Below are 71,908 nucleotides of genomic sequence, written 5' to 3'. Positions count from 1 at the left end.
CAACTTTCTCAGTCGCTGTCAAGAGGAACCTTCATTCTGCCCGACTGGTCTCCTCACTATGCCAGGAAGGTGCCATGACTCTGGGTTGGAGAGGCTCCGCCTCTTCCCAGCCACAGGAGTTTAGGCAAGCCTTTGAATTTCAACATCCTCATATTTGAAACGGGAAAAATAATACCCACCCTGCTGGGATGCTTGAGAGGTAAGTGAGACAAAACCTACAGTTCTCAGCACACAGTAGGAGCTTAATAGTGGTTCATTCATCCCCACCTCCACGTCTATGCCTGTAGAATTTGCTCTTCTGGAATGCATTCTTTTCTACTCGCTGTCCATCTAACTCCCATCCATCTTTCCAGACCAGATTAAGGCCATCATTCCTCCAGGAAACTTCCCTACCCTTTCCAGGCCACACAGACCCAGCACTTCTAATTCATAGCCCGTGTTGTTAAAACCACCCATTTATAAGGTTAGAGAAAGGTACTGGTACCTGATAGCCGAGAATGGCAGCAGGGTGATATTCAGAGCGTTTGCACCACCCTCCATTATTCCACAGTCATGGTAGACCAGTCCATGGCTATCCTACCTTTAAATCCTATAGTTGGCATAAAATAAGTTTTTTGAGAGTCAGGACCCTGTCTTTTTCTTCTTTGTAGCCCTAGAGTCTAGCACTGCCCCAGAATCATAGCAGAATCCCAGGTGTGTTAGTTTCCTAGGGCTGCCGTAACAAAGCACCACAAACCGGGCAGCTTGAAACAACAGAAGTTTATTCCCTCGCAGTTCTGGAGGCTGGAAGTCCAAGATCAAGGTGCTGGCTGGGCCATGCTCTCTCCAAAGCCTCTGAGGGCAGATTTTTCCTCAACTCTTCCAGCTTCTGGTAGCCCCAGGAGTTCCTTGATTTGTGTCAGCCTCAATCCCCTCTCTGCCTTTGTTACCACATAGCGTTCTCTCTGTGTTTGCCTCTGAGCCCTCACCAGAACTGCCTTTAACACCATATCTCCACCAAGAGTCTCTTCAAGGCAATCCAGGCTTTTTCTAGCATGCACCTCAAAATTCTTCCTGCTCGTACTCATTACCCAGTTCCAAAGCTACTTTCACATTTTTACGTGTTTGTTACAGGGCACCCCACTCTTGATCCCACAATTTGTGCCAGGATTCTCAAGAGAAACAGAACCAAAAGGATGTGCGTGTGTGTGTGTGTGTATGTGTGTAGATAGATAATTATTTAAGGAAATCAGTTCGTTCAATTGGGAGATGGCCAAACCTGAAATTTGTAGCACAAGCTGGCAGGTTGGAAACTCAGGCAGGATTTCTATGCTGCCGTCTTGAGGTAGAATTTCTTTTTCTCCAGGAAACCTCAGCTTTTTGCTCTTAAGGTCTTCAGATGTTTGGATGAGGCCCACTGACGTTATTGAGGGTAATCTCCTTTACTTAAAGTTAAATGATCGTAGAGGTTAATCACGTCTACAAAAGACATTCACAGCAGCATCTAGACTAGCTTTTGATCAAACAGCTGGCACCAAAGCCTAATCAAGTTGGCACATGAAATTAACTATTACATAGGGCTAGGAAGGTGGTTAAATTTTGCCTTTGCTGTTAACTCACTTGGAATCATTGCCAATTCACATAGCCTTTTATTTCCTCAACCATAAAAAGGAAAGTTTGGAGCAGACTCTAAGGTCCCAGCAAACTCCAAATTCTGTAATTTACAATATATAGATTCTAGGTTACCTCCTTCAGGACTCTCCCTGGCCATCAGTAATCTATTTCACTGCCAATCCTGCTCAGATTCCCATCCTTGAGCCCACTCAGTCCTCTAAGCCCACTTGTAAGCTGACACCATTGATCCCAGAGGCATGGGGTGGGGAGACTTGATGTGTGTTATGAGAAACATGCTACTGTCAGTAGAAAGAAAATATATCTTAGGAAGGTATTTATTCAGTTAGCTAAGAGGAGAAATACTGTCTTCTTGAATGATACAAAACAAAATAATAAACCACTTTGCTAGGCATCAGCAGAAGCAAACAGTGGGCCTTCGGCACACAGTAGTTCCAACCCCACGAGCTGTTGCGTTACCTGGTGAACAAATTGAACAGACACAGAGAGATGGGGTGTAATGAGCGCACACAGATGCCACTGAATCCTGTACATATGGCAGCTTTTTTCCAGACGTTTTGTTTTCTTTAGCCCCAAAGTCTTCCTAATATTTCAGATTCATGCTGTGATTTTTTAGTAGAATGAAATTACAGCAGCTCAAAATTATATCAATAATTATATTCTGCTCAGATGCGGATGATTATGTGTTCCAAGCTGCTAGCAGGACCTCTACAACAGTCAGGAAAGCAATTTCTTGGTGCCAAATAATTAGGTAGAGCATTTTAGCAAAAGAGTGAAGAGGAGAGGCTGTGAGTTCACTCAGATCTGAGGAACTTTGTCTCTGTCATCCACTAGCCAAGGGTTAAGTCCTCGAAGCCTCATTTTTCTTATTCGCAAATTAGAGATAATGAGATACCCATCTCATATAATTGTGATGACTGAATGAGATATTTTTACATTGTTAAAAAAGAAAAACAGGCCCAAAATGGAGTCATTTGTCCCCAGGACAGCAAACCAAGACAATTACAGCTTCAACCTATCCCAAGAATGTGACCTTTTTAACAGTCAATCTGAAATTTCCTGATTAGCACCAGTGAGGTAATCTGCTTGATAAATCCCCTGCCTTTCCCCTGCCCCCAAAGAAGAAGACCTGGCCTGAAACAATCCTTTCTTTTATTTTGCTAATAACTTCCTCACCACGCCCCCCTCTGCTTATAAAAACCTTCCATTTTGTACACTTTTCGGAGTGCCCTTCTGTTTGCTAGATGGAATACTGCTTGATTCACGAATCATTTCATAAGCCAATTACATCTTCAAGTTTACTCAGTTGAATTTTATTTTTTAAAGGATAGATTATAAAGTATATCACAAAAATATGGTGCCTAAGAAATATCCACAAAATGAAAGATGAAAACTTTTAACTGGGACTCTCTGGAGATTCCAAAGGTGGGAGATTAGGTTAGTGTTCAAAAATATTAACTTCTGTCTCCTTACTTCCAAGAACTGACTACCTTTCCACTCGTTGACTCTGGAATTGGCCATGTGACTTGCTTTGGCCAATGAGGTATTAGTTGATGTGACATAAGGTTTGAGTGGTAGTTGCAGGGTTGGTCTTGCCTTCTCTGCTTTTGTTTTTGCCTTGAGCAAAACTCACCAGGTCTAGCCTGCTGTTCCCAGGGCGAAGATGAGAGAAACACGGGTCAGAGGGCAGCCACAGTGAGCTAATCCCAGCTGACTCTTAGAGGCATGGATATGCCCAACAGAAATCAGACCCTCGGCTGACCCCCAGAGTCATGAGAATAAATAATTGTTCTTCGAAGCCACTCAGTTTTAGAGTGAGTTGTTAAGCAGTAATTTTTGACATTAACTTATTCCCTCTCTATGTAGGATGATCATATACCTCAGTTTACCTGGTACAGGCTTGGTTTACTCCTGTTGTTTCATTGTCTCACCTGTTCCACATTTTTCTAGATTTTCCTTTCTTTTTTACCAAAGCATTATAATTATCTGTTGCACTGAAATGAGCTAAGATGAGTTTGGAAGACCCTCGTATTGCACTTGACGCTTCAGCCACGATCTGTCTACTGGAGTTGAAACGAAGGCACTCAAGAGAGACCCACGTTAACATATGATTCAATGTGAAAGATGACTAGAAACAACATGTCTCTCTTTTCTTGCCTTTTTCCAGACAGAATATAACTAACACCTCTCTTTTTCAATGACAACAAGCAGGGAACTTGCAAATAAATTGAAATGTGCTCAGGCACCAGCAGCTAGGGACAGCTAACTCCTTCCATTCTTATGTGGCAGCAGGAGAAATATCCGAAGCTTCCACTATCAGTCACCTGGTATACCTCTCAGTTGTGCCAGGGCCATAGCGAAGCTTGCAAGCTTCACAAAGCTCCTAGGCCACCAGTCAGAGGGGCGAATAGGAAACAAGTAAAATATATGTTAGATGTCTATGAAATGTATGCCGGAACCAGTCTGAGAATCCTACCTTAGAGTGTTAGAGAGAAGAAGATGTCCTTTATTACTTTATACAAATCTACAACTTTTTTCTTTTTGAGGAAGACTAGCCCAGAGCTAAGATCCATGCCCATCTTCCTCTACTTTTTATATATGGGACGTCTGCCACAGCATGGCTTGACAAGCCACACGTAGGTCCACACCCGGGATCTGAACCGGCGAACCCTGGGCTGCTGAAGCAGAGTGTGCAAACTTAACTGCTGTGCCACCCAGCTGGCCCCTACAACTATTTTTAAAGACTTTATTTGATAATTTTTTCTGTTGCTATTAATTATATTGGCATCAAAGGACTAAAAATATTCAAATTCATAATTAATAAAATATGAAGTATAAATTTCTGTTTCTCAAGTAAGTTGATGATGTGTCACAAAATGCTTGTCAACATTTATCTTCCACTGTGGAAGCTGTTGTGAAATCATTAACTTCATGAAAACTGAAACATTAGCTGTACTGAAGAATTAAGAGTATCCGTTTCAAAATTATTTTAAGACCGTGCCTGACAACTTTGGTTTAACACACAAAGTGACAGAAGGCGTGTTTATAACCACTCTTTGGAGCATGACTTTGAATTTAGATCAAATCACTGTTCAGATTAAGTTGACTCATTTTCGATTCTGAGTTTTCTTGTTCACGTACCAAATGTGAAACTATGAGTGTTAATGCGTTGGCTCTTTTAGCAGAAGTTCACAAAGAGTGAAATGATTGCAGTTTTATACGAAAAGATACTTGAAATAGAAAGTCAGGCTAGTTTCAATAATGAGTCTTTTTTTTTCATTCATGAAATCAAAGTAAAACTATTTAAATTTTATTGCAATTTCGGTTTAAAAGTTTAACATTGGAGATCAAATTATTTGCTTTCATAACGTAATGTAAATACAAAAGTAAAAATCTTTTGGGACAGGAGTGTGCTGGGATTGGTTGTGAGGCAAACGTAATTAACAATGCCATTCAGATAAGCTGCAGTACCCGAACAATCAGAATAAAAGCTGTAGTTGTCAAAATGTACAGATAAATACACACACACGTACATACACACGCACACGAAAAAGCATCCCAAGTAACTAAACTACAAAATTGTTGACAGGGCTAATGTTGAAGAGTAAAAAAAAAAATCAGCGTACATATGTCTACATTCTTTGTTCCCGTCCTTTAATCAAATGTTAGAAATGTTTGATTTTTGAAGAACTACTCTGTAAATCAACCTAAGTGGCCTATAACGCCTTAAACTTTTTGTAAACAGGCCTCTAAATTTGGATTATATTTTGTTCAAAACTGGCTAGAAATCTTTAATCAAACTATTCAACAAAGAGAACGTACATCTCAAAAAAATAAACACCAAAATAACCCTGTAGCTTTGGAGTCTCCTAACAAGATGCAATTATCAAAACAAAGTTTGCAAGAGAGAAGACATTAAATTTCATCCCTACAAACGCAAGGGAAGAACTGAACGATGATGAAAGTGGAAATGATGTACGAGTTTGAATTCTGAAATTCTTTAATATGTTTGACAAAACATTCTGAAGAATATTTTGAAATAACTTACTGGAAGAATTTTGTCTAATGATACGTTAGAAGAAGAAAGGTACTCTGACTCAGAATGAGGCAAAGATAGGACCTGGGACAACATTTGGAGTGAAATACTCAGCCTTTTAAGTGTGAAGGAAGTTTTGAAGAAGAGCCTCCATAAGCGGAGTTTGCTCTGGTCCTACCAACACTTCCGCATCCGTGGAGAGCGTTTCTACAATTAAAAATATGGTCTAGAGAAATGAATCATTTGAAAGAGTCAAATTTCAAATTTTTAAATTTTAAAGTGAAACTTGGAAGAGAATTAGGGACAATTTTAAAATTAAAAATACTAAGACTATTGAAAAAAAATTTTCAGGAAAACATTGACACAATTTTGAGACATGAATGGTTTAAAATGTGTAAATATACCCTAACACTATTTATTCAGCTTAGACTATTTTTTGTTTCAGATAATCAGTATAAAGAAGTTTTGATAATGTCCATGGATATACATAGCTGCTTTTCATGGGTATGATATTTTTATTTAAAAAAATTTGTTTTTGAAAATAATTTTAAATAGAATTATATGTCATCAATATTATAAAATTAATTTGTCAATAAATAAATTTTTTAAAAATATCTAATTTCAATTATTTCAGACTCAACATACATCCTGGCTTGAACAATGAATTGGAAAATCACTCTATTTTAAGGTGCCTTCCAGTGCAATACTGTTTGTTGTTTCATTCTAAGCCATAGCAATCAATGAGTGCTTCTAAATTCCCGTTTAAATGGTCCAGGACTAAAGATTACAGAGCAATGTTTTGGTGTCCAGCCCTACTGGGTTCAGTAACTCCAAACGACAGATGCTTCTGGATGAGGAAGAAGAGGTCTGTTCTTGACAGCTTCTAATTTCTCTTTTAGTTTTGTGCCCTTTTTGTCCCCTTTCTTCCCCCTCTCCCTGCAACTTGCCCTAATCTTTGACTCTTAAAAGCCCAGGATTTGGGGACCGGCCCCATGGCCAAGTGGTTGAGTTTGTGTGCTCTGCTTCAGCGGTCCAGGGTTTTGCTGGTTCGGATCCTGGGCGCGGACATGGCATCGCTCATCAGGCCATGCTGAGGTGGCCTCCCACATACCACAACTAGAACGACCCACAACTAAAAACGTGCAACTATGTACTGCAGGAATTGGGGGGAGGGGAAGCAGAAAAACAAAAAGAAGATTGGCAACAGTTGTTAGCTCAGGTGCCAATCTTTAAAAACAAAAAAGTCCAGGATTTGGGTCAAGAAAACTTTGGGTAAATATTTTTAATGGCAAATTGTGATGGTGCAGGGTTTTCACGTTCTTCTTAGGTACTGCTTATGTTCTTTTAAATGTCCTTAAAAATCACTGTTCACGTTTACTTAACATTTTTCTATTCAGTAGCGAGAAACGTCAATGTTCTAGTTAAAAACGAGGTGGTCTTTTGTTGTCACAAAGCAAAAAGAGTTTTAAAAAGTTTACTTGAGGGAGCCAGCCCTGGTGTAGTAATGGTTAAGAGTCAGTGCTCTCACTGCCGTGGTCCAGGTTCATTTCCCGTCGGTCAGTTGTCATACTGTGGCAGTGGCTCACAGAGAGAACTGAAAACTAACAACTAGGACACACAACCATGCACTGAAGCTTTAAAAAAATCTTTTTTTTTTTTTTTAAAGATTGGTACCTGAGCTAACAACCATTGCCAATCTTTTTCTTTTTTTCTGCTTTATCTCCCCAAACCCCCCCGTACATAGTTGTACATCTTAGTTGTGGGTCCTTCTAGTTGTGGCATGTGGGACGCCACCTCAATGTGGCCTGACGAGCAGTGCCATGTCCGCGCCCAGGATTGGAAGCCTGGGCCACTGCAGTGGAGCGCACGAACTTAACCACTCAGCCACGGGGCCGGCCCCTAAAAAAATCTTTACTTTAAGGCCATATCATTACCTATAAGCTAGCTCCCAGCTACTGGAAAGCCTTAAAACAAGAACTCTGTGTCATGCCTGTTCTTATTATATTACACTGGTCTAGGGGAAAAATGACATGTTTCAAGGTCTTTGCTACAGCATGTAACTAGAGAATGTTGGAGTGAAATGGTCGCAAAGAGTTTTAGAGAATATTATGATTAGCTTCTGGCACTAAGACCAAGGGCTTTCAGTGTTTCCTCATCCTTCAAAGTGAACCTGAGCCATCACAGCAAACACAATCTACAAAGTGTTTTCCATAAACCGTGAACCACATATGGTACAAGAGTGTAGTTCCCTACCACATACTTCCATTAGTCATTTCTATCTTTATTGGAGGTTTAACCGTTAATACACATGGGTTAATACCTTTTAAACATAGCTCAGACAAGAATGCTGAGGCCAGTTTAATGTGACAATGCATGAGTCGTCATGGATGGGTCTTTGGATCCTAGGATATGTTTTGTAGTTATAAAACACACATGTTCCAAAGGTCATAGATACTCCCAAGAACTTTGCAGCTAAAATGAAGACAATTTGAAGATCAAACATCCATGGCAATCATTCCTGCAATCCTCGGGACGTGACCTTCTGGACACACCTTCGGCACATGTGAGCAGTCAGTCACCGTTGTCACATGGCTGTGACCCTCTTCAATTTAGATGACACCACTACACCTGTCATTTCATTGGATTTACACAGTCACCTGTGAGGAGGATAGACTAATGCTACGATTCTTCCTATATTTATATGGAAAAATAAAAAAGAGCCGCATATCCCCTTTTTTTTTAACATTACTTCATTTGATCCTGAAAACAACCTAATGGGAAAGTAAGCATAAAATTAGATCCCTTCTCTGCCTAATGCTATTTAAATCAAAGAGAACATGAAATCCTGCAAATTTGGTTACTTGAAAGGGAAATTTACTGCAAGGATCACCTTTCCGACCTCCATGGACAAGCAACATCATCCCACCAGATTTCACAGGAATGGAGATGGAAGGCAAAGCTGCCCTCTCTCTTCACCAAGGGTCACCTTGAATTTCTTATTTCTGCTTGTCTTCGTCTCTTATTCAGCTCAGTTGATTGCCTGAGGACCCACCATGGCAGGCTTGCACTCCTTATACACAATGACATGGTTCTAGGCTCACCATCATCATCTCAGTAGTTTCAGGGTCTCATAAAAACACAGAAAATCTGAATGACTCAACCTTTCCTATGAATTGGTTCCCTTGGCTAGAGTGTCACTCTTTGTCCAATCAGCTGTGGATGAGGGTGTGGGACGCCTAAGAACAATGTGGGGAATTAGATATCTACTCAACCTCTGCTAATACCTGCTATGTGCCAGACAGTGGGGTAAACATTTTATACGAATTTTCTTATTTTGTCTAGTTAAGAACGCTATGTATAGATGGTATTATTATTCTTATTTAACCAGTGAAGAAACTCATTCACTGACTTGTCAAAGAACACAGGTTAGAAAGTTGTAAAGCCATTCTTTTTAGTTCTGGGCATTTGATTCCAAAGCTATGCTTTATTCACCGTGCCATATTGCGTATCATAATCTCTAAATTTAATAGTATCTCAACTTTAAGAAATCATTTTGTGGAGCTTAACATTTGAGCCCAAAGTTTATCTGGATCCTTAAATGCCTAAGAATTATTGAAGAACATTGGGAATAAAGGAAGACAAAAGTGGGACACACACATTCATATGCACACAGTGATCAAAACAGCGTGGCATTCTTGCAAGGTGCAAGGTAATAAAATAAAGATTACAGAAAATACCCCTTTTTATATATGAGTACTTAGTATATGATGAAGCTAATAATTCAAATCATCAGAGAAAGAATAAACTATTCACAAAATGAGGCAAAGATATTAGCTATCAGGATAGAGTCATATTTCACCGCATACAAAATTTTAAATTCTGGATGCATTAAAGGTACATATTATTTATTTAATACATATTTATGAAATATCCCTATTACCTAATGCTACATAAGGCAGCACTTACTCATATCTAAAATGATTCTTCTGTCAGTTTTGTCATTTCAGTAAAACTGATTCTCCTTGAGTTCAACTTTTTTCAATCATCAAACATTTACTAAGCATTTTCTCTGGGTCATGCACTAGGATTGCAAAGTTAAAATGCACAGCCGCTGCCTTTAATTACCAACTCTGTCATTCCTCTGTATTGCTATAGTTCGATTCTATAGACCCAGTTCAATTCTGGTCTACAAAGAGTTTTGAATATTCATTGGTGTTCAAGAACTTTGCTATACCATGAGCATACAGAAGAAGCAAAAGAAGAGGAAGAGGAGGAAGAGAAGCAAGAGGAAGAGGAGGAAGAGAGAAGGAAGGAAGGAAGGAAGGAGACTACTGATTAGTCCATGCATTTAGGAAAAGAATATGCTAGTTGGAAAGATATACAGACAAACCAATTATTTCAATATAATATAATAGATGCCGAAAAGAATATAATGGCTGACTGCTAAGGATGCACAGAGCAAGGACTTTCAGCTGAATGTGGGAATCCCAGGGAGACTTCTTCAAGGTCACGATGCTGGAGCAGGGTTCTGAAGGCCAGCAGAAGTCAACCAACGGAATAGAAATTAGGTACCTATTGAATAAGGACATATTGGATTGATTGAATAAAATAATGAATGATTGTGTGGATGAAGGAATCAAAAATGTCTAAAGTGATTTCTCACCTCTAGGATTTTAATTACCCAATGGAGAAAAGAGAAAAACACAGGAACTCAATTATTCCCCCAGAACAAATTTGAAGAAAACTTCTCCGTTAGAATGCTTTTGGCTGCATGTAACAGAATACATGACTAAAACAAGGCATAAACAACAAGTGTTTGCAAGTGAATCTCTAAGCATGTGAGTTCTGCAGATAGTTTGGTCATTTCACAGCTCAATTACAGCAGGCCTTTGGGCAACTTCTCTCCAGTTCTCTTGTGTAAAGAGAAAAACAACACTCCCGTGTGTTTCCTTTACTCTCATACTACTTCACTTCTGACACAAGACGTGTGGATTTTCTACTTGGAGATAGCGTCAGATTCCACAGGTTAAGGGCTCAGTCCCACAAGACTGCCCCCCACACACTTTAGATGTCAATCGCAAGTTCAGATTGTTATCTGTGCTTCTGAGCTATAGGCTATAAATCGGAGGTTCCCACAACCCCCTCCTAAGGTTCGATCAATTTGCTAGAGCAGCTCCCAGAACTCAGGAAACCAGTTTTACTTACTGGATTACCAGTTTATCACAAAGAATATTAAAGGATACGAATGAAATGCCAGATGAAGAGAGAGATTTGGCAGGTCAAGAAGGGTCCTGAGTACAGAAGCTTCTGTCCTTATGGAGATCAGGGTGCACCACCCTCCTGGTACACAGTTGCTTTCTGGTTCCCCAACCTGGAAGCTCTCTGAACCCCATCCTTTTGGGATTTTATGGTCAAGTGCTTGTCTCAAGTCAGGGAACTAAGGCATGGTGTAGCTGGGTGTCTATCCTTGGCTTGTCTGACTCTAAAGAGCATCCCTCTGTTAGGACATCTTCATGTCAGGAGGTGATTTCAGCAATATTTGAATATGCCAAACATTCTACATTTGTTATCATTTCTGCTGGTAAAACTCAGCACTGAGGACAGGCAGAAGATGTCTCTTTGAAGCCCTCGCTTGCTTATTAATTTCTTACATCCATTGGGCCTCACATTGTAGGGCCCATTTCCATCGCCCAGGAAATTCACGCAGATTGTGCAATGACAACCATAAATCATATGTGAAAAAACTATGTGAACACAAATACCGAGAGTTTGCCTGATGTTTGCAGAACCTTTCGTCTGAAACATTACACAATTTGTTTTGAACCTACACATTCATTATTCATTCAACAGATATTAACAGAGCATCCACCGTGCATCATGCCCTGTCCTCTTGTAGATGTTTATAAATGTTGATTTGTGATCAGCTTTAATTCAACAAATATTTCCTGATTATCTACTCTGTGCCAGACATTGCGATAGATACTGATAGGTTAAAGAAATAAGCAAAACCTCATCCCTGCCCTCAGGAACTCTGCTAATTGAGAATCATTCCTCAATTACTCCAGAAAAAAATGTGTTCTGCTCTTTTCCCTAATGTAGAAGCATAATAAGATTTATAAAATCAGAGATGTGCCGGTATTTCTGTTTCGCCCATTTCAGATGCATTCTTTGCCTTTCTTCACGCTGGTCTGTGCCACATGAGGCCAATCTGGGTGGCCTGCTTCATCTGGGCTCCCTTGTCTGATGGCTTCCTGTTGGGTTTGACCAATGAGAGGTACTTGTGGGAAACTGGAGGGGGAGGGGGTAAGGTAAAGTTTAGGTTGCTTCTTCTCTGCTCCCTCCTTGCATCAGTGCTGTGCGCCCGGGAGGGGCTGCATCCCCCCAGGACTATGGCTCTCGCTGGGTGGCCTCCTCCAGAGTTCTGGGTGGGTGTCCTCCAGAGTTTCAATTCTCATTGGGCTCCAGTAGCATTGTTTTCCTTTCATTCTTCTGGCCATAAGCATGCTAATGGCTTCCTGTCTTTCATAGTCTCTGGGTGCCCTACCCTCCTTTATTTGTCCTTTTAACCTGGCACACACATTTAGAAGCAGTCCCTATATTAAAATCTCTTCACTTGAACCACCTGGGGCAAATTCTGTTTCTTACTGGGACCCTGGCTCATCAGAATATCAAAGCTGACAAAAATTTGGAAATCATCTGATCTCTCCTTCTCATTTTACGGGGACAGAAATCAGGTCTAGAGAGGGCTTCACTTGCTGAGGTCCCTCAACCTGTGGGAAGAACGCGCACCAGCTCCCCTGCCTCTGCAGGCCGTGTTCCGGAGACGGACGTGCACCCCAGACTACCTTCTGGTGCGACACAAGTTTTCCCTGTGGGCTCTGATCTTCCAAACTGTGGACAATGGCCCCTTCTGCAAGATTTTAAGCCTGCAAGCTAAGGACATGAATGAACTGAGTCATCCGCACAGAGCTTCGTTAATTTTAAGGCAGTTTAAGATTTCTGAGTCACAGGTTTCGGTCGTTTAGACTCTCCCAGCTGGTACTGTACTTGCCCACACACATTTTTCTTTAACGATTGCATCTGTGTCTAGATGTGTGGCTCTGCCCACTCTTCATCAGTTTCTGGGAGAAACCAACCTCGCAGAGAGATACATGCAGGGTTTTGCCTTTTCCATTTGCCGCGTGCATTTTCATCTTCACATGAGGGCTAAATGGAATTAGCAGTCTGCAGCTTGATCCAGACTCTATCCACCAGAGACATGCAAAATTCCAAATTCTATATCCAACCCGATATTTTACCCAGCCTCCCAAGGAAACTCAGTTATGCCATATGGTGACTCCATTCACTGAATAATATTTAGCAACCTGATGAACAAAGACTGAATCATATCTTAACCATCTTGGCCAAATATTGTTTTATATAGCAACAGTATTAGTAATATATATGTTTTATTTTTTACACTAGCACTTCCTGCTACGCCCACTGAAAATTAAGAACTAGACTTCACTGGAAGTAGACTGCACAACGAAAGAGGCCTCGTTCATTAGGGATCTTCAATTCAATATTGCATTGTATGTATGATACATTCGGAATGTCTGCTTTTTCTTGTCCTCCAGAACAGCTGCTGGAATTGCGCAATAGTCTCCCGGGGTAACGCAGCAGGGAATCCTGGGGCATTTCCCAGACGCTGAAAACAAAAGACATGTATCCATGGGGAGGACGGGGCTTGAGCTCTCTCCCTCCCACCAGAGAGAAGTCCCAAATTCTCAGGATGTGGAGAAGAATATTAGCAAGCCTCTGTGTGGGGGCCCCTGCGGCTAGGTGATCTTAAGAAAGTCACTCTCCTCTCTAAGTCACAGTTCAGTTGTTCAACAGGATAATAATGAACATCTTTTCTAAACTATAATACCATATGCAAGTGCTCATTCAGTCACATGATGTGCAGACACTGTTCAAGTCTTACATATGCAACCTTAAGTAAGATGCAAACCGTACTTTCTATGAACTAACAAGTTGAAAATAGGAATATGCAGAAATCATTTCAATAAAAGATGGCTTGGCTGAGATAAGATAGAGCTCTGCAAAGGGAACAGACTCTTAGCTCAACCTGAGAGTTCCTGAAAGAGCTGGTGCCCAAGATGAATCTTGGGAAGATTTATGGAGGTGAGAAGGGTATTCCAGACAGTCAAGAGCATGAGCATTAGTTACTGGAGAATATAATGCATTGCACAGAGTGGCAGGAAATAAGGCTATATTTATAGCTATTAAGAAATATTACTTATTATTACCACATGAATCAGTCTTTCTGAAAATCAAGAAAGGGATTTCTGGGAGAGTCCTCATGCTGTGAAAGTAGCAACTCACCTCTCCCCACCCCTGTGGCAATGACTGTACACGTGTCCAGGGGCCATTGTTTGCTGTAAAATGCTGAACTTATTAGAACTAGGAGAAAGGTGCCTTCTTACTTTATCCACATACTCCTTAGCATGTAAATCCCTAAAGAAAGGAACCCGCTATCTTCATTCTTGGGAAAACATGTGTTGCTTTCCATGATCTAGTGAAGTTTTCTCTGGCAGCTGGACCACCAATGTTTTAAAAATAAATAAGTAAACAAACACCTCCTTGGAATACTGACTGTCAGAAATGGAAAAGACTTGGATATTATTTAATCTAATGTTCTAATTTTGCAGATGAGTCGATTGAGTTCTAGTGAAAGAAATCAACTGGATCACAGGCTCCTGGTAAATTAGTGGCAGAGCAAGAGCAGATATGAGGTGCACTGAATGACAGTCAAGGCTATTCCAAGGACTGGATGAATTCTAAAACCTCTGGGTCAAAAGCAGTCATTGTTTGAGCCAGGCCCGATGGCCTAGCAGTTAATGTTTGATAGGCTCCACTTTGGCGAGTCCAGTTCCTGGGCATGGAACCACACCACTTGTCTGTCAGGAGCCACGCTGTGGTGTCAGCTCACACAGAGGAGCTAGAAGGACTTACAGCTAAAATATACAACCATGTACTGGGGCTTCGGAGAGAAAAAAAAAAGAGAGAGAGGAAGATTGGCAATAGATGTTAGCTCAGAGCAAATATTTCCCAGCAAAAAAAAAAAAAAAATATGACACTTGCTTTACTCAGTTCAGTGTTCACTTCTCTTTGGAAAAGACAAAAGCAATCGTTGCTTTCTTAATGAATTTGCAGTCTTGTATGCATATGTAGCCAACACAGTGACAAGTGTGGAACAGAGAAGAGAGAAGACGACGTGGTCCTCAGAAAACTCCTGACACATTGAGAAAGTAATGTTCACCTCACACAAATATGACAGATTAATCAGAATTCATTATGAAATCGTTGTCAAATGATGCTGTGCACATCAGGAAAGCATACATTCCTTTAGCCAGATTTGTCAGGAGAGGGAGGGCTTGAGATTCATTCAACCTACGTTTATTAAATACCATCTTACTATGGGAAGTTTTTACTCCTCTGAGTAAGACTTCTGAGAGAAACTGCCTTGCAGACAGCGTAAGATGACCATACTACATTGTTCCAATTTTCTCTTACTGAGTGAAAAACCAACTAGATGCATAATGGTATAGAACAACCACCACTTTGTTATATCATCATTTTGTGGGGCAGGAATTGGGGCAGATGGCATAACTCGGGTCTCTCAGTGGTGTTCTGTTGGCTGCTGGTCCAGTCTGGAGGGATCAGGATGGCTTCACTCTCATGCCTGGAGCTTTTTCAAGGTTTGTTGGAAAGGTTCAGCTTCACCAGGCCCCTCTCCGTCTTCACGTAGCCCTTGGGCCTTTCCATGTGGTTTCTCCAGTAGGGCACTTGATTGAACTTAGTAAATGCCCGCTCAGAGCTCCAAGAGACTAGGAAGAAGCTTCCAGTCTTCTCAAAGCCAAGACTTGGACCTGGTCATGCTTCATTATCTGCCATTCTCTATTGGTCCAGGCAGTCTCAGACCAGTCCATATCCAAGGGGAAGGGAATGGACCTCACCTCTTAACAGGAGAAGTGTCAAAAATTTGTGGCCATCCTTACCCTGGCACATTTACCTCCCCACTGTGGTCACTTCACATGTGTAAGAAAATCTTGGTAACTTATGGCCCAAGTGAAAATGTGATAGGAAAAAAAAGAAAATATCAGAGTGTGTGAGAGGCTTCTGTCATTATACTGTGAGTTCCCATATGATCCACGGTGCTATGCCCAGGGCCTAGCACCGTGCTTGATGCATGGAAGGTCATCCATCAACATAACTGAGCTAATTGACAGGCATTTGTTACTATATTTCTCGTTTTGTGAGTGAATTTCTCACACCAACCTCCCAGGAAAGGTGCCAGGGGAATCTTATTGCAAAACTAGCAGTTTATTGGGCTGACAAAGAGAACATTCAATTAAGGAGATTTTCAGAACACAATGGAATCATTTTGTTGTGAAATGTGTACTTAAAAAGTAATCATTTAGAAACCTTCAAGAAGCATTGGAAGACTAGATGAGAAGAGGCAGCCCCTTTCACTCAGGAACAGATTGAGCGTCCTGGGTGGGCACAGAGTACAGAAGCACAGGCAGGGGGCTGGCTCCGTGGCCGAGTGGTGAAGTTCGCGCGCTCTGCTGCGGTGGCCCAGGGCTAGGATCCTGGGCATGGACATGGCACCGCTCATCAGGCCACGTTGAGGCAGCGTCCCACATCCCACAACTTAGAAGGACCTGCAACTAAGATATACAACTATGCACAGGGGGTTTGGGAAGATAAAGCAGAAAAAAAAAAAAAGAAGATTGGCAACAGTTGCTAGCTCAGGTGCCAATCTTTAAAAAAAAAAAAAAAGAAGCACAGGCAGATTTGGTCTCTCTGCCCCACTGCAAAGTTCAGGCTCTTTCCAAAACACCAATCTTCCAAGAGAATGCCACTCATAGATTGATTTATCCAGAAAACAATGAAAACAACTACCATGTGTCCATCACTGTCCTAGCTCTGTGGGTATAGAGGGAAAAAAAACACGGCTCTAGGTCTCAGGGGCCTCCGTATCTCCAGATTAGGGCATTTTCTGCCCATTCTTAGAGTCCAGGGAAATTTTTTGGTGTCTTGAGGTAGATTAAGAAGGTTGGGAGCAGAGTGGCTGAGATAGCCCATTGCCCAGCCATGGAGCCACCATGCCAGAGGGAAGAATCCTCAAAGAATATCAGAGGGATACCAACTCTCTCAGTGTATGTCAACAGCTTTTAGCAACCCACCACTTCCAGTTAAACACAATAGTCTCCATCCCAAGGTTCTGATTTGCCACTCTAGAGAATGGCAAGGCAGGCAACTTTTGAAGTGGCTCCCAGTGATCCCCACCCTATGGTATTCATAGGCTGTGTAATGCTCTCCTGCTGTGTTGGGGATGGCCTGGTGGCCTGCTTTTAGTGAATATAATATGGCAAAGTGATATGGGATGCCACTTCCAAGATTATGCTATAAAAGACATCGACTTCTGTCTGGCTTGTCCTCTCTCTGTGGCTCTTCTCGTGTGTTCGCTCTCATAAAGCAAACTGCCATGTTACGAGCTGCCCTATCAAGAGGCCCATGTGGCTTGGAAGTCAACATCCAGGGAGGAAATGAGACTCTCAGTCCAACAACATTCAAGGACTTGAGTCCTACCAATAGCCCTATGAGTGACCTTGGAGGCGGAAGCTTCAGAGGGTAATTTGTTATGCAGCCCTAGATAACTGATACAAGTATAGAAAAGAAGAAGAAAATACAACTAGCTCAGCTCCTAATCTAGTGCACTTTCTACTATACCATGTGACTTATGGATGATAAGGATCTTTTATCCAGAGGCCAGGAGACATCTAGCCAGTGAAATGAAGTCCTAGCATTTTAGCTCAGCATTTGCATTCCTCCATGATTGGACAGCGACGTTGTCTCCTCTCCATGTAACCTACACCCGGGCCTTGGCACAGTATTTTCTCTTAGACACATCTTCCACCTTGACCTGCTGATATTCGGCTCCAACTTCAAGGCCAGCTCAAATGCTTTCCTTGCTTCATCTCCTAGCTGGAAAGGATTCTTTTTCTTCTCCAGATCTTCCAAATATATTTTAGGCTTTACTTTGATACATATATATATATCTCCCCTACTTTGTGCCAAGGACTACTCTAAAGGATGAAGTAGCAAACAAAATCCTCTGCCTTTATTTAGTTTATATTTTATAGTTGCAGTTTCTACAGCTGACTTCACGGTAGGATTACTTTATGTAAATCTCGTGTGCCTCAACTCAACTATAAATTCTGAGGACAGAGATAGGATCTTAGTATTCTCTGTGATGTTGGTAGTGACAAAATCCCAGCGCACAGTATTATCTGTCATGGGCTGAATTGCGTGTCCCTCCTCAGATTCATATGTTGAAGCCTTAACCTCCATTTGACTGATTTGGAGACAGGGCCTTTAAGGAGGTGATTGAGGCTAAATGGGATCATAAGGGTAGAGCCCTGATCCAATAGGACTGGTGCCCTTATAAGAAGAGAAAGACACACCAGGAGTTGGCACACCCTGAGAAAAGGCCATGGGAGGACACAGGGGGAAGGTAGCCATCTGCAGGGCGAGGAGAGATGCCTCAGGAGAAATGAACCCTGCTGACACCTTGATTTCAGACTTCCGGTCTCCAAGACTGTGAGAAAATATGTTTCTGTTCTTAAAGCTACCCAGTCAGTGGTATTTTGTTATGGCCCCCCAAGTAGACTAACATGCTGTCTTTTGTCAAGAGCTCAGCCAAGCACCACGGTAGACTGAGTAGATTCCACAGTAGTGTGAGAAAGTCCGAGGCAGTGGGCTCAGGCTCATCGGAGTTTGAATTCTCTCCCTAGTCTGCGTTAGCTAACAGAAGCGACTCACCCTCGGTGCACCTTGGTTTTCCTTGCCGGTAAATGGCGTTGATCATGCCTATATTTCACTGCGATCATGAGGAAGACGTGAGGGTTTGCAAAGTGCTTGTCAAGAACTAAATGCAGAGAAAAAATATGATTTGTTTCCTTCTTTCTTTTCTCCCCTCCCCTGGGGAAAGACAGGATCAGTCACAGGGCCAACCAGCCACATGGAGCCTGAGACAAAAGGATCTACTCCTTATTTAAAATCTGGATTTATTTTTCATCATGGATTTTATTTTTGGCTATAATATTTGTTTTTTAAAATATTATTTCTCTTGATTACTGAAGTTTTTGGTGCCCCTTTAAATTTTGTGCCTGAGGCAAGTGCTTCAGTCTTCTTTCTTAGTTTGGGCCCTGGTGACAGAACTCATCTTTGGCATGAGTAGAAACCCCATAAAGATTCTTTGTGAATGTCACCATCTCTGAAACGGCCCTGCGCCCCAGAATCTGGCAGGCCGTGTGTAGAACACTGAGGTCTGCAATAAGGGCTGATTCTCTGGGCATTTGGGGACCTGGGGCTTCTTACAGGCATCAGGGTAAAATTGTTTTCCTGAGACGATCCAGCAAGGGGCTGTGGCAGGAGGGGATATGAGGTGCTAAGTCAAGGATTTTCAAAATACAAGCTTTTGGCCATTTTACCTGTGTTTCCCTGAGGAATTTCATGAACTTTGAGAAAAGGAATGTGTGAGAGCTCCTGGGTCTGACCTGGTGAAGCTTTGCAAGCTCCCGATGGATCTGGAATTTCTGGCCAGCAGTGCCTTCTGTCTCATACACCTGTGCTTGAGGCTCCAGTCTCTCCCCCGCGGGTGGATGGCAGCCAGAGGAGCGGCATGGACCTTAGCCTATCTTCAACTTGATTGCCCAGCACAGGGTCTGCGAGAAGGACAAAGAAGACAAAGAGCCAGGGAGAGAAGCGTGGGGTGGAGGAGGGGAAGGAGGGGGAGAAATTCATGCTTTCCTGCTGGTAGCGCCAAGAGTAGCGGAGGTGGTGGTGGTAAGGGCAGACCCTAAGAGCCCCCAGGCACTAACTCAGAGTTTCAGCCACGTGTCACTTAATCCTCACACCATGCCAGGAGCTCTGTACTATGATCGCGCCATTTTAAAGAAGCAGAAACTTAAGGTTTAGGGATATTCCGTAATTGACCTAAGGTCACAGAGTTGCTGAACTTCAGAGTTAAATGCGCAATAAACGTTTCCTTGACTGGTCGGAATGACGGTTGGCTGACTTTTGTAGATGCAGTTTCCTGAGTCTGTCAGGGATCAAGCCCTGTGTTCACTGAGCAACGATGCCATTTAGAAAGCGGCTTACTTCCCTGTGGCAAAATCCCCTAAAAGTCATATTTGTTAGTAGACTCTTTTATTATGCAAATGAAGAGAACGAAGCCTGGGCTCTGAATCATACCTCATAACAGAACAACGGACTTGATTACATCAAGCTGTCCTCCAGTTTACACACCCAGGACCAGACACCATCCCCCAGACCCATGCCCACAGATGGACCCATTTTCTAAAGTGTTAGGTTAATTGCTAGGCACTACCCATTTAGCGAAGAACAAGCCTCAACCTTTCTGAGTCTGGGGATCCAATCTGAGTGATAGAAGAGTTCATGTTGTCCCAAACGATAGCAATTACACTTAGATATATTCTCTTAATTGCCTACGTGGGAAAAAAATATGATAAAATCAGTTATTTGTTTACATTTTTGTATTTTATTACCTACAAAAGCAGGTATGCATATTTGAAAGCGAATTGCACAGATGTGGCTGAGACATGACTTATTCCATCTGTAGTCCACTGAGTAGATTGCCCCACATGGAGCTGAGTCGCCACGCCAGACATTCTCTGTTCCAAGCCCACCTGGGGAGCCAGGCTTGCAAGTTGGAAACTACTATTCTCTAGATACCGCCTGTTTGTTTAGACACTCTTTCCTTGTCTGCATTTCATTGTCGTTATCAAGTGAAATGCTATACAAGGAACCCCATCGCATGACCCCCGAATTGTTCTACATTTTAGAATGCTATTTGGGCACAGAAGGAAATGGAGAGAGGAGGAAAAGGGACAAAAGGAACAAGGACAAGGGGGAGGGGAGAGCGGTGGTAGGAAGGAGAGCTGTATCAGGAAATGAACTCAGAATTTGCTATCAGAAGTCTTGGGTTTGTGCGCATGGGTTGGGAATGAGACTCAACTTCTTCTACTGAGACTAAGAATGAAACCTCCTTCATGGAGCTGTTGTGAAGATTAAATGGGACGAAATACATAAGAGTGCTTTGTAAACTGGCAATCCGGGAGCACAAATTAATTCTTATGAACCTTAATCTGAGGAATCAGGGCTGTCCAAGGCCATGTTGTTAATTGGCTGAAGTGGGACCGAAATGGGATGAAAATTCAACGCGTTATTGTTCAGACATTGGTCTACTGGTGACATGCCCGTTTTTCCCATACCGAAGGTTGGATTTTAAAAGCCGAGGGGAGACGTAAGTGAGCATTCGATTTAGCGCATTCCCTTTGTAAGAAAGGTATTATTATCTCCACTCCACGAGGGTCAGGGAAGTTAAGCGCCATTCAGGGCCCCAAAGCTTGTGAAACAGAGGAGCAGGGGCTTCTCCCTCGAGGTCTGTCTGCGTGCCAGGTATGGAAACACACACTAGATTTACCAGAACACCGTTCAGACTGAATCTATTTACAGTAACCTAGCACTCTAGATAATATGTAAATTTGTAGCACTTCCTGGACTAGCCGGTTCGTTTTACTGGTTTTCACTTTTCTCTATTAGTTGTTCAGCCATACTCAACAGGACAGCAGACAATTTGCAATACTCAGAAAATTCCCATACGCTGGGTTCCCACCCTCCTCTAATTTAAGAACGACAACAAAAATTCTCCTGCACTCATTTCACTTGTAAACACTCAACAACTATTTTCTTGTATGAGAAGAGTTACAAAACCAGGGCATGGGAAAAAATGGTTCCAACCTGGCAATTTCTTCTAGTCACTGGACTTTTCCCAAGGGACCATTTATCCAAAGAGGAAAACATGTCCTCTACCTAGCCAAGGTAAAACAAACAAACAAACAGTCACTTTTTAATAGGCACTAGTAAGAGTCAGCTTGTAAATAAACAACTGTTTTCTGAAAATAAGTTGTTTTTTGTTTTTTGGTTTTTTTTGAGGAAGATTAGCCCTGAGCTAACTCCTGCCAATCCTCCTCTTTTTGCTGAGGAAGACTGGCCCTGAGCTAACATCTGTGCCCATCTTCCTCTACTTTATATGTGGGACGCCTCCACAGCATGGCTTGCCAAGTGGTGCCATGTCCGCACCTGGGATCTGAACTGGTGAACCCCGGGCTGCCAAAGCGGAACATGCGAACTTAACTGCTGCACCACCAGGCTGGCCCCTAAAAATAAGCTTTTTAAAAAAAAAATTTGCAGAAAGAAATCTATGTTATGGGAGGATTTTAAGCAGGCCATTCAAGCCCAAGGTTTAGACATCTCTAGAAAGCCTGATGACAGGCAGTGTGATGTATTAAAACACCATATAGGTTCAGAAGAAACTCATTCCCTTGTCCCTTTCCTCCCCAAAACACACACACACACACACACACACACACACACATGACCTGCACAGCCACTGAGTACTGGGCAACCATGGAAAAAATTAATTAGTTTCTCTAGGTCCTTGTTCCTTCATCTATAAAGTGGGGATAATAACACCCATTTTAAAGGGTTGTATAAGAACCAGAGAGAAAGAAAGTGATTGGTCTACACTCACAGGCATAATTAAAGTATAACTATTATTAAAGTTATTAACAGAGAAGATTCTCAAAGTAATGGGGTACTTTATGACACGAAGCCTGGAAGCCAACCACAGGCCCCAGCACCACTCGAAATGTGTCTCCCATCATGACTATATGTAACCCCCAAGTCATAGTGAACCTGGCCAGAGGCATCTCCAATGACTGCAGCAGTGAAGGTGTCACCCTCCTCCTTCCTCCTGACACAAAGGATGACAGAAGCCCTTTCTAGAGTTGGCAGAGGGTTCAAGGAAGGCAACCAGGGCATGTGAAGTTGAACACAAAATAATGAAACACTAATGGTGGAACTAGAGCAAGAGTGAAGAACCCAGTTTAGGGCAGGGGACCTCCCAGAACCATTACAGAGAGGGATGCTACAGTGGTATACCCTGATTGGGTGTCCCATCCATCAGTTAGTTAAATCTTGCATGGAGGAGTATTAGGGGCACTTCTCTTGGTTACTTTTACTAACACTGATGCTAAGCAATCTACAGATTCTCTCATTGGGAGTATCTAGATTGCAACTCATGCATTAATACCATAAACCTCATTATTGGCCAAGCACATGCATGCCTCCTTAATTTTGAACATGCCATTTAAAACCTAAGGAATCCACAAAGGCAAATAAGAGAAGTGGGGAACACGAACTCGAGCGGTAAGAGCTGAGCAAGGCGGAGGGAACGTCTTGGAAAGAAGTAATTCCTGGGAAACATGGAGGCATCAAACATGGAGGAGGGTATGCCCAGAGTCAGAGGCACAGAGGTGGGAGCCTGGAGTCCACAGACTAGTTATGAGCTGGTGGGCACCTAACTGAGAAGCGTGGGAGACGAAGTTGTTTGGAAGTCCCTGAATTTCAGCCCGATGAGTTTATGCTCAAGGTTCCATATGCGGCCAAGAAGACTGTCTTTTGCACAACTCCAAGGATGCCATTCACAGAGACCTCAATGGGAAGGGTAGGTTCTAGAGTTGGGCAGTCCACGGCCTGAACATCAGCACGAGGTGGCATTCTCTACAATTTGTCCTGGAAGTTTGTGACAGATTTTTGAGCCTAGTATGGCTTGCTCTGAGAGTTATTCAAGAAAGATGAATGTCATCATCTGTGGTCGATATCTGCCTTAAAATGATATAGTCATCTTCGGAGTTCTTCTCAAAAACCATTTATTTGATCAACAAACACAGCACTCAGCTTAGAGCTTCACACTTACCAGGTACCTACTGTATGATTGCTAAATGAATGAACTAATAAGCAATGAAGTGAATGAAAGAGGAGTTAAATACATTTCAAGGTAGAGAATGTTCTGGAAAGCAACCACAGTAGGCTAGTGACCTAAGGCAACTAGATTTGACTGTCCTACAGAGTAGACTAGTTAAAATGTGTCTCCCCATAATTATAGAACCCTTATTTTAATTGCCACATATTTTATCACAGCTACATATTATATTTAATCATTCCTACCACTGTATGTTTTACTTCTATACATCTTATCGATAGTGTAAGCATTTTGTCTACAGTATTATTATTTTATTGCATGTTGCATTGCTATCTGTGGATGCATTCCAATAATAATAATAATATTAGTAATAAATATTCCTATTATATGCAAGACAATGTCCTAGCTGCTTTATGTAGATCTTCCATAATTTTCATGTCTTAGGTAAAATGGGGTTTATAATTCTACTTTACAAGTAAGATATTCTAAATTCTTCTAAGGTCATATGGCTCAAAAGTGAATGAATGAAGATTCCCACCCAGATCTTCCTACTGCACGTTTTTCTCAATCTGAGCAGAATTACTTTCAATACACAGAAAATTGTTTAAGGTACTTGATATAAATTATCTAATTCATCCTGCACCACAGTAGCTTCCAAAGGTCATGAATCTGGCCTTTGAGAATGGGCAGGACAGCGGCCACTGTATAATTTCATCAGTAGTCACAAATACACTGCCAATCATGAACAGCAGCAGCTACACATCACTGTAAATTTATAATTGTCTTGGTCTCTCCAGGCTACAGTGCTCTCTAGTTCCTTGGAAGTCCACCGCTATTTCCTCCATATGACCTCCAGTGTGATTTGTCTTAAAGCCCCAATACAACCATGTCACTTCCCGATTTAAGGTCAGCCTTGACTCTACATCTCTACTATGAAGACCACGGTCTCCAGCTGGTCTCTCAGCCTCTTGCCATTCTAATCCTAAGCCGTTTTGCCAGCCACACGCCTGGCCACTGCTTCCAAGCTGCTAATGCTGGAGACATGGTGAGTTTCTAGAAATTTCAAAACATCCCACTCGTTTGCTTTTGCACATTCTTTCTCTCTGCCTGAAATGCCAACAACAATCTCTTATTCATGTTATTTTATGACTCACAGAATCTTTTCAAGGTCCACGAAGACAGAAAATATATTTTTTAGATCATTGTATCTCCATACCCAGTGTCTGGCACATAGTAGGTTTCAGTAGGTATTCACTCTGGATTAATTCGAGGTAAAAAATCACATTTTCTGGGAAAACTCTCTGAAGTCCAGGAAAAGTTGTTTCTTCCCGCATGCTCCCTTCATGCCTTAGTGTTCTAATTGCCACATTGTTGCACAATGAAATTATGTATCTCCAGGTCTTTTTCTGGAGCTAGACTCTGAGCTCCTGGGTGGCAGGGACCAAATCTTACTCATTCTTGGGTCCTTAACACCCAGCACAGAGCCCGGCTTATGGTAAGCCTTCATAGATTTCCTGGAATTGAAAATATAATTCTAAAGCAATCACGTGAGCTGAGCTGAGCCGGGTTATGCTTCTCATTTTACAGTTGAAGAAACGGGGACCCGGGGAGGAAAAATAGAAATATCTTGATTCAATTTTCATTTGAAATCAGAGGCCCAGACAAGGCTGGAACAAGGTCTCCCAACCCCTAGTTACAAGCACTGTTGGTGGGCACTGAACAGAGAGGACCGCTGCCTTCCTTTCTGACTTAGCAGCAGAGACAGCTAGGAGCACCGGAGTGTCTTCATGGGACAAGACTGGATTAAGCCACTCTGCTCTATAGTCATGGTGATAGCCTGGGGGAACAGGTGAATTCCTCTAGGGCCAGGGATCAAGTTCTAGGCAGGTCTGTGAGGAGTAGGATGGCGACATGTGCCAGGAGGCATGGGGCCACTTCTTGACCTTTTCAAACTCTGTGGCCCTGCCCTGGCCTGCTGTACAGTCAGTGCCCTCTCTGGCCAACCTCCCAGAAACTCCTTGTCACTAGAGTAACTCAGTTGTGGATAATTATAAATTATAAATATGCCCGTGGGGGCATAATTATAAATAGCTCTCCTTTTTATTCAAAAGTATCCTACTGTGGGCCATAAATTATATGGTCCCCTTTCCCTGCATGTAAAAGCTCAGAGGGCTCCAAGAGTCTTTTAAAACCCCCTTTTCCACTCCCTTGGCTTTTTTTTTGTTTGTTTGTCCCCCTACCAGGTAGCTTTTGATTTGCCAGGATACTTTAGGTTAAGGCCTGGAGGTCTAAGGCTCTGCCTGAGTTCAAGCCCCCTTCCTGGTGTGTTTCTGCTTGAGCCAGAAGGCTGGAACCTCCCCAGGAAGTTGAGAATAACTGGGGAGGGGGCGCTAGGAGGAGGAGCAAACGCCCCCCACCACGCCCCCGGCAGCCAAGCACTGTGGCTGGGAGCCAGGAGAGCTTGCACGAGGCGTGGGTGCAGGGGCGTTTCACTTGGCCACCAAGGCCCTCTGGGCACTGCCCTGGGAGGGAAAGAATTAGTGATTCAATTTGGTCTGAGTCAAAAGGTGCGTTCAGCTGGTCTTCTGCTGAAAATACTCAAAGCCTGGGGGGAGGCGGTTGCCGGGAGGAGGGTGGCACCTACTAAAAGCTAGCAACTGATTTCTTTTTAAATGGAGAGAAGGGTGTTGGAAAAAGAGAATGAAACTAATTTTGCAACTCCATGCAGCACCACTGACGCAAGGACATTCTTCACAAACACAGAAGAGCTCCTCGCTCAGTGCACCAGCTGAGCAGCGGTGTCCTGATGCTCAGGGGATGCCTGTCTTTCTGGGGAAAAGTGCCAGGGAGAGGAACTAGGAACGAAGTACACTAGGCACTGCTGAAGCTGCTTCGGGGAGACGGGTGGGTAGCTGCGGCCCGGCGACTCCTGCCCCAACCGCTTGCAGCGCGGCGCGCAGTCCCATGCCTGCGGCGGCGCCCCAACCCTCGCTCCCCGCGGTGGGTGCGCTCCCTCCCCAACCCCGGGCCGCGGAAGGATATTGCACTTTGTTTACCTCGCTGGGGCTGAGCCAGCGAGCGGCCAGGCCAGCGCCCGCAACCCCGGGCCCGGAGCTGCAACGGCAGTGGCAGCGGCCCCGGCCCGCGGGCGCCGGGAGCCGCCCGAGGACTGGCAGCGGCGAGGCTGATTGATGGGCGTCCGGCTCAATGAGGGGGGCCCGGGCGGGGGCGGGGCGGGGCCGGCTCTGGGCTGAGCCAGTCGCGGTGCCGTGGGGGGGGGGCGGAGGCTCCGTGGAAATGTGTCGGTGACATTGAATGGGGAGACCGAGCGCGAGCGAGGCGCGCGCGCGCACACACGCGCACACACGGCCCCGCTCGCTCCGAGATCCCCGGCCACGTAAGTAACTATTAATACCGCCTCGCCGGGAGATGCGGGCGTGCTGAGCTCGGGGATTGGCCTCGGGCACCGTCGGCCATCCCCTTCAATTTTAAATACACATTCCTCTTACCTCTGGAGGGAGGGGAAGAAAAAAATAAAAGAAGAAGAAGAAAAGCCGTCAATTTTCTCCAAAACAAACCCCGCCAGGCAATTTGGGTTTAGGGTAGGGAGAGACGGAGTGGTTGCAAATATTCCAAGGCAAGATCCAGTTATCCAGCTGGGAAGAAACGCCGCGGGTTGGCTGGGCTCGGGGCGCATCTCCTTCCAGCGCCCGGAGGACCCCCGGAAGCTTGTGCCAGGGAAATCGGAGACCACTGATCTGCCCTCGTCCCTGCCCGCGCTTCTCGCTTTATTCGGAGGACGATCTGGAGTGCGAGCGAGCGGCGACAGCATGAGCCTGTGCTGACCTCCGCCTGGCGGGCCAAGCCCTGGGCTTTGTCGCGGTACCTGCGCCCTGCCCGCGCCGCAACTCTGTGCCTAGCTTTTGCAATCTTTTGTTGGCAGCGCTGACCGCTCTAAGTTAAATGCTCCCTTGCTATTTTTTTTGTCTGTTTGTTTAAATTTTGGAGAGCTCTTGAGATCTTGGAAAAGCCTCAGACGCCATCTACAGTTAAAACGTAGGTAACTACCCTTTTCGGCACCCCCCCCTTCCACGCCCCCCACCCTTTCCACCAAAAAAGGGGGTGCAGCGCGGATTCTGTCTGCCGTGCGGCGCGAGCCGGTAGACCCGTGCTTATTTCCTTTTTCTTTTTGTTTGGTTTCTAACGCGCTGAGACCAAGCCGCCGCCGTGCGCTCCCCGAAGATTGCACAAACTACAGCAGGGCTCCACCGCCCCGTCTGCGATTCGGCAGCCTGCGTGGGGATCGCTTCAGGAGACCGGGCGCTGCAGCTCCCCACCTTAGCAATCCGGTTACTCGTCTAGATCCAGATTGGAAAAAGAGAGAGAGAGAGAGAGAGAAACTAAAAGTGCGGAGATTCTGCAAATCGCTGGCGGCTTTGGGGTAACAAAAGGACCTGAGCTGCTGCCGACCGAGTACCCCCGGGAACTGGGCTCGGAGCAGACAAGGTGCCCGGCGGCGCCCATTTGGGGGCTTCTAACTCTTTCCACGTAGCCCCTTTCCCGTCCCCTCCCCTCTCGTTCCCTTTTAAAATCCGTGGCACGGAGGCGCCTGCAGCCGCACTCGCCAGCGACTCATCTCTCCACCGGGTTTTTTGTTTGTCGAGTGCGACCCCCACACTCATGAACATACACAGGTCTACCCCCATCACAATAGCAAGATATGGGAGATCGCGGAACAAAACCCAGGATTTCGAAGAGTTGTCGTCTATAAGGTCTGCCGAGCCCAGCCAGAGTTTCAGCCCGAACCTCGGCTCTCCGAGCCCGCCCGAGACTCCGAACTTGTCGCATTGCGTTTCTTGCATCGGGAAATACTTATTGTTGGAACCTCTGGAGGGAGACCACGTTTTTCGTGCCGTGCATCTGCACAGTGGAGAGGAGCTGGTGTGCAAGGTAAAGAGCCCGGGATTTGGTTTTGCTTTTTGTCTTTTAAAAAGATTCCCCGGCCGTTTGGAGGGGGCTGGAGGGGGCGGGAGGTCGCCAAGCCCTGGAGTCTGGGGGAGGGAGATTCGCGGGATAATTATCTATGGCCTCGTTAAGTGGGTTTATTTATTTATTTGTGTCTGTTCGACTAGTTGCGAAGTTTTTAGAGCGTTGCAGACAATGGGGCGGGCTGCGGCGGGGGCGTTTTGGGGAGAGCCCGGGGTGGGGAGGGCGGCGGGACTGCGCGGGGGCCGCGGACACGCGTGCTCCCAAAGGCTCGTGGAGCTCCTCTGCGCGACGCCGGGTCCCCACAGGATCTCTGCCTGTGTCTAGCCCCCTCCCCTTCCAACCCTGAGTAGGGAATCCCCCGCTAATTTTAAGGCACTGATGACTTGGTTGCTTTCGCAGCCATTGTTCTTAGCAGCGTGCAGGTGTTAAACCTTTGTTCCGAAGGTGCCCTTTCAAAGAGACACACAAAGGTGTCCCCTCTGGCTGAGCCCGGGGGCCCAGCGCGGGGATGGAGTTTACACGGAGCTTTCTTCTGCCTGGAGCCTTGAAAGGAGGCTTGGGGGTGGAAATCAAAGCCGCCGGCGCACCTTTGGGTGTAGGAAATAGTGAATCCTTTGGGTCTTTCTCTCTTGTCTCCGGTTCTTCTCATCTCCAGACTTCCGTGCTTGGACACCGCCCCCACCCCCACTTTTGCCTCTTCGGTTAAGAGGCCAGCATTTGGAGCCCCAGGGGGATCGCCCTGCTAATACAGATGAGCACTTAAGTCTCTTTTTTGTGTTTGACCCTGAGCGGTGACTGGTTTGTGTATGTGTGAGTATGTCTGTGTCTTTGTGTGCACCCACAGGGACCCAGACAAGGAGATGAGCGGGGGAAGAGCAGCAAAAAAACCATGAATACAGTAGAGCATACCGCTACCCAGGAATCGGACAGAGATCGAGAATTCATTGTCACTTAATTTTAGATTTGCTCAGTGTTGGTTTTTTTTGGGGGGGGGGGGGAGGGGGGAGCAGGGGTGAGGACCCCTGCTGTCTTTGAAATGGGCGCCCTGCACAGCTGTGCTGCCAATAACGCTTCACACTTTCACCATTAACCACAGACTACTTTGTGGACTTACTTTATTTCATTGTAAAAAATAGGTTTTGTGGAGGTCTCCAGTCAGTTTTGCAATTGTTCAGTTCAGACCTCAGGGGAAAATCAGGGACTCTAAGTACTGCTCTCTGCTTGTACTAAGCATTCGGTATTTTGCATCTTCTCCAAGTTATTGCGACCCAGAGCAACTGTGCCCGGTTAACCAAAATTCAGTAGGCTATTCAGGGCCAGATTGAATTCTCAGAAGACCTACAACGTTGCACAATAGGGTAGTCATCCTTTGAAATGAATGAATTCCACAGAGCTGCCACTCTTCTATGAAATATGCACAATCACCCAGCAGTGAGTGTTTTCACTCCTTTTGCTCAACTTTAGTCCAGCATTTTAATATTTTTCAGAGGCTGGAGACGCTCCTAAGTAAAGGGACTCTGCCGCCGAATTCTGCAGGAGCATCTTGCTGTGATTTCTTTGTTTAAAGGCAGAGGTGACTCTGGCCCCTATTCTTTCTTTCTTCCTTCAGATTCTTTAAGACATTTCACTTTGGGCTGACCTTACCGTGTCATTCGTACACTTGCTCTCTGGCCTGAAACTGTACTTAATCTGCTGGTTTAGTTATTGCAAAGATTGAATCAGCCCCTCACCAATTACTGTGTGGCTGCAAGTGGATTTAAGTGCAGTATCATTGTTCTGTTTGACAGAGGTCATCCCTGCAAGACACAGAAGCTTCTGTTTTCCTGCCTCTTCACCAGAGGTGATGTGAGTGACTTATGCAAGCATTGTTGTTTATATCCTAGGAAGCTCCAAGTGGGTTTTAAAGGCTGCTTCTATGCACCACCAGATATATATTGTGGACTTTCAGTTTACTGCAAGGTTCAGTGAAATCGACACATTGAATCAAGTTCCTTCTGCGGTCTTAGAGGATAGAGTTCGTGTCTCCCAGCTCTGCGTTGACCCAAGGAAAAAGTCTTTGCAAAAACAGATCAAATGTAAAGATGCCACTTATAGAGGACTGTGTAGAGAATTCTATTGGACACTATTTGGATGGGGGGGGAGGGAGATCCGAGGGTCATTTAACCAAAATAATCAAGCCTGTTTATTGTCTCCATGTGCCTACTTTAAGCTAGGTAGATAAAGGAAGGGAGCTTCCGGGGCGGCGGGGGGGGGGGGGTCGGTAGCTTAGCATTTCATGGAAATGCTGGTAGCTACTGTGCAGATGGACATACTTACTATCTTGGCAGAATGGGCACTTTTTTTTTTTGCAAATGCTATTAATGCTGGCCTAATCTTACTGCCTTATCTGAACTGTCACATTATATAACTAAGGCTCCAAATTAAACATTTAAAAGAAGCTGGCAACCAGGCTTATGGTTTGATTTTGCACTTGAAGGTGATGGTTTAAATGCCAATTCAGGCCCATAAATGCCTGTTATAGCTACTAATAAAAGTTTGGTTCCTACCATTTGGGAAAACATAAGTACTTGCTTTATTTTTCATCCTCTGTCCACCATCTTGGAATCTGGTCTCTTCTACAAAGGGTATGGCTACATTTTGAAGCTGCCATGAATATGTTTGATTTTTTTTTTTAAATTTCTCTGTCCATTCAGTTCTTCAGCAGTGGGGCAGGATAATAGACTAAAGCTGCTAAGCAAAAATCACCTTTTGTTTTTTACAAATGCAACTCAAAACAGGAAGTGTATGATAAATTATCATCACTCCATGAGCACTGGCAACAGAGCTTCAGAACACATCATCCCTGTTACATAACGCGGCGTGTTTACATTAGCCACTGGCCACTGCAGAGCCTTTATGACTTTCTGTGAAATTTTTGAGGCTTTCCCGGTTTCTGCTGCCTGCAGCCTGGGTGTTAAAGTTGACTCAGGCATTTCAGATTCCTAATTGAACAGACCTCTGAGGTCACTGCTGGTAGGTCGTCATTTGACAGTATCGGGGTGTGATTTGTGGTCTCTGGAGATGTTGAAGCGTTCATTCTTAAATTCTAGGTTATAGTGGCAGCAGCTGTGCCGCTTTCCTGAGATGCCTCATTATGGTTCATTCAGAACGTTCCTTTGCTTCCTAGCCCAGAATTAGTGCCAGCCCTCCTGAGGTTCTTACTATCCCTGTTTGACTCACAGGTTTTTTGTTTTTTGAAGCTAAGGGTGACTTAACTCGTGGGTTCTTAAAGGGCAGCCTGTGTTCCTGGATGGGGTTTGGAAGGCCTGTGAATCCCTTTAAAGCTAATCCGATATTGTGTGTGCATTTGAGGATGGGCATGGTCAGTTAAGAGGGGACAGCGCTTTTATCAGATTCTCCTGTGGGATCCGCACCCAAAAAGGTTAACAGTGTTCTAAATCCAAGTCTTCAGTTTATGGGGTGGGGGGGGCACCTAAGTGTTCTCTCCACCTCATCCAGATTATCGGTTGCCGAGCCAGGATTAGAGCCTCGTTTGGGGATTTCTAGGCCAGCATTTTCCCCACCACACTGCAAAATGATGACCCAGAAGCCTATGTTCTAACTAATGAAAAAGAGATTTAAGAAACGAAATGATGGTGAACTGATAACGTGAATTGTATTGTTGTTAGAGCATTCCTGGCCTTAGATGCTTTCCAGCGAAGCGCCCCACGCCTGCCCCTGGCTCCTGCAGGCCCAGAATAGAGTCATCGCGCCCACATCCCCAGGCAGATAGTAAAACCACATTCCAAACCCAGGGATTTGTATTCCTGATTTCGTGGAGGTCTGGAAATGAATGAAAGCTTTTTCTTTTAACCTTAAAAATTCTCTGTAGTGTTAATTCCCGTTAGGTCTGTTTCAAAAAGGTATTGAGAGTGGATTTTCTTTTGAAACAACCCCACAATGAGGTGGCATTTCACAGGCTAATTTTGATTCATAGAAAATCATTGCATAACGGATTCATTGAGCCAGATCTCTGTGGAGGGAAGAGAGAAAGAAGCAGTCGGCTTTCCTAATAGGAAGGCCTGTGTCCTATTCCCAGCTCTGCCACTGGGGGCTTGATTTGACTTGTTCTCTGAGCCTCAATTTCCACATCTGTAAAATGAAGATGTTGAATTAGATACCCGTTAGTCAGAGCCTAGATATTTAATCTGTTAATTGCCAAGATGCTGTACAATGCTATACAACACAATTGTGCAACTCAAAATGTGTTGTGTGCAATTGGTATAGTTGTATAGTGTTGATGTACGTTTTTGTTCTTTTTTTTTTGAAAGTAAATAAGATGTTGTCTGTGTGTCTGGGGGTGGGTCACTTTCTCTCTGATTTTGCTTTAGTCCTGTAAGCAGAGATGACTGGGATAAAGAGAAAAAATAATAAAACTTACCATTTACGTACTGCATTCCATCCTGCAAAGCACTATTACCTTTATTTTCTCATGTAATCCTCCTAACACTGTGAGCCAAGTATCATTTGCCCATTTTACGCTTGAGGATTTGGAGGCTTGGAGAGGTCAAGTGACTTACTGAGTGCCACACAGCTGGTAGGAGGCAGGGCCAGTGTGGTCTGAGTCCAGGTTCAGCACACTTTCTGCCGTCTCAAGAGCGCGTGTCCGTGGGAGGTGTCTGCATTCTGGGATTTGGTTGTATAGAGGCATCTCTGACTCCTGGTCTTCCTGTCAATCCCGCCCCAGGTGTTTGATATCAGCTGCTACCAAGAGTCCCTGGCCCCGTGCTTCTGCCTGTCTGCCCACAGCAACATCAACCAAATCACCGAAATTATCCTGGGGGAGACCAAAGCCTATGTGTTCTTTGAGCGAAGCTATGGGGACATGCATTCCTTCGTCCGCACCTGCAAGAAGCTGAGGGAGGAGGAGGCAGCCAGACTGTTCTACCAGATCGCCTCGGCAGTGGCCCACTGCCACGACGGGGGGCTGGTGCTGCGGGACCTCAAGCTGCGGAAGTTCATCTTTAAGGACGAGGAAAGGTGAGTTGCATTCCTGTCCAGACCCGTGGACTCTAACAGGCTGCTCAGGGTGGTTGCTTGAAAGGTTCGCAGAGACTGTTTGCTGCTCTTGTCCAGGGGAGGGGAAGGAAGCGTGGAAGGACAAAGGGAGGCAATTATTGCAGTGTTTTAGGGGCCTTGGAAAACAAATCGCCACTACTCTAAAGGTGCTATCAAATGTTCAAAGGACAGGTGCCAGGATATTCTGTGACCCCATAATTGTTTCTGTTTTAGTCTTGTGAACTCTGAAGGTGCAGGACTGCGTGGCATTTTCAATGTGAATAAGGCAGGATTTTGAAAATCCTGCCTTCAGAACACTCAGTGCCTGGCATCAGTTATTTCTAATTCATTCATGCATTCATTCGTTCAGTAGATATTTCCTAAGTATACACTATGTGTTAATCACAATTCTCAGTACTGTGAATATCAAGATGCATTAGCTAGTCAGCTGACCTATAAAGGAGTGTTACAGGCTCCAAGTGAAGGTATGTGCTGGGTCAGGTGGGCACTGGGGGCTGGGAAGTCAGTTCTAACTAGGCTTGGAGAGTCAAGAACGTTCTTAGAGGAGAAGCGATTTTGGAGCCAAGACTCGAAAGATGAACGTGTTACAGGCGATGTGGGAAGGACTGGCGTTCCAGGTGAGGAAACTGCCAATGCAAATGCCTGGCAATGTGAAGGTGTCGGTTATTTTTGGAGACAGCTGGACAGGATGCTGGGCATCTGGGTTCTATTCCTGGTTCTTCCATTAACTCATTACCTTCTGTTTAGCAGACCCCACTGGGGTGCTGCTTTCTCCTCCAGCTGACTGTGATTGTAAAAACTCTTTCAAGCCACTTTGTTCTTTTTAAGAATCTGGTTTTTTAGACAGGTGGAGGCAACTGATTTATATTCATTGCTGACTATTCCCAGAGTTGCTCTGGAGTTTCTGCATACGTGATGTCATGGGATTCTCATGACTGCTTTGGGCATCCTCATCCCCTACTAAGAGAGCGGTTAGGGAAGTGGGGGGTTCATTGTCACAAAGCTGTTAAGGACCATCTAATGAGAAGTCTAGCGCACATCATTCATTTACTCACTCAGAGAGCAATTCTGGAGCACCTTTTATGTGTCTGGCACAGATCTCGCTCTCAAACCTTTCTGCCTGCCAGTGAGTTTGCGTCTATCCCAGTGGCCCATGATATTTTTAGGCTGCTGCTTATAGAATTCTGATGGCATCCCAATGAGAGCGATCTGGTGGTGTGTGCTTTGTTTTTTTCATCTTTGTGGTTTGAGCTAATTGGAAGTAAATATCTGGGAAGCATTTTGGGATTAGCAAAGGTGAAGGGCCCAGATGGAACAGTTGCAGGAGCATTTATAATCCAGCTGAGTATGCGAAGTGCAGAGGACCACCGGGTTTCTTAGACCCACAGGGGTTGGTTATTACTCCATATTTTTTCTCATAGAGGGGGATCATAGGCATCTGGGGCAGCTAATATCCTGGTCTTTGATCGTGGATGGCTTTTACCTTTATTAAAAACTGAAGAAGGGGGCTATTCCAAGATTGAGAGTGTGGGGCCGCGCTTGCCTTCTCTCTTCTTTGGCTAAGATGCTTCTGCCCTTGGAGCCCAGAGACCAGGTCCTTATCCTGGTTGTGCCTGCAGTACCCTCTGTGACCTTAGATTGGTCCCTTCCCCAGCCTCAAGTTCCTCTTTCTTGTATTGTCCTGGCTCTAAGGTCTCTGAGTTATAACATTTTTTAGGGATCTACTTTTTTGAATATTCTTGTTTGGAAGATAAATACATATCCGACCCCCAACAGAGTACTGACAAAGGTCCCTTGTTGTTCCTCTGTCTGTTCCACCTTTTGTGGAGATCTGGTAACTGGAACTGGAAAAAATTAGAGGTAATATTTGGTGACCTCCACGAGATCCTGCTGTGAGATTACCGTTTAACTTACTTCTCTCTACAAATTGGAGAGGTGAGTGTTATCATGTCCATTTATAGATGAGGGCTCAGAAATACTGCAAGAAGTCTCAAAGTTACAGACAGGAAAGAGCGGAAGTCAGGACAAGGTCGCTGTTAAGTTAGCTCTCAAGAAATCTGTATGCCTGACAGGGAGTCAGGACAACGAATGCCCGCTCTCACGGGGATCTGAGTTTTACAGCACTGTCCTTGACTGTGTCTCTCTGGGGAGGAATTTCAGGCTTCAGCAAGTATATTGTTGGCGTGTCCGGCAATAGCACACCCATGGTAAATACGTATCTGAGAAGTGAGTCAGAGTAGGGTGGACATCCCCAGGTCACAGAACATGGGAGCAGGAGTGGACTCTGGAGGGTCCTTGCTTCAGTCCTCTCATTTTGCTGCCAGGAAGCAGAATCCCAGAGGTGAGGCTACTTGCCCCAGTGCCCACGCTGGCTGGAAGCAAATCAGGGGTTGAGTGAGCCTCACGTTTGCTGGCAGAGGGCTTTTCCCCCAGGCCGGGCTGGTCCTTCACCAGAAGATGTGCACGAGTGCCCATGAGCACATCGTGGAAAAGCCAAAATACTTGTTGTCCCAGGGCCTGGGGAAAAAATGCCAAGATGTAAGGAGCTTCCAGAATGAGGACTGTGGGTCTCTGGAATTCAGTCTGGACTTAGGTTGAATTTTGCAAAAGAGTATGACGCTTTCTAGAAAGAACTAGAAAGAAGTATCCCATGTGAGTGTGAAACCAGAACAGTTCACTGGAGCAAAGATATCAAAGCTAAATCCTTTTTCATTTTAAGGAGCACTTTCCTTCTGGAAAGAAAACATAAGTGGCAGGGAACTGGGCATCCTGTGTCCCGGCAGATCTGGGAGCACCTGAGTCCCTGCCTCCCTGCTGTCCCAAGAGACCAGGAGGGAGCAGGAGAACCTCCCCCATCTGACTGGGGCGGTGACGGCTGCACAGGAGTTAAGTGCCCTTGCTCAAGGTCACCCAGCCAGTCTGCCAGTGGCCCTGGCCTGGAAATCCTGTCATGTCACTCCAGAGCTCTTTCTTTGCCCCACACCACGCTGCCGTCCCAGTGGACTTGCTGTTCGGAACATGACAAGTGTCTCTGTCTGGGCAGCTCTGAGAAGGTCGCTTCCGTTTTCAAGGACGTTCTAAATGTTCTCATCAGTAGCTGATAGGAACTTGTTTTTTCACCCAACTGTCAACTTTTTGTAAAAGGGGAATAATGCCTAGTAGCCTTTTTTCTTCTTGATTTTTGGGTTTTTTTTTTAAAGATTGGCACCTGGGCTAACAATCTTTTTTTTTTTTCTGCTTTATCTCCCCAAACGCCCCCCTGTACACAGTTGTATATCTTAGTTGCAGATCCTTCAAGTTGTGGGTGATTTTTGGCTTTTAACCTCTTGATTTCTGAGTGTGAGACTGGTTTTGTCACTCAACATCTTTCTCCCTCTGTGTGTCCAGCAGCCACTGAGTCGTAGGCAGACTCTCTCTGTTGATCTCTACAGTGGCCTGCAGCTTGCCCGTGTTTCCTGAGGGGAACAGGAGTCAACGGGCCCTGGGATCTCATTGGGGCTGTGCTGCTGGCAGCCCTCGCCTTCGATTTTAATCAATGGGACCTAATCAATAGGCATTTCAGTAGGACTAAAGCTTCCTTGTCTCCTGACATCATTGACAGTGTGAGGAAACAATGGATGGAATTTGAAAGGCTTTTGAAAGTTAAACCTTGGCGTCCATGTCTGTTTTCTGACCCTTTATGCATTGGTCCTGTGGGCGAAAACATAGAGGAGACTTTTGGAAGTAGTGCTGCTTTATTAAGCTTCAGATCACCTCTTTGCACATCACTCTTCTCTGTCTCAGGGATGTGCTTCTTGTTCCTTGATGATCTTGAAAGTGCTTGAAAGTATTACGCAGTGAAATTGGCCAAGCCCCACCTGGTTCAGAACAAGACCTGCCTATGGACAGAGTTCTTATGCATAGATTTTCAGTTCTGGACCCTCTGTAACTCCAAATCCATGGCCACCCATGAAAACATCCTTAGTGGAATTGTCAGCGCCATAAGTCACTTCCCACAAGTAGCTTTGCAGACAGTATACACAGATGACACCCAACCTTATGTTAGACCCAACACTAGTGTGCCTTCTGCTGCTGTTGGATTAGTAGCACCTCGGATTCTTCTACTTCTCTTTCTTCTCTTTTATTTTGAATTGGGTTCTAGATTCAAATTCTGGCTCTACCACTTATTAACTACCTGATCTTGGATAAGTCACTTAATGCTTCTGAGCGGCAGTTTCCTCAAAGCAGAAATAATTATTAGATCCTGTAGGGTGGTTGTGAAAGTTAAATGAGATGGTTCTGTGACTCATGGGGCAGGGCAGGCACTCCTAAATCAATATCTGGTCCAAGTCATTGATAAACTGGTACCATTACGAGTGAGCATTTCCCAGGGCTCTGGGTTCATAGAGAATGTGGTCCATCTCTTTGGCAGCCATTTCCAAAGTGGAGTGAAGAGTGGAGCCCTTGTGATGTAAGGGTTCAGATTTGAGCCACATCCTCTTCTCTCTTCTGTTTAGTTTTAATCACCAAATCAGCGTTAGGAGGGCAACTGACAGGTCAAGTACACATGTTGTGGAACCTGCAGCTCAGAAAGGTCAGAAAGTTGACAAGATGTACACAAGGGAAGGTGGATACAAGGCACATACGGGGAGCGAAGGATCCCACCCCCGAGCCTGGATCACCCGCAGTGTTTCTGCCCCTGGGCTGCTGCTTCTCCTCCATTCCTGTGGCTGTTTTTGTAGGGCAGGGCCTCAGTTCTTTTGTTTGCATTTTGAGGAAGTTAAACGGCTACCCTGATTGAACTCACCCTGGACACACCCTTTGCATCCACAGTTCCTGTAGTAAGATCTAAGATGCACTGTGCGATTAGGAGGGGCCCCCTCTGTGTTGGGGCCCTGAATCTGTTAGTAGGCAGTGCCCAAATCCCCAAAGGGTGTGCCCGTGTCCTCCATCCTCCCTCGCCCCGCTGTGGTATTACAGTTATCTGCCTGGTCAGCCCGTTCTCTGAGGCCAGTGCTTCAATCTGAGCCTCTAAGGGAAGGGCAGCTCTTGGGAGAAGGCCAGTTATTCCGATGTAGAGTCAGAGTCGATGTCTGGATTCCAGTCCCTGCTCCTGCACTTCATAGTAAACTTAACCTTGACAAGTTACCTAACCTCTTCTCTCTAGATTACATCTATAAAGTGGAGATAACAAGAAGACTTCCTTCATGGAATTAAATGAATTAATGCAAGCGAACCCAATGCTTGGCACATGCTGTCCTTCGCCTCCTCTGCACTTAGTGTCTGGTGCTCTGGGTGACACGGGGTTGGCTTGCTGACTCAGAATGTGAAGAGCCTTTTAAGCGGGTGCAACCTTGGGCTGCAGTCCTGGATGCCTACAGAAAGTGGGCGGGCCATTGTTCCTACAGCATCCCTGTTTTGCCAGCCTGATTTCCCTTTGCCCTGGGGACAAGGCTTCTTGCCACTCCCCACTCTCCACCCCCAGTCGCAGTTCAGTATTGACATTTCATTGCACAGAAATACCCCATGTGAACGGAGAAACATGCCTCTGTACATGTTTCTTCTTTGGTTAGAAGATCTTTATCTCTTGACGTCACAGGTTTCATTTCCTCTGCTTTGTGGAAGCTGAGCTGTGCCTGCTTCTGCAGGAGGGAAGCTGGGACCCCTTGTAGGAAGCCAGAGGCCTTGGGGCTTTCAGGGTAACACATGCCATCCGCCCAGGCACCAGACCTGTGCTCCTGCGGGTTGGACGTCTTCTCCTTCCCGCACCAGCCAAAGCCAGCACTCTCCTTAGGTATTAGCATCTGTTTGGTCTGTTCCTTTAGATCCTCATGTTGTTCCTGCCTCTGTTGAAGCTTCAACATCTAACAAAGTCTGGAGGGCAGGCATTGGAGCCCTGGGGACCCGACTCTGCTTTCTTTCATTAATAGCGATTTGTATTATTTTAAGTTGTAGGCTCATTGTATTTTTAGGAAAACACCTTTTTGCTTTGAAGGAGACAGAGCTCCTGGAATCCCCTTATTTATGTTGACCACTCTGATAGGCTGCAGGCACTGCCAACCTTTGGGTAAGACTCAGCCTCCCCTTCTCCCCGGGATGGGTACGTGACCCTCTTCCTGTAGCCCCCACACGTGCCTCTGTCACAGTGTGTCTCCCTTCTGTTCTAGTTGTCCCTGCCTGCGTCTCCGGGCTGACCTTGTCTCCTGCTGGACTGGGAGCTTCTTGGGGACAGAGTCTGTCTCATGTTCTCTGTTCCTGGAACATGGCGGGCATCGAATGAAGGAAAATCTCTTTTATTGAATAAGAGCAGCTCAGATTGCATTCTAATGACAGAATGAGAGAGGTGGGCATAGTGCAGATCATCAGTGTCCAGCTCATTGCCCAGAATGGGAGCCAGAAAGACTAAAACTTATGAATCTCCCTGGAAGACACCTTTGCAAAATTCCACATCAAGTGGGAAATTAACCCTCGTTCCCATTTCGATTTGATGATTTATGCAAAAATTACAATTATTTAAGACACTGTTATCAGTGCCGATGGTGGGGTGTGATTTCATTTATGAAAAGCTTCTCTAATCCCAGTGAGAGAGGAGAGCTTCCTCAGGGTTCTGTGCTTAGAAATAGACTCAGTAGTAGGTATCCTTCTGCAGGATTCCTGGCTGGGATGTTTACTGTTTGCATTTAATAAATTAGCTGATGGGCTGGACTGGGGGTCCTGACAAACAGAGCAGAGGGCTCAGCGGTAAAATTTTTGATTCCTCTGTGTGATCATTTGACCTTGGCCGGCCTTCTCGGACGTGGGTTGGAGATAATGAACTTAAATCTCCAGCACAGGGCCTGGTGCACTGCAGGGACTTAAAAAGACAGCTGTCATGACTGCCCTTGGTCATCATCTGTGGCTTTGAGCCTCATAATCCAACACCTGGAGATTCAGTTAATCATTCAACACATATTTATTGAGCACTTAGCATGTGCTGGGTACTATTCTAGGTGCTGGAGTTACTGCAATGCCAGATGAGACTCCAACTCTGCCCTCATGGCACTTACATTTTAGTGCGTCCAAATCATGTACCTGGCCCTGTTCTAACTACAATACTTAAATTAACTAATTTAATTCTGATTAACTACTATATTTAAATTTAGCAATTTAAACTCAATAAGTAAGGTTAGTTATCACCATTTTATGGGTGAGGCAATTGGGACTCAGGGTCTTGGAGCTCATCAGTGGCAGACCTGGGGTTTGTGCCTGGTGTGCCTGGCTCCTGAGCCTAGGCTTTTAGATACGATGTTGGCTCCAGGAAATAGATGCGAGGTAAAATACCACCCCTTGTTCCCACCCATAGAAAGAATTTTCTCATGCAATATGGCAACTAGTGTGCACCACGAGGACCAGACCAGTCAGAGTCCAGGTGAAGCTCAGTACTGGGTTTTCTCTGAGCAGCATGGCCTTGTAGGTGGGGCTACCAGTTAACCAACCCCACGAGCAGTCCTAGTATGTCTGTTGTTCCTTTTTTTATTTTTTTCCTGAGGAAGATTCACCCTGAGCTAACATCTGTGCCAATGTTCCTTCGTTTTGTTTGTGGGTTGCTGCTACAGCATGGCTGCTGACTAGTGGTGTAGGTCCATGCCCAGGAACCAATCCTGGGCCACCAAAGTGGAGCATGCCAAGCTCAACCACTAGGCCACAGGGCCAGCTCCCTGTTGTTCCATTTTATGATGTAGGTTTTGCTTCCTCTGCAGAACTGTGAGATGGGGTGCATTTATTTTTCTACCCCCCATGTCTAGCACAGGGCTCAGCATTGGACGTTCTTAGCAAATGTGTGACAATTGACTAAATGGGTGTGTGACTAGCCCTTTGTGTGCTAGAGGCATAAATGTTATAAGAAAAGTCCCCTAGATATATTTATGGTAGAAGGCAGTGGATGGAAACACATTTTAAATGTCCTTTACCCAGCCGTCTTGGGAGTTTCTCTAAACCATGGAATAGAGTCCAGCCCATGTGAAATTCTTTGGACTGTAGACATTGCAGTTCTTAAGCAGAATCAAATCACGCCTAGATGCCCTGAACTCTAGAAGCGTGTTGGAGCTGGGGGCATCTTAAACATGGGAGTCACATTCTCTTGCAAACATTTATTAAGCACCTATTATGCACTGTGCACAGTGCTAGCTACCAGGGGTGCAAGAATTAGTACCGGAGAGTCTGCCTAATGGAAGACACAGTGCAATGATTGTTTTTAACACCATGTGACAGAGGAAAGGTGTGCCTTAGAGAGCTGTCTGGGGGTGGGAAGAGTGGGTGAGGTATAGAGGGATTATGTGAGGGCAGAGATGGGCTCCTTTGGGGGCTTGGTCTGAGTGATGTAGAGGGATGGGGAGGGGTCCAGAAAGTGAGCAAAGGCCAGGAGGCCTGAATGAGCTGTGCGTAGGGAGGGACGTGCTGCAGGAGGGCACTCTCGGGGGACAGAGACAAGGCTAAAGAGGAAAGCAGGGGTCTAGGGTCTTGCGTACATGCCCGTGACCGTGACCTTGAACTTGACCTGAAGTCCAGGAGGAGGCATTGAAGGGTTCCTGTAGGCAGGGCAGGGGCTGGGCCAGATATCACTCTGGAAGTGTGTGTGAAGGAGGGACTGAGGATGGGCATCGACTTCAGGATGCTGAGGCTGAACCAGGAATGAGGCAGTGGGATTTGGGGGGGTGGGTCAGAGGGGGACCTAAACCAATCCCTTTTATCTTTACAGATAAGGAAATCAGAAGGGGAGATCTTTCCCCATCATCCTGCACTGTGTTAATGGCACTGTTGAGAGCAGAGCCAGGTTTTCTGACCCCTGATCGTTGTTCAGTAGGTGTCTGGGCCATCTTAGAGGATCCCCAGTTTTGACTCTGCCAAGTGGAGCATCCCTGTCTGGCCCAATGTGTGGACTGACTGCTCCCAGTGCTGCCTGAGTTGGTGAGGTCAGAGAGACAGACCTGAGCCCTGCTCCCACCCCTCCAGTGGGGCATCTATAAGAATGTTCTGGACCCTGAATCAGCCTAAGCAGCGAGGCGGGAGCAGCACCTTGGGGTGCTGGGCGAATCAGGGCCGGATCCAGCATTGAACAGTAGATTGCCTGCAGAAGCCTTTCTGAGAGGCCGAATCGATGGATGATTGATACGGGGTCGGGGGATCCTTCGGGAGACAGGTCTAAATGCTGGGGAGCAAGAGGTGAATGGAGTTATTGACGAGGAGTCGGAGCTGCATCGTCTTTCTGGGGTTTCCCTGTCTGTTCCTATGGAGACGGCAGGCGGTACTGCGTGGTGTCTTCCTGCAGTGGGAAGGCGAGTTGGGGGTGGAATGGCTTCCCCCGTCCTCCCGGTGGCCACGATGAGTCAGGGCACGAATGTATGCAGGCAGTGCAGGCTTTTCCATTGTGCTTTTCCACAGTAGCTTTTCCTAGCAAGTTACTTCATCTTTCTAAGCTGCAATTTTCTTGTACATCAAAACTGTGTGGGAACCCCTGCCTCCCAGACCAGGTAGTATGTAAGGTAGTGAGAAGATGTACCACCTCGTTGAACTAACCAGCCCCTCCCCTGTGGCCCCCTCCCTATAGACACTACTTACCCTGCCTGGAAACCTTTCCCTTACTGGTTTACTCACTGCTCTCCCTGCTCATTTGTGAGCAGCTTGACCTAGGTGTCATGTCTGTTCACTGAATCTACAGGACCTGGTGCAACGGTGGCTCTCAGAGGTGACTGCTGGAAAAATCTATGCACATAGGAAACAGAGAATTAAGGGAGTGATGATTTATTTGGTAGAGTTCAGTGGTCTGTGGCATCCCAGAGGTGGCTGCCAGGTCAGGGGTCCCAGGTGGGACCCTTGCTTGCACGGCTGGACTGGCAGCCAAGGGTAGCTTTGCAGTAGAGCAGAGGAAGGCCAGACCTGGCTGCATTTGTCCTTTCTCACTTGACCCTTTGCCTGCTTGGACCCACCCCACAGAATGGCCTTCAGTGACTTTTCTGGGTTCCACTGACCTCAGGCCACCGGACTTCCCGTCCTGGCCAGGCCCACTCCGCCTGGCTGAACTCCCAGCCTGGCCTCACCCTGGCCCACCCTGTCCTGATCTCTTCCTGCCGAAAGCCCAGGGCGGTGTTTAAAGGTTTAAAAGCAAAACTTGATTTGCTTGAGTAGGCCATTTTTGAGATTTTGGATGAAGCACTAAATTGGGAGTTTGGAAATCTGGGTTCGAATCCCAGCTCTGCCATTCGCTTGCTAGGTGGCTTTGGACAGGTCACATCCACTCATGTACCTCAGTTTCTTCATCTAGTAAATGGGCAGGTCCAGCCATCTCTCTCCACCTCATGAGCCACAGCAATTAGATCTCGTATGTGATGGTTTGGTATGTGATCTGGTGCTGAATAAACCTGGGGCCATGTTTGTGTACATAACCCCACCGTCTCCCTTTAAAAGTTTCTCTTTCAGTAAGTCTGTGATGTTGGTGCCAGGATGTTTTTCAAGGGGGTGCTAGTGTCAGAATCCTCCTGATGTGGGTTCCAGCTCAATTTTTGTAGTTACCCTGTGTATGATCTAGCACATTTAATCCTCTGTGTCTCAGTTTCTTTATTTGTTAGGAAGTATGCACATCTCATAATACTTGGCTTTCTGTTTTGTTATGAGAAATAGAGATGTAGACTGTGAAAATCCCAGCATTTAGCTGATTCATGGTTGGTATTGTTGTTGTTACTATAATTATTATTATTATGGTTATGAGGATGTCATCTCGGAAGTGTTGCAATCCCTATAGCTTAAGAATTAAAGAAAACTTAAAATCAGGAATTTTGAAGCTAGAAGAGCCCTTTTCAGGCCAGGTAGCCATTTGTTCTCATTTTACAGAAGGAAAACCGAGGCTGAAAAAGCCTGTGGTCACACTGCCTGTTCAACTGAGTAGCTCCTAGGGAGCCGAGAGTGGGTGGGGCATCGGGGTTTTCAAGGCCAACGCACTGCTCAGCGGAGGCAGGGAGTGGAACCGAATCCTGCTGGCTTTGGCTTCCTCACCTGGCTCGCGATCTGATGACACAGGCCTGGCACGGGGCTGGGCCAGCACCGAAGACACAGGCTGCCCCCGTGTAGCCTTGTTCATTCACAGGTCGAAAGCAAAGCGGGCTGTTCCCTGCCTCTGCCAGGCACAGGTTGCAAAACGCATGCAGGGATGCAGCTTCTCCGCCAAATTAATCCTGCCTGGGCTCGTGGCTCTTTCCCCTGAGAAGCTGCGGGTGATAATCATGGTCCTTTATAGCTTTTCGGTCACAAGATCTCCACCACTGCCCTGTCACTTTTGGGAATCTCTATTCTTCATGGACCACCTCTAGACCCACCACCTCCACGAAGCCCACCCTGATTACCTTAGTCAGGATTAAATAAAGTGAGCAGGAGTAAGGTGGGCACATATTTGGGGGGAAGAACATTCCAGGCTGGGGGTGGTGGGGGGAGTGGGAGACAAAGACAAAGGGCCCAGGAAGGAATGTGGGCACAGAATTCACATCTGCTTTGGTCTGGATGTGACCTTTGCTCCTTCACCTGTCTTCCCCCCTAGGCTCCAGGGTTGAGGGTGGGGCCTGATCGTAATCGTAAGATCAATTAGAGTTGCCGTCATTTTTTGCACGTTTACTATGCTAGATTCTTCCATGCATACTGTACTTGCGTTGTTTCATTTAATCCTCACAAAACTGGGAAGGTGGGTGTTACTCGTCATGTCTGCGTCTCCAGTGCCAGGTTTAGGTGCTCAAATGATTAGCAGGACATTTGAATAACTAGGACCACCGATGCTCCTGTTGATTTTTATGAAAATTCCATTCCTTTGCCTAGAACTTCATAATCCCTGGACTGTTGAGGGGACGTCAGAAGTTGGAAGACTGTTCCTTTCTGCCCTCCTGTTCTGACACATCGGGGTGCTGTCCCAGGCATTCCCACATGCAACTCTCGAGAGGACAGGCCAGTGGCCCCCATTCCCAGGGGGGAAGCCAGGCCCGGAGACCTGCCGAGGGTCCCTGCAGTTGCATAGCAAGTCCATGGGGACTGGAGCTGGGACTCCAGCCCGGCCTCGGGTCCCCGACATGTGTGCGCCCTGCAAGGTCCTCGTTTAAAGACGTAATCCAGACCGCTTGCCTCGACCCTTGCCTACAAGTGATGTAAACAAGTTCAGGATGTTCCAAGAAGCAGGCGAGGTCAGAAGCGTGCCTGCGCACACTGCGTTTCCTCCCCATCTCTTTCTGGGCTTCTCTGTCCCTTTGCCCCTCCTTGCCCGAGATGCTTGTGCTCCCGTGTAGAAGCAGCAGGCTCCTGCCCTGAGGGCTGGCTCTCCTGGACCCCAGGTGCACGGGTGCTGCCCGCTTTGACGGAGCCTTGTTCCCTGAACCATCCTGGGTGTGGTTTCCTCCGTCAGGTGCTCAGGTGGGTGGGGGCAGGCCTGAGGGAAAGGCCAGACAAAGGTGGGCATTCAGCCCGCAGCTGGCCTCACTAACTGCTCAGCTTACTTACCCTTGCGGAGCTTTAGGCTCAGGGTCCGCACAAAGGAATGGTCATTCTTGCCTTGGAAGTTGATTCTGTGAACTTTAAAGAGAAAATATGTGTAAACAGCCAGCACACGTTTAGGTCCACAGATGATGTTGATATTTGGTGCTTAGTAATTTTGGGAGCCAGAATTTGAACCCAGGTCTCTGATTTCAAGGCTCTGAACTGGCCCGGTTTCTGTGTCTCTGCCCTGTCACGGCACACACTGAACCTTAAGTGACCAGCAGGTTCAGACCCCCCCACTGGAATCCCAGCCTCTAAAAGGAGGATGAAGTGGCAGATGGTGAGCTCTCGGGTAGCCGAACTGCAGCACGTGGAGTGGTCTTTTTTATTTCAGTGTCCGATTCATGAGGTATTTGCACAGCTGCTGAGTCCTCGTCCTGAGGTGGGGGAGGGGAGAGGCGAACTCCAGTGGGGGGGCTAAATGACAAGACAGAGCCCTTAACCATTCCCTAAGGCCCTTTTCGTGGTCTGGAGAAGGCTTCCAGGAAGAGGCGTTAGGTTGCAAGTGGGGTCAGTACAGCCTAGAGTTGAAGGCGTGGGAGGTACTAGGCGAAGGAGGGAGTCAGAATCTAGGGTTGTGACCTGGAAGCGGGTAAGAAGGAAAAATGGCTTTAGATTTGGCCTAGCGTAAAGAGCTGGAAGTGGTGAAGTCTGCCCCCTGAAAAGGCTGAATCCCGTCTACCTCCCGCCCTCACCCGCCCTACAGACAGGTGCCTGAGGCACTGCCATTTACCAGCCTGTCCTCCGTAGATCCTTCGCTGACCCCCACTTACTCCTGGCCAGGAAGGCAGCGCAGGGCCCTTGTTCCTTTGGAGGTGAGCTTTCTGAAGCTCTGAGGGATTAAAAGTGTGGCTGCCCTTTTGCTCTTGGGTTGAGTGTCTGCTCCGTGCCAGGTAGTGGTCTAGGAGCTGGAAGTATGGCAGGAAATGCAGGTGGGGTTCTCTACCTATGAAGTGACCTCCGCCACCTGCCCATGAGCTCCCGGAGGTGAGAATGAGGTGATCACCCTGAAATGACCACTGGAGTCATACGTAGAGTAAAAATGCAGAACTGCAGAAGTATACATGCTGGTGTTCCAGGAGGTGACAAGGGGGCTTGGGAGTGCTGGGGGGAGGTGCTGCTTTATACGGGATGCTCAGGCCAGGCGTCTTTACTGTAGTTCATTTGAGCAGAGACCCAAGAACAGTGAGCTCTGCACGGATCTGGGGGGACCATGTGCAAATGCCCCAGGAAGGACCAGTCAGTGCATTTGAGGAAGAGTGACGAGATTGGAATAGAGACACGGAGTGTGGCTGCAGATGTGGCTTTGAGGCCATGGGGGTCCGCTGTAGCCATGGTGAAGACGTTGACCCCCACTTCGATAAGCAAAGACACCACTGGGGGGTTTGGCAGAGGAACCCAACCCCAAACCTGAATCCTCTGATTCCAAGTATAGTGCTCATTCCCCTGGACTGTCCCTGTCACCCAGGTGGGAGGGCTCCTTATTTTTACTATTTCCACTGCTGTAATTATTCCCATAGCTGCTCTGCTGCCAAGATGGTGAACTTGGAGGTGAGGAGTCTGGCTGGCTCCGGAGGCCGGGCTGGAGCTGCTGCTGGAGGTGGCACAGGAAGCGGCTGAGAGAACCCACTTGTGCCTGCGGTTGGCACTCCCCTCCCCTCCACCCCGGGGTTTCACTGACTCACCTCCAGTCTCGGAACATCTAGTGAGGCTGGCGGGGGTCAGCCCCACCTGCCACCTTAGCTTCGAGAAAGCAAAAGGAAGAAAGAGATTTGTTTTTAACCAGCTCAATTCCAGATTAGCACTTCTAGACCCTTGCTATTTTTATAGCTGGTTCGCTCTAGGGGGAGGATAAGAGCATACATACTATAGATTATAATAGAATATGGGTGAATAAATAAAAAAGATGTGTTGCTATATGTTACAGAATGCCAAAATGTTAAAACTGGCAGAGACTTTAAAACTGTCTTATCCAGATGGATGCACAACAGTGTGAATGTACTTAATGCTGCTCAAATGTACACTTAAAAATGGTTAAAATGGTAAATTTTATCTTAGGTCTATTTTACCATACACAAAAAATTAAAAAGAAAAGAAAGACTGCCTTGTTCAACACTCCTCTATAAGTCTGAGAAACAGAGAGGTTGAGTGACTCACCCACAGCGACACAGCAGATGAGAGATGTCATATGGCCTGGAAACAGCTCTCCTAGCCCCCAGCCCAGCACCTTTTCCAGTGACCACAGTCATTTGTTGCTCATTGATGGAAATGAGTACAAGGAAGTAGTCACTTCTTGGTCTTTGGAACTCCTGTCATCCAGATAGGAGATCTTAGAATCCACTGAGGGTTTCAGCAGACTTTGCTGTAGGAGCCCCTAGCAACTCTCCTTTGATTAACTGGAGCGTCGCCTCGCTTCTGTAGCTCTCTGAGTAGCTGTGGTGATCACCCCAAAGGGGTAGGACCTGCGGTCGAGGGAGGAAGAGAAACAGCAGTGAAGGACCTGAGTCACAAGCTCTGACTTAGGACTAAAGCCTTCCTCTGGTTGTCCCAGCCCTGTCCTCTTCCCCGCTCATTGACACCTGGGGGCCAGCATTGACACCTGGGGGCTAGATGCTTTGATGTGCACTTTTGAGATGAAGGAACCAACTGATGTGCGTGATACGGACCTCGTTGGTGCCGTCTGCGAGGTCCTAACCCCTCTCTCCAGCCTGTGCTCCCTGCCTCGTGTCACCTTCGTGGCAAGCCTTAATCAGTGTGATGGAATGGGATTAACTGAGGTTACGGGCCTGGGGACTACTGGAAGTCTGCAGGGGGAGTGTTCTGGCTGGGGGAAGAGGAAGATTTCAGTGTTAAGCACTGAAAGGTAGTCGTTGCTAACTTTCCACTCAAGAAATGGCAGAGCAGGGAAACAGGAATTCTCAGGAGGCCCCTGGGCTAAGGGGAGAAAGCTGAGCTGGGAGCCTGGGGCACTGGGTTGGGGACAGCCGCACATCTTGAACAAGTCAGTTCATGTCCTGGTCCTCTGCTCTGTTTATTGGAAATTAGTTAATGAGAAGAATTCAACTCATTTCCGAAAGTATTTACTGAGCACTTACTTTGTTTTATACCCAGTGATGATATCCACCCTGCCCTGTAAAGGCGAGTGCTGGGTCCTAGGGACTCAGAGTTCACCGTGGAATTTCTCCGCCTCTTCTTCCCAGCACACCCGGGAGAGTCCTACACTCCTGTCAGACAGCTCCATGGGCCTTAAATGGCAGAGGGAAGACTGGGGACAAGGTAGTGAGTTGGAGAAGGATCTTGGGCTCGTGCTGCTATTCACACACACAGTCATGCACACACACACACACGTGAGAGATCAGAATCACAGAGGTGGTGGCACAGGTAGAGGATACAGGTGACCTAAGTCAGATAAGGAGCAAGTCAAGGGCCAGGCCCTGGGAGCGTGATGGGCAGGACAGGAGGCAGCTTCAACAGGAGATCTTGGAAAGCAGGTGGGCTTGCTATGAGGATGTTGACCTTGCAAGGACTAGGTGATGGAAGTTCACTTCCACTCGAACATTCCCCAGCTCTGCCTGTGTCCTAAGGTGAGGCCGCTTGGTACAGTGGAAGGAACAGCAGGGTTGACTTAGGAAGATGTGGGGGTCAGTCTTCTCTATTTCCCAGCTGAAAGGCTTTGGGCAAGTTACTCAGACTCTCTCAGCCTCAGTGTTCTTATCTGTAAAATGGGATAGTAAAATCCTTCGTGTCTAACAAAAGCACTGTCGTGTGGCCAGAATACAGTTGAGTCATGTGAAAGGTCTTTGCACACTGTGTTCTGTCGTGTTAGCCGGAAGTCGTGGCCGGAGCTTCTGTGAACCTCCCAGTTGGTTGGACGTGAATTCAAATTCTGTGAATCTCCATCATTACTCAGAAGTGACTTTGAGAAAATTACTTAATCTCTTGTTCCCTTATCACTAAGACAGGATGATAATTATGTTACTTACGGTTTGTTGGGTTGCTGAGTCCCCCAGTAGATTTGTTTGAGTCCCCCAGGAGATTGTTAGCTTGATGCAAAGTCCTCGTCAGTCTTGTTTACTCCTGTGGCCCCAGCCCTGGAACAGTGTTTGGAACCTAGACGGTGCTCAGTAAGTAATGTTGGGTAGGTAGGATGGATGAATGAATGAATGAATGAAGGGTCGTTGGAAACGTTATAGCGGGCGCTGTGATATGATGATGGGATTCCTATGTCTCAGAGCACCCTTGGGAGCTCATGTCTTCCTCCCTTTCTTGCAGGACTCGGGTCAAGCTGGAAAGCCTGGAAGATGCCTACATTCTGCGGGGAGACGATGACTCCCTCTCCGACAAGCACGGCTGCCCGGCGTACGTGAGCCCGGAGATCTTGAACACCAGTGGCAGCTACTCAGGCAAAGCAGCCGACGTGTGGAGCCTGGGAGTGATGCTGTACACCATGTTGGTAGGGCGGTACCCTTTCCATGACATTGAGCCCAGTTCCCTCTTCAGCAAGATCCGGCGTGGCCAGTTCAACATTCCAGAGACTCTGTCACCCAAGGCCAAGTGCCTCATCCGAAGCATCCTGCGGCGGGAGCCCTCAGAGCGGCTGACCTCGCAGGAAATTCTGGACCATCCTTGGTTTTCTACGGATTTTAGCGTCTCGAATTCAGGATATGGTGCTAAGGAAGTGTCTGATCAGCTGGTGCCGGATGTCAACATGGAAGAGAACTTGGACCCTTTCTTTAACTGAGCTCACGCCCCACAGAGACTTAGCAGGTACCAGGAGCGAGAGAGGGCAGTGCAAGGGACTTCTTCCAGGGAACACGTATCGCCTGACTTGGTAGCAAGAAAGACACTGACACTCACAAGTTTCTTGGTTCACAGAAGGAAAACCTTCAAGGAGCTGACTGAACATGTAGCATGGGGGCAAGAGATGTGGGATGGGGGTCGGGCTCTGGGGTCAGGTCAGATGACCAGGAGCCCCCTGGAGCTTCTCTTCCCTGACGAAGGCCCCGGGGACCACCCCTGTCAGTCGGGCCACTTCCACCTACCCCACTTTTCATTTTGTTCAAAAAATAGTCGTAGATCCTGACAGAATCAAAACTCTCTGCCTCAAACACACATCTTGGCATCGCACTGTTAGCATTTAACTTCTTGTCATGATTCAGGGAAGGTACAATTGGCCAAGGATATTTTTTTTTTCTTCTTTTTAAACAAGCCAACCACCTAGCTGATAATTAATGGGATTCACTTAAAAAAATTCGGTGCACACAGACTGACCTGAAACCTGGGTGCTAAACTAAAAGCAAACAAAAGTCTAGTTTGTGTCTCTTAATCACACTCTTCAACTCATTTCTTCTGAATAAACTCTTTAATCTCCTGGTCAGGAAATGACATGTTAATGCTTTGCTCCCTGAAGGGGAAAAAAATCTGTCCTTTAACAAGCTATTCTGTTTTGTGTCAATTGGTTTGTGGCAGGAAGCTATTAGAAGTCAGACTTCCAGATGCGTTACTGCTATCGTAGTTTAAAGAAAAAAGAAAGAGGAAGAAGAAAGGAAAGGAGAAATTCAACTCCTTGATTTTTTTCTTTTGAATGGTGAAGGTACGTTCCTGACGTTGGTCTTAGAGAGCTGATAGCAATGGTGTGAGATAGCAGGAAGCTCTGGGAGTCTGAAGCTTTGCAACACTCTGATCTCAACTCAACATTTTGTCTTTGTTTTATCGGAAACTAGTGAAACAAAGCAGGTTGTCCCACGTGTGTAACATACAGGGCAGCTATTTCGTTTTCTTTACGAAGAATGGTCCTTTTGACTTGGAAGGCCCTCTGGTTTGGACAAAAACCCTCAGTAGAGACAAGTGGGAAGGAAAATAAGCTGAAAGCTAGGATGATATAAATAAAAACAGCTCTCTATCCCAATATGCACCTTTGTATTTTCAAGAATCTTCTATTTATTAAGGAAAATGTCACATTGTGATGTATTAAGCCAGTACTTCAATTACGGGTTGACTTGGGATGACATGTTACATGCTGTAGTTAACATTTATATATTTTTTTCTTGTTTGAGTATCTCTGTCCCTGAAATAACCTTTTCTTTGGCTTTTCTAGATAGCTTTATTTGATTTCGAGTGGCAAGTGTTTTTTATTACGGCTTTTCTATTGCTGTATGATACAGAACTCTTTTGGCATAAATATTTGTGTTTCCAGTACCTCAGTTGTTTGGATTTACTGCCTGTATACGTTTTGTGAAATGGTCCTGTTTCTGGGTAGGTCACGCGTGGATGCTAGTGTGTAAATGTTACTTGAATCTGTGCTTCATTAGTCTGTGGCATGTATGTGCAGACCTTGGATGCTCTACGCCTGCTCGGCAGGAGCACGGCCTTCACCTTCCCAGGAGGGCGGCCTGACCGTTCATAGTCAGGAGACAAGGCGGCCACGGATGTGCCCTTGATTCTATTTTGATAACGGAAGATAGAAAGGAGAGAGGTTTTTTTACATTCTGAAGACGGTGCTGCGTCAAGAAGGACCCGTTTTTCTTCCCTCTCCCCTATTTTTTAAGTACCCTGCAGGAGGAAAGATGGATGACATGCATGGTGGGAATCTGTGGCCTCTGGTGCTTTGTCCTGTATTTGGTTTAATGTTTTTGTCCTAATCTCTTCAATCAATAAAATTGTGCGTATTTAACTAAAATTCTGGGGTCTGGCAAATGATGATTTTCCGCCATCTGTGGTTTGAGGCCACCGCACACCAGCCAGGACCTCACATGTTCTCTCAGATCTTCGCTCTTGTAGGGTGAGCTGCTACTACTTTTCATGCAGAGCGAAAGCTACCTTGCGTTGTGTTTGGGCGTAGGCTGGCCAGTATAGATGGAATATCTCACTGGATTAATTGTCACCACCACCTTCAGATGTGTGAATTCTGTCCTTGTTACAGATTAGGAGATAAGAAAGATGCATAACTTGTCCCAAGTTAGACCACCTGTAAGTGATAGGGTCGGGAATGGACTCCAAGTGTGTTGACTCTGGAAGCTTTTACTTTTCCTATGATGTTAGAGCCCAGGGATTCTCAGGATGAATGTGATAATAGCTCTGCAAGAGCCAGGCTTATCTGAGACTCAGCTAATCCAGGCGTCTGCACGATTCTCCAGGAAAAGCAGCACCTGCTACAAATGTGATTGGAAACCCAGCCACTGATGTCCGCCCAGCAGCCTTTCTCTCAATCGAGATCCACAGAGTATCAGAGCTAAGAGCGCTCTATGGGCAATTCGATCCACCATGCACCTCATTTAACAGAAATAACTACAGCCCGGAGAGGGTCAATTTCATCCTGAAGTGTTTAGTAAGTTCCTCCTCTGTCATTTCAGTGCAGGCTGGGGAAACAGACTAAGGCAGTGGGCTGGTGGGGTAAACACACAGATTCATGGAAGCCGATAGAATGAGCACCCCACGTAAGTCTGTCAGAAGGTGTCCTGGAAGGGTGGAAGCTGAATCAGAGTCTAGAAAGAAATGGCTTTGGGTAATGAAGGAAGAGAAACATCAGTAGCACTCTAAGCAGAGGGAACCATGTGTGAGAAGTATCTAGAGCCTTGCCCAAGTGAACGCCATTAGTGCCTAGCTATGGGTAGAGCTCATCAAAGTCCTTGCAAAGACAGGTTTGTGGTATATGGGAAGACTGGCTGAAAGGGCGGCTTACTAGCCGATTGGACCAGTCTTCTAAATTCACAAAGTGCTTATCATCCAGTGATGTCACCGCACGTGAGAGGTGTTCAGTAAACAACTGTTAATTGATGTGTAATTTGTGCCAGGGAACTCTATATGCTGCTAAATTTCCTTCCAACCCCAGGTTCCTAAGAGGCACATCATTAGAAAACAGCCTTTGGAAGTATCGAAGCCCACCAGTGGCTTTTGCTGGGGCACAGATATGCTGATCCAATTTCTTTGCTCTTTCACTGCCTGTGATTAAGCCGAAATGGGCCTGCTGCCTAATGAATGCCTGTTTGAATTGCATTCTGTCAAACCTTCGCATGTGTGGTTGCTGGGGGGAGGAAGTTGTTGGCACACACACTCCGAGCCTCTATATAATGAGCTTCCACCTTGGTGGAAACCCAGAATCAGCAAGCTCCCTCCCTCTAATGTCTCAAGGCTTAGCCAGCAGAAATCGTTTATTCTGTAATCCCTTTGGGGATAGGTACTTCACCCCATTGCTACTTAATCCAGACCTCAGGCAGGGCAAGGGACCTGGGCCCCTGGGAGAGAGGGCAGGGGTGGAGGAGGCAGGAGGCCTGGGCTCTGAATCCTTCCCCTCATAATAACTGTGACTGGGCAAATCACTTAAGTTTTATAAGGATCAAGGGTGTTGTGAGGATTAACTGGAGTAGGGCGTGTCAAGGACTTAGCCCTGTGCCAGGCTGGAGTAGTGACTGTCACTATTATCAGCCAAGAGCATAATAGGGTGGAGTTCTTTTGACTGGGGAATGGTACTGGAATTGAGAATTTATCAAGTGCCATCAAGGAGAGGTGACAGGGACGCACTGAGAGCCCTCCCCTGCCACAACCAAAGCAGCTCCACTTGACAGTTTCATATGCGTAGTTCTACTTTAGGCATAGGCAGGAAAACAAAGGTTCTGTGGCTAAATGTGTATGAAAACTATCAATCAAGTCCAACTCTTGATAAAGAGGTGACAAAGTAACTTTGATAATGCAACCAAGGTCTGAAGAAATCAAAGTATTACCTGAGTCACCCAGAGAGTAGGTAATGGACTCTGAACTGGAGGGCCAAGGCGTGCAACACCTGTGTACATGGGTGACCCTGTACGCATTTTAGCCCAACTCCTCTCACTATGATCTTAGGTGTTTTCCACGGTGGCCGTCTTCCCTGACACAGTCCATTCTCTTTGGTGACTAGCTCAGTGGCCAATCTTTGATGGGTGTCAGATGATAATCCACAATAATTATAAATTATATATTCATATCAAATGTCTAAACCAAAGTTATTCATCATCTGTGCCATCGTGATGCTCCCATTTATACAAGTTGGACAATCGTCCAGTGTCACAACCGCAGACAAGGGCTGGGTAACTCAACTTTGAAGGCAGAGTCCCTGGCTGAGCCCATAGATGACCCCTGCTGGGTCTGTGTCATTTCTGTGCACTTGAGTCCCTGGGTATATACATGCTGTTACTGCAGGAAACCAAACTTTGAAATAAACACCTGGCCTACGAGATGAAGGGAAGGAGGAAATAGGAAGCAACATCTCCAATTTAATCCATTCATAAGCCTTTCAACCTAGGTAGCAAGTTTTACAAATGAGTAAAATGAGCCTCCGAGAGATTAAATTAATTGAAGGATGCCGTACAGCTAGTTATCGTTGAACTCTCTCTTTGAACCCTGGTTTCACAATCCCCAAAGCCATTCATTGCTGCCAGAGGGAAATACTGATGCCTCTCAGCACAGAGACCTAAATACTTGGGAGCGTGACCAGGGCCCCCTCCCCCTTCTCCCACCCACTGGGAATGTTTTCTGCAGCTCCCAGAGGCAAGGGGCTAGGGAGGAGTCAAGAGTATCATTGAGGCTAAATGAAGTTTTCGTTTTTCCCTGAACTGAATTTGAACAGAAGCCTTTGCACACCTGAGTCTCCTTCCTTCCCAAGAAAGCAACTTGTCTTCACCCAGACTGTTGAAGCTTTTAAAGTACAGGCATCTAGTTGTAATGAAAAGACAACAGGATTTAGAACTAGAAGATCTGGTTCATATGCCCATACTGCAGCTTGTTTACTATGGGATCTGTTGAGTCTTAGTTTTCTCATCTGTGAAATGGAAACAAAGTGTGACTGTGAGAATAACTAGATTCCTGTAAGTCTCCATGCTGGGCAGCCTGTAAAGTGGTCTACAACTGCTTTTACAGGGACAGATGGCTCGAGCAATATTACATCTTTTAGGCAGTAAAATTAAAATCTTAAATTGGATTCGAGGGTGAAGGTAGCATAGGACTTGACTAGGTGAGTCAGCAGCAGTGGGGGAAGGCCTCTGGGATCCCCACCCCAACGTGCCGCCGGCTACGCCAGCGAGGCTACTCCTCCAAGGACCCCACATAGCTCCTTATCCGAGAGCCCAGGCTCTGAGACCTCAGCTGAGGCTGAGAAGCAGGTAGAGATGGAGAAGGGAACCTGGGCCATCAGGCTGAGCTCCCCAGCGATATTGTTTCTGACCTTAACCTCACTAGATCCTTAGCCCAGACTGTGCCTGCAAGAGCTTCAAGATACCGTCCCAGCCTTCTTCGTTCATCCTGTGATGAGTTGTCAACGCCTTACCTCTACCTGGAGGCCTGGTAGACATTGTAGTTTCTTCTTGGAAGTAAGGGATGACAGATGCAGCTGTTTATATTTTACTTTGAAGATGATGTCCCTGACCCTTGGATCTTCAAAAACTTTGGTGAAGTAGCAGGGCTCTGAATCTTTATAAGGTTTATCTCCCACCCTTGAATTATAGGCATCTTAATAAGGCTAGCCAACGCTTGCTCATCCTTCCTGATCAACATAATGTTGTCAATGTAATGGGTTAATGCAATGCTCTGTGGGATGTCCAGATGGCCCAGCTCTCCTCACACCACACTGTGAAAGAAAGCAGTAGCATTAACACAGCTCTGGGAAAACTGGTGAATACATATTGTTGTCCATTCCGTGTCAGTGCAAGTTGATTTTTCATCTTCTTTCATGATTTGGATAAAAAAGAATACATTTATCAAACCAGTGGCCACATAGCATGTATCTGAGTCCATTTTCATCTGCTCTACAATGATATCACATCTGATTGAGGCTAACAGTTGGTTGAGCTTGTGGTAGTTGGAGGCATTCTCCGGGATCCATCTGGTTTCTGTAGGAAGCAAATTTCTGTATTAAATGGAAATGTGATAGGGACCATCACTCCTCCATTCTTTAGATGCTTTTGGATGGCACTAATTACCACCATCCGCCCAAAGATGCAATGTTATTTTTGATTTGCTTTCTTGACTGGGAGTGGTGCAGCGGGTAACCAGTTTCGGAGAACTCATTTGGCCCTCTTCCCTATGCTAGTGGTTATTCCATAGGTAAAGGACCCAGTGTGGGAGTTTGTATGCTAAGTATGTCAAACCCAAATATATAATGGAAGAATGGGGAAAATGATGATCAGGTATGTCTGCAGACCTAGCGGACCCAATCCAAAGTGGGCAAGAGCTCTATTTATTGTTTTACCCCCATATGTCTCCAGTCTAACATGGAGCCATAATGACAAGTTTGGTTTCTGGGTACCAGTGTCAATCCTACCCCATGTCCAAAGGTCCTTGAAATGTCTAGATACTCCCTTATTCTCAGCAACACTCCTCCCATAAATGGCTGTAGTTCTCTTTGGGAAAGGACCGAGGGATGATTATAGTACAAACCTGTGGTGTTACAGGGTCCTTCCTCTTGAGAATCCAGCTACCTTTAATGTCATTGGGTCTGGGTCTGAAAACTTACTTACAGTTTCTTTGCTTTGTCTGGAAACTGGACAAAGTATATGACATTTTATTAGAGTTATTTTGTTGTCCTCGTCTCCTGATCATCATTCTTCCTTTCTTTTTAATACCTTGCAGATATCATGGTATTTGTGACTTTTTGATTTTTGGCAATTAGTTGTCAACACCTTACCTCTATTGCTTCAAGGTACCATCATCCCCATTGCTATCTGTAAACATCTCCATGCAACCTCTCTTCTTTAGCTGTGACCTCTAGAAGAGAGCCACCATTGAAATTCTTAGTGATGTCTATCACCAGTACATTCCTAATGGCCTTCGTGGCCTTTGAGCCACCATGGAACATAATCCTCTGGTGGACCTCCTGACCTCACATAATACATCTAGTATCTTCTCTTTCCTGCAGCTTTAATCCCTTCCTCTACTGTTTTCCCTGGTAATTCAGCCATGTTAACTGGGCTCAGTGTTGGCCGTTGATTTCTCTAGATTTCTAGGAACCACCCAAACCACGTGTTTGCACCATCTCCTAGGATCCTTGCTGGGGTAGAGTAATCATTTTCTATTACTGCTGTAACAAATTGTCATAAACTTAGTGGTCTGAAATAATACAGTCTATTCTCTTACAGTACTGTAGCTTGGAAATCAAACACCAGCCTCACTGAGTTAAAATCAAGGTGTCAGCGGGGCTGCCTTCTTTTCTGGAGGCTCTGGGGGAGAATCCATTTTCTTGCCTATTTCAGTTTTTAGAGGCCAACTGCTTTCCTCAGCTGTAGCTCTCCTCCTGCAGCAACCCGTCAGCTCTCTGACTCTGCTTCCATCATCGCATCTCTTGCCCTGACCCTTCTTTTGCCTCCGTCTTCTACTGTTAAAGACTTCCATAGTTACGTACGGCCCACTTGGATAATCCAGAATAATCTCCATGTTTTAAGGTCAGCTGATTAGCAACGCTAATTGCTTCTGCCACCTGAATTCCCCTTTGCCATGGAAACTAACACATTCACATACTCACAAGTTCTGGGGATTAGTACTTGAACATCTTTGGGGGGGGGGGGTCACTATTCTGCCTGTCATAGGTTGTGAGTCCTATACTCAAGGAGACTGTCCCCAAGTCAACAAACTCTCCCTTATCTAGTGTTATGTTCTAGTCCCCTTTGTCAAGACTCTTTAAAATCCAGAACCACAAATACCCTCTGGTTCCTTCCAGTATGTGCTAGTTAATTATTGTAGCTATTTTGGAGTGTGGTCCCTTTTTCCCCCTGTCAGGTGCTATGTGGAGCCATGATGACTCTTTGGGTTTCTCTGTCAATCCTACCATGTGACCAAAAGTCCTTGAAATATCTGGGAGGTCATTACAGTACGTATTATATGGGTTATGTGGCTGGGTTATGCAGCCACTTAATACAAGTTATTGACTTGGCAGCCAAAAGGGGACTCTGTTGTCTTGCAGTGTGTTCCCACACAGGGGGAGTTAGCTCTTAATAGGAGAGGAAGAGCACTTCCTCAGACTTGGAGTCCTCAGGGTCTGGGAAGCCAACATCTTTGGGGGAATCCACCGAGATGTATCAGGGATCCAGGTTTTCCCAATCAGGACATTGATCTTTATACAACAGACCTGCCTTATGTGCACGTTCAACTGTCTTTGAAGCTTACACCAAGTATTAAATCTTGAGTCTGAACTTCAGCATTCTGTGTTCTCCCACTAAACCAGGTAAGAGCTTGTTTGTAAACTACCAAAGAGGCCCTCTGGTCTTCACATTCAGTTTAGAATTATTCGTTAACTGTCCTCAACTTCTCATCATCCCTCTGAACTGCAATGCAATCCCATTGTCCTTCTATGCATTGTTCTCTCATACTTTTCAAATGCTTGTATCAGAACATTGTCCAGGGCTTATCTCTTCACTGGAACATTCTCCTGAAGTTACCACTAGTAAAGGTTTTAGTAATTGGGCCACCAATTTGTACTAGAGACGATGTGTGCTCCATATACCCCCTGGTATGGAGTTCTCATTGCAGCTGGGGTGAGTGATCCAGGCCCCAAACCCCATCTTACCACCTGCTTTCTTGGACCGCCCCCCCCCCCCCCCCCCTTCTGGTATCAGTGTGTCAGTGTGAGTTGGGTCTTCTCGAAGCAGACAGAAGCTAAGTTGGAATCACAAGTGCAGGTGGTCTATTGGGGAGAAATCCCTGTGAAAGGAAACTGGAGAAAGCAAGGTTCATCAACCAGCCACCAATTATTGCCCTTTGAGGCTAGGCCTTTGTGCCATCATCTCGCTTAGTCATTGTCGGGGCCACTCTGAGAAGAGCATAACTTCAGCTCCAAAGCTGAGATGGATCTGAAAGAGTTGACAGCTGTCAGCTGCCAACTAATCACACTCACGGAATCCTTTCCTGAAGGGGGATCTGAGTACCTCCCTGGGTCCTCACCTTGACCCATGCCATTTGTAGGGTAGAGCAAGCAGATAACTCTTAGGAAATGTAAATTACACTCTGGATACTTGGTTTCTCAATTTAATGTCCTGATCACTTCTTCTGTGTGAGACTGGTGTGGGTATGGCTCATGGTCTGAAGGCGCTTATTAGCTGGATGGAGAGACACTAGTTTAAGGCGTTACATTTGCAGAACCAATGGGATTCCCCGTTCTATGATCATTCCTCGTTAAAAAGAAATAAATTCAGACTTCAAAGGGAAGTACACATCCTCCCGGGAGCAACCCAGCCCATAGGAAGGAGAAACAATGGGGTTACATCCTTAGGCCAGCTTTTCCTCTTCTGGGAAGGAAGTGGAGATCCATGGGACCTGGCAGGAATTTGAAGCTCCAGATCCTCCCTCTACTCTGGCTATGGAGGCAGAGACTTGGGCCCTACAGGAAGTGGGAAGCTGACCTGGGAAGACTTCCTTGGGAGGGGCCCGGAAGGAGTACGGGAGGAGGAGACCCACCCACCTCATGAGTGTTGCTGATGTTTATCTTCTGCTGCCAGCACTACTGTTCCCACAGTGCCCTGGGAAACAGAGAAAGGGAGATCAAGAGATTTTCCCTGTGAGGCCAGCTCTCGGACACCGATTAGCATCCTTTCCCAGGAAGACACAGAGCTGGGCCAGGCACTAGGTCTTTTGACTTCTAACATAACGCTCATCTAACTGAACCAGACTTGAGGCATGAAAAGGAATTTTATTATTATAATTTTATTATTTATTATTTATTATTATAATTTTATTATTAATGATTAATACATGCTTAAGTCTTCTGTGTGTTTTACAGTACAGGTACCGTCTTTAAATACTGCTACTTGGCTGGCAAAGAAACAGAAGGATCATTTAGTTTAGTTCCCCCATTTATATGGATGAAGACTCTGAAGGCTAGGCAGGGCAGGAAACATAGTGGCTGTCCTCACAACATCGTCCTTCAAGACACAGCTGTGGGGTCACCTCTTCCAGAAAGCTGTGTTTGAACCACCTCGCTGCCCAGGGACCCTGCTCTACCTCTGGTCTCCTTGAAGGCAGAGTTAAGTCTAATTTGTCTCTCTATCACCAGTGGCTCACATGGGTCCTGGCACAGGGTCAGGATGCCTCAAATGTATGTTGAATGAATGAAGATAGACCAGAGGCATTCTCAGGGTCAAACCAGAGAAACATGTCTAATCCAGTTATTCAGAGCACAGGGGTCTGATATGAATCTCACTGCTGAGATGATTATGCCAAGGCCGGGAGGACAGTGAGGGTGGAGGACAGCAAAGAACAACTGTTGAGTTGGCGAAAGTATCCTTTCTAAAAATTACCAAAAATTGTCTTCATTATATAGGAGATATTGTAGTTTTGAATATATTGAATCCAGCTGGCAGCCGGGGTGGTGTACAGAGTTGTAAATACTTAAGTAAGCCATGATCTGATTGAATGTCTACACTCCATACCGTTTAAGGGACTGAAATCTAGAATACGTGGCCTTCTTGAGCAGGGATCATGTCACATTTGTTCTTGAACCTTCATATAGGATCTGGGAGGTGACTGGCCACCAAGAAATATTTATAGAAAGAACAAACACTAGGTTTAACAGACTGTTGGATCTTCAGACTATTGGAGAGTCATTTAGAAGTCGTCTCAAGAAGAGTTAGATTCCTTTATATTATTTTTACAATATTCACCAGTGTCATTATGAAATCTATGGAGATGCTTAGAGCAATGGCCAGGGGATTGTCAGCCCAGTGTAAATATGAGGCCACTCTTGGTAGATACACCTCTGAAAGCACAGTCAGTGCTCCTTTGGATAAGCTTGGCAATTTCTGCACCCCACCCATGGAACTGGATTTTCTGTTATTTCCCCAAGATTTTATCTTCAGCTTATTTTTATGATGAGGAGACTTTTGTTAAACTTTATTTTTGGTGGTTAGTATTTTTCATAATGTACATCTCTGATTTTTTAAACATAAACTTGCTGTGTTATTAGGTATGCTTTTTTAAGCCACACCCGTATCATCCACTCCAAATGAGATTCTGGCCTTCTCCCGTGGGAATGCTCCCGTGAGGCTTCACCCACTAGATTGCCAGAGCAGACCACTGGACCCAGTAACCTGTTTCACTGGGTCCCACAGAGATTTCAGAGGCCCTTGGCAACTAAAAGGCAGTATGAAGAATGAGAAATGAGAAAAATCGTGGCTCAAATTCCAGTGCTGCTACTCGTTCAATATGTGAATTTGCCCAAATCCCTTAGACTCTCTGAACCCAAGTGTGATTTACCAAATTGGAATATTGACAACTGTTTTGCTGATTTCTGAAATAGCCTGTGGACCGAGCTAGCCTGGTGGGAGTGCTGGGTGGGAACTGCAGACATCAAGGGCGGGGAAGGCCAGACTGACAAGTGGCCCTGCCTTGCTTTTAGTTTGAGCTGCTTCATTGCAGATTGTCCCCAGGGACGGTCTCAAAGGCGGTCAGCATTCCCAGTGGCTTACAAATGCCTTTCCCAGGGAGAAGGGCCTGGAAGTTGCATCATTGATATAAGATACAGTTTTGCAGTTCTGATGCTAAAGGCTGTTGACTCAGTTTCCCTGTGGCCCATTTACCTCCCACGACACAGATGAACAGCAATTCACTTCTCTGTGGTTCTGGCGCTGTGGTGAATCCTGGGGTTGGCAAAAAATTGTCAGTGGTGTTGGTATTATTACCACTAAGTGATTCCAAAGAGATCTTATCCATATTTATAAATTTACTTATGTCACTCAACTTCTTTCTTGATAAAATAATTATATACGACTTTAAGGATAGAAATCAAACAACCAAAAGATAAAGGAGGAAAAAGTAAATAGTTTAGAAATCCAGGAGGATAATCTTTAGGATTGGAAACAAATTTAGCCTGTCCTCCCTCTAGCTTCTTTTCCTCCATCTCTCTTTCCCTTTCTCCCTCCCTTCCTTCCTTTGTGGATTTATTCAGTCAGACATTAAATCAGCAAAAACTCTCGATAAATTTTTCTGCATCTCTCATTGTTCAGGAAACACAGACATGAAGGACAGATAGATCCTGCCCAGAAGGAACTCACGGTGTTATGGGAAAGCTGACAAGAAACTAGACACCCATCATGCTCCAGGAGAACTGCTGTGATAGAGGCTAGCTTGCGGGGTTATCAACTCACTTGATTTAGTCTAGGGGGAGGGAAAGAAGGACTCCCTGGAAAAGAACATGGCCAGACTGGGTCCTGAAGGATGAGTAACTATTTGTGAGGCAAAAAGGTACATAAATATTTTTAGGTAGAGTGATCAGAAGGCCCATTGGTACAAGACTATGGTGTATTTTCAGCTGTACTGCCCCAAACTAAACATGATTGGTTATGAAATGCATTGAGTCTGAGTAAATAAAATTTATTAATTAATCTGCAAAAACACACTTTTCCTGTCATCAAACTCTGAAAAGAAATTTTTTCTTGGGTATTAAAAAGAGCATACCCTGGGGCTGGCCTGGCGGCATGGTGGTTAAGTTCACACACTCTGCTTCAGCAGCCCAGGGTTCCTGGGTTTGGATCCTGGGTGCAGACCTACACACCGTTTGTCAAGCCATGCTGTGGTGGCATCCATATACAAAGTAGAGGAAGATTGGCACAGATCTTAGCTAAGGGCCAATCTTCCTCACCAAAAAAATCTTAAAAAGAGCATACAGTGATATAAACAACGTTTTCAGGATTAATTTGTCACAGACATAGATACAGGTTTTGCCTAATTACATCTTACATTCCCTAAAGGTCCCAAGGAGTGTGTGCTTGATGTTGAAATGGGTGACACAACCTGCCAGAGAATATATAAGCTGAATGAAGGGAGATGGTCCCCTGGGGACCGAGGCCATCCAGGCCGACTCTCTGGGAAGATGCCTTTAGATTTGAAGCTTGATTGATTGGTTTCCTAGGATTGAAATTTCTGCCAAAAGAGGTTAGGAATGACTATTGCTACTGGATTTTCTGAGAGCTGGGCCTCAGCCTCCAGTTTGAGGATGCTCACGTTGCGGAACAACCCAGGAGGACAGCCCAGAATGGGCTGAATCAAGGCAGGAGTGTTTGGAGCAAATTCCATCCCATGCCATCTGCTTACATAGTTTAATAGAACTTTGTCCACTTGGCCCTTTTTCCTTCTGGACCCCAGGTCTAACACAATGACCTGCTTTCATGAAGACTCATAGTTTACATTGCCAGGATTACACTAGTTGGAGAAAACAGTTTCATCTTGTTTTTCAAAAAGCTTATTTTCTCACTTCTGGTAAAGTAGAACATGGCTTCACACGTCTACAGACATGTTAGGGGTTGAAAACATAGGAACGGAGCAAGATGCTCTTGGTCTGACTTCCTGCTCCACCTCTTTGAAGCTGAATGATGTTAGGCAAGTTACTTAGCTTTTCTGTGTTTCAGTTTCTTCATCTGTTATTTGGGGATGATATTACCCACCCCTCACATCTACCATGATGTTTACACGGGCCAGTATGTGCAGGAGAAGCAATAATGGCTTCTTTTTACTATTAGGTGGCCAGTTTCAGTCTACCTTAGTTTGCTTCCTATGAACCCTAGGAACCTCTGGAACAAACATTTGCTTAGGGCCGAAAGAGAGGAAGCGTGATCACCAACTGGCAACAGATGAGTCCACCGTCTCCCTGGGAGGCCTTTGGACGGGAGTATGTTCCATGTACCTGACAGGCTTTTCTGAAGCACAGTGCAAAGGGTGTGCTGGGCTGGATGGAACAGGGCCAGGGCTAGAGGTGACCTCAGGTGTCCCCATGCATAGCAGTTAAATCACTTAGGAGAGACCCTATGGAAACAGGGATAAGAATGCCAGGAGGTGTTGCAATATTATTTTAGAGGATTCATCTGCTTAGTATTATAGTTCCCCTCATTTAACCCTCAGAGGTTTTGGACTCTATCTGGTGTGAAATTTTTTTTCTGTTTAGAAAGAGTTCTGCTCATTGCTCATTACTTTAGCAGACTTCACATTGAGAGAACTTGTTTATCCTGCTAAGTGAGTCATCAATATCCTGCTCTATACTAAGCCATGGAATGGTAGGCTTGGAAGTGAGCTCCGTGCTCATCCAGCTCAACCTCCTCATTTTACTGATGGGGAAATGGAGGCCCAAAGAAGAGAAGAGAGAGGATTGCATAAAATCACACCATGGGAAAATACAGGTCTCCTGCTTCAAGCCGTGTGTGTATTCTACTAAATGTGATAGACATCCACAGAATTCTGGAGAGAATAAGTAGAAAGGGATTTGCTACACACCATACACATCATGTTCCAATTAAACCTCTCAGCAGCTCCGGAAGAAATTGATATTTGAGAAGGGCATTATGGCACTTAGTTAAGGAGACACAAATAGAGTATAACTCAATCATTTATTCTACATAAAAATCATTTGTGTACGTACTCCCCAGCCACTGTGCTAAGCACTGGGATTTGGAAGTAAATAAGGCAGATACAGTCCCTGCCCTAACTGAGTTTATAATCTAGTGAGCGCTAGAGTCCTTACTACAGAGGTGGTTTTAAAATTGCTTAGTGAAGCATCAGGGTGCCACAGAGATGCCTTGGGGAGAGAAGGGGATCAAGCTGGGCTCAACATCTCTCATCCCACCCATCCCCACATGACCCACATGTATGGAGATGCCATTTTGTCTCTTTCTGTACTGAAATTTCATGTAAGATTTCATTTGAAGACAGGATTCTTTCAATTAATCCACTAAGCTGATTCATCCTGCCTCCTTCTATTATTTGGAAAATCTTCAACTTGTAAGTACAAAAACTCAACTCAAATTATCTTGATAACAGAAACATTAGAATTTATTGGAAATATTTGGATACATCAAGTTTTAGGTCCAGCCAGGTCAGGAAGCTCAAACATTGGCAGGGCTAAACCCCTCTATTTGGCTTCAAAGAAGTCTAGATCCAAGAACTTACATAAGAACATCAGAATTTGCTCTCTCTCCTTTTCTGCCTTTATCTCTCCAATCTGCTTATCTCTGCTTGGCTTCATTAGTCATAATCTACCTCCAGATAAGAGGTGATATGACTGTTGGAAGCCCCAGATTTATAACCTTCCAGCAGTAAGAGACATTACCTCTCCCTAGACCCATGTAGCCATCCCAAGGGAAAATATTGGTTCTGCATGGGTCTTTTGGTTATCTCTGAACAAATCAGTGGAACCAGAGGCATAAGAATACTCTTACTGGTCAACCAGTGCTCAGGTGCCAACCTTTGAGGAGGGGACTGGGTACTATGATTGACAGTCTCACCAGCATCAAAGAGAATGGCAGAATAATTTTATAGAAAGAAAGGATGAGAATGTATAGGTGGGAAGACCAAAGCCAAGGTATCATATTTTATTATATTCTTCCTTTCTCTTTTAAGTTGATTTAGATATATTCTTTGATGACCTATTACCTTATTCTACTGATTGTACTTTCTTTTTAATATTGACTAATTGCAAAGATGATTCTAGGCAGCTCAAAACAAAGTATAGGAAAGACGAAACTCTTCATCTGAGCTCAACATAAACAGTAAAATGTAGTGGGCATCACACCATTCCTAGATGCCATAGCTGGGAGAAGACATAAATGTTGAGAACAAAACCTTAGCCCTGAGTTTATAACACTCCAGGAAAAAAAGAGGGAAGAGTGGATACATGATTCTCATTGTCTAATAATTAGAATCTAGTCGCCAAGGGGCAATAAACTTTTTTCTAAGACTGAGATCTGAGTTTAGTTTGTCATAGATACTTTTGTCTGTGAGGCATTCATGTCACTTTTTTTTTTTAAACCAGCAGATAACCCTTCTACTCTTCTACAATCCTGGATGGTTCTTTCCTAAGCCTTTGTGAAAAATAAATACAGCCAGCATCTTTTAAAGATGTTATTCAAATGAGAATGCCATGCTGCTAAGAGAGCTGGAGAGTGTTGAGGAAGGATGACTATGCTGAGGATCCAATGACCAACTTAGATGTTTCAGAGCCACAGGAAGGACCAGCTACAACTATCTTATCTTCAGAGGGAATTGTTTCCTTTCTGTCTCAATGAGAAGATGGGAATCATGAGAACCATTGTAAATAAGATCAGCTTCATTGAGAGTCTCTGTAAAGAGGTCACCTCCAGAAATTTTCGACATGAAAGGCAATAATGCTGGGTACATTATTACTGCATTATCATTCTATGGACAAGAAATGCAAATAAGAAGCAATCTCTCTATTTTCCAGGTTGAAGAACACAGGCAAATTCTATGAAAAGGCAAAAATAGCCTGGAGAACCTGAAAAGTAATGATCCTGAGAGCCAGGCAATCTAGATTCTTTCTGGCTCTATCCTTATTTATGTGGCCCTGTCAAATCTCGTCTTATTTGGACTTTATTTTCAAAATCTGCAAAATAGGGGTCCTGGTTTATCTGTTTACTAAGATTCCTTTTGGCTATAAGGTCTGTATCTAGGTCATATTTTTAATAATACAAATTCTAGAAAATTTATGCCCATTTTATAAGTGACAATATTGTTTTCCACATGTAGCTCTCGGAAACGGGTCTTGTTAATTGTAAGTAAACTCTCATAGTTCTAAAACACTTTTGCTTTTCTATTTTTCTTAACAATACTTACATTTTGCTCAGAAAGATTTTGAATATCTCTTGCTTTTAACAGTTTGCTCTTTATGAATGACACTTTCTCAAAATTCAGAAAAGAATAAAAGAATCAGAGTTTTCTTAAAGATTTTTTTTCTCTGTACTTTGTCTTTGAACATATACTTGGATCTGTCAGTCACAAAAGACACTTGTTCCACTCCACCCAGCCTTGTAAAAGGGCATCCCAAAGTCAAAGTTAGCTTTTTCTGCTTCCAGAGACAGGACTAGAGAATCCACCCCTACGTAAGAACATGACTTAATGTTGGAAAGTTGGTTCTTCTACTGACTTGAGGGCGCATATCTTGAAAATGGTGAATAAAAGCTTCACCTAAGAAGACTGAGAATTCTCTCCCAGTTCTGCCAATAGACTAACTGAATATAAGAATTGCTAATACCGATATACCATTTTACAGTTTACAATACACTTTCATACATATTATTCCACATGGTCTTCACAAATAACCCTGCAGATACGCAATATTCATTGTGCTTTCGACAGGAGGCAATGGAGGTCCAGATAGTTTAACTGAAGTGCCAAGACAGCTAGTGGGGAAGGAGGGAACCAGGGCCGAGTCCAGCTCTCCCCAGCCCATTGCAAGAGCATGGACTACCACTTTATATCCCCGGGACTCAGTCTCCCCACTGGTAAACCAGGAGCCATAACCCCAGACTCCCTAATTCACAGGTCTGAGTGTGTTCTGCAAAGACACAAATACCATTCATTTCTTACTGACTAAAATCCAAGTCTATTTCAATAGCTCAGAAACATGGTCAAATATCAAAGACCTGAATTTAGCAACTCCTAAAGTCAAAACAAACCAAGCCCCACACAAACTCTGCCTTCTCCTCAGAACAAGGTAGCAGTATTAATCTCAGAGCCGACCTAGGCCTCTATCCAGTGGGACCTGAGAGGGGAGAAGCGAGCTCTCCGTTTGCATTTGCGGTGCGGTCTGAGACTCCATTTGTAAAAAAGAAGTTACTTAGGAAGGAGGAGAAACATTTTTGTGGATACAAAAACTGGAGATGAAACAAAGAAAATCATAGATTTGAAAATCTTACAAAAATAATAAAGGAATAATTTACAGCTTTGCCTTCATTTATTGAAAACATTGGAACATGTTCTTACTCAATGCAACTGTTGAGTTCTCTTCCTGCAGCTATTACTCACTTATTCGTCTTCGTTTTTGTTTTCTTAAGACATTTATTTGGAGTCTGTTGCCCTGGCTTTTCATGAGACACCATGTGAGCTCTGCCTGCATGCTCCTGCCACCCAAGCCTTCAGAGGCAGTGTCTGCTTGCCTTTGCTGCACTTAGCCCCCCACAGGAAGCTCTTGAGGACCCCTAGCCTCAGATCATCGTTAATTCACCTTTAATACTGCCCTTTGAGAATTCCCAGGTCTAATTTCTCTGACCCAGAGTGCCCCATTCCTTACATTTGTTGATCCCTATAGTTTACATAGGGTTGAAAATTTAGCAAATAAAAATACAGGATACCCAGTTAAGTTTTAATTTCAGATAAATAAATAATTTTTGTATAAGGATGTCCTGTATATACTTGTGATCCTATACTAGTGAAAGAAGCAGAACAGGAATCATTATTTCCATTCTACAGAGCAGAAAACTGAGGTCCATGAGGGTTAAAGAAATTGCTCAACTCCTCAGAATGGCTATTATTAAAAAGATAAGAAATAACAAGTGTTGGAGAGGATGTGGAGAAAAGGGAACCAGGATAACCTGCTGCTGGGAATGTAAACTGGTACAGCCACTGTGGAAAATAGAATGGAGATGCTTTAAAAAATTAAGAATGGAACTACTGTATGACCCAGCTATTCCACCTCTGGGTATTTATCCAAAGAATATGAAAACTCTAACTCCAAAAGATATATGCACCCCTATGTTCATTGCAGCATTATTTGCAATGGCCAAGACACGGATACAACATAAGTGCCCAGTGACAAATGAATTGATAAAGAAGATGTGATGTATATATACACAATGGAATATTATTCAGCGATAAAAAAGGTGAAATCTTGCCACTTGTGACAATGGATAGACCTTGAGGGTATTGTGATAAGTGAAGTAAGTCAGATGAAGAGAGATGAATACTTACATGTGGAGGCGAAAAGCAACAAAAACAACAAACAAACATAAATACAGAAACAGATTGGTGGTGACCAGAGGGGAAAAGGGTTGGCAGAGGGGGAAAGGGGTAAAAAGGCACACTCGTATGGTGATGAATGGAAACTAGACTTTTGGTGGTGAACATGATATAATCTACACAGAAATCGAAATATAGTGATGCACATCTGAAATCTATATAATGTTATAAACCAATGTTACCTCAATAAAAATAATTAATAAAGAGAAATTGTCCAAGGTCACACAGCTAGGAAGTGATGTCTGTGGAATTAGAACCAAAGTTGGCTGACCTTAAAGCCCATGCTTTTTCCATGGCAAAAAGCTGCCTCTGTTTAATATAACAGAGTATCTGAGGCACTTGACAGTTTTCAAAACACCTTCAGATGCATGATCTTAATTAATCTTCACAGGAACCCTCTGAGATAGGTGCCACATTTCATTTGTTCTAAGACATGTTTTTCTTTCTTTAACACTTTAACGTCTCTGATTTTAGGATGTATTTTATTGTGAAGAGTGTGTCAGTCTAATTGGCAGTGTTTTTTTTCTTTCTTAGAAGTGCGTAGAATAATGGCATCTTGGATTCAATTAGATGCAGCGCTATTACGTATTTTCTGCAGCTGAGGAAACAAGCTCAGGGAACTCTGGTCTCCGGGCTAAGGTAGCAGATACTGTAATTAAACCTGTCTTCCCAACCTTCTACTACCCTCAAGTTGAATGGAAATTACACAGACTCTCTCCCCAAGACACAAAATGGAGCCAGGATGGGTCCAAAACTATGCCATCTATCACGTTTCTAGGAGGAGGTGGAGTCATGTGCTCCCTGTTTCCTAAGTCCTGTGTGAGCTTAGAACTTAAAGACTGGGCAGGTGAAAGGACGAATCTGGCAGGGAATGGCTTCCTCCCTTTTATCTGAATCTTCCGGGGAGCTACACAGAGAAAACCACAGCCAGCTGCAATGTCATACACATGAAAGATTCGAAGGGATGGGAGACAGAAGCTCGCCGTGGTAAAGTCATGCTGTGCCTGGCCCTGCCAGCTGGAGAGCACTTCTGACAACGAGCAAGCTGCTTCCTCCAAGCCTGGGTCCTGGCCCAAATGTTTAATGACTCAGGCAGCATTGCTACCACCACTTCCTCTTGGAGCCTCAGTCTACAGTCTAGACTGTGCTGGAGGCGATTGTTTTTGATATTGGGCCCAAATTTCCCAGCATGTATTCACAGAACCTCATTCCAAGTCCTGGATTCTTAGACTCAAAACAGCTAATATCAAAAGGGAATCTTCATTAGAAAAGAGAAAAACAGAAGGGGGAGAAGAAGGAAGAGAGGAAAAATTATGCATTGATTGCAAGCAGACAGGTCTGAGATTGAATTGATTTACACTTTCAGAGCTTAAGGAGCAAGGAGCATCTGCCAGAAAGATGATCATTTCCAAAGAGATGGTGTGAAGGCTATAGAATTGAAGGCATTCAACATGATTCTTCCTTTAAGGAAAAAGAGCTTCTAACTAGAAGTTTGTACAGATCTAATGGACAGCATGGTGACTATAGTTACCTTGAAAGTTGCTAAGAGAGTAGATCTTAAAAGTTCTTGCCACACACACAAAAATGGTAGTTATGTGAACGATAGATGTGTTAACTAACCTTATTGTGGTAATCATTTTGCAATATACATGTATGTCGAATCATCACGTTTTCACATCTTAAATTGACCCAATGTTATATGTCAATTATACCTCAATAAACCTGGGGCGAAAAAAGAATAAAGAAGAGAGCTTCTTCTGGATCAGAAGCCTATCTGCAGCTTGCCTTCCACATGGATAACAATCAGGAGCCTTGCACTTCCCCAAGCTCTCAGTAATAAATCACCTCACTGAAGCCTCGCATCAAGCCTGTGGGTCAACGTGAATGTTCTCATTTTAGAGACAAAGAAACAGAGGCTCAAAGGCCTTGGTGACCTTGCTCAAGTTGACAAACATGGCAGAGTTGGGAGCTGAGCCCAGATCTTGTGACTCCAAGGGCTGTGTTCATTTTACTCCTTGCTCCAGTAGCTTGTGGTACCT

General features: G+C 45.2%; 1 protein-coding gene across 1 annotated transcript; it reads left to right on the top strand.

Annotated features, from left to right (window-relative positions):
• The first annotated feature begins 26,779 nt into the window (after window positions 1-26,779).
• On the top strand, window positions 26,780-52,797 carry TRIB2 (tribbles pseudokinase 2). The gene is made up of 3 exons (XM_046663497.1): window positions 26,780-28,496; window positions 33,262-33,554; window positions 50,391-52,797. The coding sequence occupies exons 1-3, from the start codon at window positions 28,227-28,229 to the stop codon at window positions 50,857-50,859; spliced, it is 1,032 nt and encodes a 343-aa protein (XP_046519453.1). The 5' UTR covers window positions 26,780-28,226; the 3' UTR covers window positions 50,860-52,797.
• The last annotated feature ends 19,111 nt before the right edge of the window (window positions 52,798-71,908 follow it).

Source organism: Equus quagga, chromosome 5 (assembly GCF_021613505.1).
Source record: "Equus quagga isolate Etosha38 chromosome 5, UCLA_HA_Equagga_1.0, whole genome shotgun sequence".
In the NCBI taxonomy this organism is placed as follows: domain Eukaryota; kingdom Metazoa; phylum Chordata; class Mammalia; order Perissodactyla; family Equidae; genus Equus; species Equus quagga.
Note: the sequence above shows the minus strand (reverse complement) of the source record. Positions and strands in the feature narration are given on the sequence as shown.

What these genes read in the sequence shown, in the direction of transcription:
- TRIB2 (XM_046663497.1), top strand. Translation starts at nt 28,227, where the DNA reads ATGAACATACACAGGTCTACCCCCATCACAATAGCAAGATATGGGAGA. An exon ending in GAGAGGAGCTGGTGTGCAAG is followed by an intron (nt 28,497 to 33,261) that starts GTAAAGAGCCCG and finishes ATCCCGCCCCAG; the next exon opens with GTGTTTGATATCAGCTGCTA. An exon ending in ATCTTTAAGGACGAGGAAAG is followed by an intron (nt 33,555 to 50,390) that starts GTGAGTTGCATT and finishes CCTTTCTTGCAG; the next exon opens with GACTCGGGTCAAGCTGGAAA.